Source organism: Xenopus tropicalis, chromosome 8, assembly GCF_000004195.4.
Source record: "Xenopus tropicalis strain Nigerian chromosome 8, UCB_Xtro_10.0, whole genome shotgun sequence".
In the NCBI taxonomy this organism is placed as follows: Eukaryota; Metazoa; Chordata; class Amphibia; order Anura; family Pipidae; genus Xenopus; species Xenopus tropicalis.
In genome coordinates, this window is record NC_030684.2 from 6,198,887 (window position 1) to 6,270,975 (window position 72,089).

The window sequence follows — 72,089 nt, forward strand, 5'->3', positions numbered from 1 at the left end:
TACCAGCCACTGACTAGGAGAAATAATACTAAATATTTAATACGGAATGAATGCTGTTGGTTGGAGCGTGGGTTGGTTTTTCACTTTCCTGCACAACAAGAATATATAACTCCCTATTCATAATAATAAATATATATATGTGCCGAACTAGCACCTCACTATTCCTTATAACACTATTTTATGGCTTTCCTACAGGATATATCTGCTATATACCAGTGCCATATGCTTTCCTATTGCCGGAGAAGTTACACTTTGAGCAGTGGATTCTGCGTATGGAGACAAGTGTTTTGGGAGGGGGGGGCAGACATCTATCTGCTCCATGACGGATGGGACGTTGTGACGGAGCCGCATAGCCGCTGTGCATCTGTGCTCTTTGGGCACCGACAATACAACTCATTAGTGATTCAATAGCAACAAAGTCTCTTCTGGGAGCGATTAACCCCATCTCTGTCTTTAAACCACCCCGCTTAATATATACATAGAGATTTCACGGCGAATTCCCTTCTATCACAAACACCACAACCGCAACCGTTCCGCCGTTATTATTACAATTCTGCATCCGAATAAAAAACACATTGACAGATGATAACAATTCCGCCATAAATAAAAAAAGATACTGCTAAATAAAGGCTTCCTTTTCGTTGTGCCCCCATTTGTAATGATAATGAGGTTGTTAGAGTGCCCCCCTGGTGGTTAAACACAAGTTGCAATTTCACACCCCGTCGTTCACTTGTTGTTAAAGCAAATTGGGCAATTTGTCGACGACTTGAGTCGGACAAAACGCCTTACGTACCTGGGCTGCCGGTGTATCCGCACATGTCCGACGACTTCTGAGTGCCGCTCCTTACTCTCTCGAGAAGCATGGTTTACGCCAAAGCTCAAGGATTCGCCAATTCTTTTACACCAAAAAATAAAACGGGGGAATCTGCCAACGTGCTATCGACGGCTAAACTAGTGGCACCGGTTCTGCCAGATACGACATCCCCTATATCTTTAAGAGCCCCCGGGGGAAGGTCTTATCTAGGCTGCTGAAACTAAATAGGAGCCTCGGGTATCGGTTGCTGCAAACGGATCCTCGCGGAGCAAATTGGGACTTTAACTAAGGAAAAAAAAAAAAGGTTTCCGAGTTCTCCGGAGTTGGACGACGGTTGCGGAGAGAGAGGAGAGAGAAGTCCCACCTGCCCCGGATGCTGCTCCCCGGCTGAACTGCCACAGATTAGTGTTTTGGAGATGAGCAGGGAGAGGACGGACTTAGGAGGCAGGCGTCAGGTGACCTCTGATTGCCACCAGTGTGCCTCTTAGCATAATAATACCCTACTGGCCTCGTCCAAATGGTGAGCCCTGTCCAGGGTGCTGAAGGGACGCTCTATGAGGCCCGAATGCTACGACATACCCATACACGTGTCCCCCTTTCACTTCTCACAATGGGCCGGCGGCGTCCGACCATTGTCCCTATGCAAATGGAACTCTTTCGTTAAAATTCATTTCTTTTGTCCCTCGGACAAAGACTACAAAGCTGTGCATTGTGCGGCATCCCATTCAGTTGTCAGCTTAGTTCCCGTCTTGTTTTCCTCATCCAGACACACTTCACGGGCCATTCTCCCTTTTTTTTTTCTCTCTTTCCACTCGAGATTAAACTCCGAAACACTCGCCCACTTTCCTTCATCTCATTTCACCATTCTTTATAGATAATTCCCCTACGAATGAAAGAACATTTCCCCCCCAAATCCATGAAATCTTGATTCTCCCCCCTTTTTTTTCTCTTTCCACTCGAGATTAAACTCCGAAACACTCGCCCACTTTCCTTCGTCTCATTTCACCATTCTTTATAGATAATTCCCCTACGAATGAAAGAACATTTCCCCCCCAAATCCATTAAATCTTGATTCTCCCCCCTTTTTTTTCTCTTTCCACTCGAGATTAAACTCTGAAACACTCGCCCACTTTCCTTCGTCTCGTTTGTCCGTTCTTTATGAATAATTTCCCTACGAACGCAAGAACTTTCTCCCCAAATCCATTAAATCTTGATTCTCCCCCTTTTTTTTCTCTTTCCACTCGAGATTAAACTCCGAAACACTCACCCACTTTCCTTCGTCTCATTTCACCATTCTTTATAGATAATTCCCCTACGAATGAAAGAACATTTCCCCCCCAAATCCATTAAATCTTGATTCTCCCCCCTTTTTTTTCTCTTTCCACTCGAGATTAAACTCCGAAACACTTGCCCACTTTCCTTCGCCTCATTTCACCATTCTTTATAGATAATTCCCCTACGAATGAAAGAACATTTCCCCCCCAAATCCATTAAATCTTGATTCTCCCCCTTTTTTTTTTTCTTTCCACTCGAGATTAAACTCCGAAACACTCGCCCACTTTCCTTCGTCTCATTTCACCATACTTTATAAATAATTCCCCTACGAATGAAAGAACATTTCCCCCCCAAATCCATTAAATCTTGATTAAATCTTGATTCTCCCCCTTTTTTTTTTCTTTTTCCACTCGAGATTAAACTCCGAAACACTCGCCCACTTTCCTTCATCTCATTTGTCCGTTCTTTATGAATAATTCCCCTACGAACGCAAGAACTTTCTCCCCAAATCCATTAAATCTTGATTCTCCCCCCTTTTTTTTCTCTTTCCACTCGAGATTAAACTCTGAAACACTCGCCCACTTTCCTTCGTCTCATTTCACCATTCTTTATAGATAATTCCCCTACGAATGAAAGAACATTTCCCCCCCAAATCCATTAAATCTTGATTCTCCCCCTTTTTTTTCTCTTTCCACTCGAGATTAAACTCCGAAACACTCACCCACTTTCCTTCGTCTCATTTCACCATTCTTTATAGATAATTCCCCTACGAATGAAAGAACATTTCCCCCCCAAATCCATTAAATCTTGATTCTCCCCCCTTTTTTTTCTCTTTCCACTCGAGATTAAACTCCGAAACACTCGCCCACTTTCCTTCGTCTCATTTCACCATTCTTTATAGATAATTCCCCTACGAATGAAAGAACATTTCCCCCCCAAATCCATTAAATCTTGATTCTCCCCCTTTTTTTTTTCTTTCCACTCGAGATTAAACTCCAAAACACTCGCCCACTTTCCTTCGTCTCATTTCACCATACTTTATAAATAATTCCCCTACGAATGAAAGAACATTTCCCCCCCCAAATCCATTAAATCTTGATTCTCCCCCCTTTTTTTTCTCTTTCCACTCGAGATTAAACTCCGAAACACTCGCCCACTTTCCTTCGTCTCATTTCACCATTCTTTATAGATAATTCCCCTACGAATGAAAGAACATTTCCCCCCCAAATCCATTAAATCTTGATTAAATCTTGATTCTCCCCCTTTTTTTTTTCTTTTTCCACTCGAGATTGAACTCCGAAACACTCGCCCACTTTCCTTCATCTCATTTGTCCGTTCTTTATGAATAATTCCCCTACGAACGCAAGAACTTTCTCCCCAAATCCATTAAATCTTGATTCTCCCCCCTTTTTTTTCTCTTTCCACTCGAGATTATACTCCTAACCACTCGCCCACTTTCCTTTGTCTCGTTTGGTCGTTCTTTATGAATAATTCCCCTACAAACGATAGAACTTTCTCCCAAAATCCATTAAATCTTGATTAAATTTTGATTCTCCCCCTTTTTTTTTCTCTTTCCACTCGAGATTAAACTCCGAAACACTCGCCCACTTTCCTTCATCTCATTTCACCATTCTTTATAGATAATTCCCCTACAAACGAAAGAACTTTCTCCCCAAATCCATTAAATCTTCATTTCTGTTTTATAAACGGAACTTTTTAGACATTAAAGCAGTCGTACAGTTATAAATTTGATTAGGATTTCTGTGAAATATCTCATTATGTAAGAAAATTGTGTCAAAAAATGTATGGGTAATATATGGAATGCTACATTAAGCCAAATAAATAGAGGACAGATGTTACAGACACTTGTTCCATAAATATATATATACAGGTATGGGACCCGTTATCCAGAATGCTCAGGACCAAGGTTATTCCGGATAAGGAGTCTTTATGTAATTTGGATCTTCATACCTTAAGTCTACAAAAAAAAATCAATTAAACCAACAGGATTGTTTTGCACCCAATAAGGATTATTTATATTGTAGTTGGGATCAAGTACAGGTACTGTTTTATTATTACAGAGAAAAGGGAATCATTTAACCATTAAATAAACCCAATAGGGCTGTTCTGCCCCAATAAGGGGTAATTATATCTTAGTTGGGATCAAGTACAGGTACTGTTTTATTATTACAGAGAAAAGGGAATCATTTAACCATTAAATAACCCCAATAGGGCTGTTCTGCCCCAATAAGGGGTAATTATATCTTAGTTGGGATTAAGTACAGGTACTGTTTTATTATTACAGAGAAAAGGGAATCATTTAACCATTAAATAAACCCAATAGGGCTGTTCTGCCCCAATAAGGGGTAATTATATCTTAGTTGGGATCAAGTACAGGTACTGTTTTATTATTACAGAGAAAAGGGAATCATTTAACCATGAAATAAACCCAATAGGGCTGTTCTGCCCCAATAAGGGGTAATTATATCTTAGTTGGGATCAAGTACAGGTACTGTTTAATTATTACAGAGAAAAGGGAATCAGTTTTAAAATTCTGAATTATTTGATTAAAATTGAGTCTATGGGAGACAGGCTTTCCGTCATTTGGAACTTTCTGGATAATGGGTTTCCGGATAAGAGATCCCATACCTGTATATATATAGAAAATATAACTACAGTACGATATATAACTTTATTCCTATCGCTAACAGTTGAATAGCTAATTATTTATGGTGACAAAAATCGCAAATTCGATTGCAAATTTCCGAAGTTTATTCATCGCCAAAATTTGGAATAGTAAAATTTGACCGAGTCGTTCATGTCGAAGTCAAAGCGAGTTGTATTCGTAGAACTAAAGCTATTTTTCAATTCCAGTTTTTGAAACCAATTCAAAATTTAGCCGATTCTTTGAAAATGGGATTTTCGAGTTTTTCGTATATTTTTGCACGAGTTTTCGAATGACGAGGTTTTTTTTTTATAAATAAGCACACAATCGACAATTTGATTCATTTAATTTTGATCTATAGATGAAGAAATTTTCATTAGAATTCGCTTCCGCGAGATGCTCCATTTACAGATTTATTTTTCTTTACATTTCAGAATCTTTATTTATAGTTGACGCCAAATAAAATACGTGCATTTAGGCGAGGAATCGCCTGTTTTTATTATTTTCTCATATAAATATGATTCTATGTATTTAGATTTATCAATCCTATTTTACCCGTATCATCCCTTTATGTGCTTTTTTCATATTTTTATGATCAAAAATCAAAATGGCAGTAATACTGCTTGGATACCGGTTGCCGACGGGACCTTTCGGAGCAGATAAATACTGAATGGGGAAATCGATGGTGATTGCGACTGTGTAAGAAATAAACCTTTATTCCGCAGGACCTCGGAGGTTTTATTAGCCCTCATCCGCAGAGAGCTTTTCTAACACCGCGATTCACACGTACGGAGTAACGCGCTATTGATTAAGATGAGCATAAATCTTAACGAACCGCGCATTTTTAATTAAATAACCATTTCAGTATATTTCAACGAGCAGATTTATGATTTTTGCTTCTGACGCGGCGTCGTGCGATCATCAATATCATAACAATCGTTTCCCGAAATATCATTTCCGTTCGAATTTCGAAAAAACCTATAGCTGTGAGAAGGCTCGCCGTTATTTTTAAAGCTCAATTTAGATAATAACAACGAATAAATGACTGCACTATTTAATTTAATTGGCATTTGACTGTATCCGCTTACATCTTATTTTTAATTTAATTTTTTTCGGTTTCGTTGGGAATTCATTGATTCGAGTGCAGTCATAGATGTTAATGTAATGTCGTCAGATCATCCAGTCGGATCGCATGTAGGAGGAATATGACTTGGGTGTCCGGGCAAATTTAGCAAATGAATTCAAGGCAAATTCCCATTCGCTGGTTTGAGTGAAGGGAGTTTGCACAGAAGCTGGGGCTATAGGCTCATTCATTATTTGTGGCTTGGTTTCCTATACACAATGGCAGTCGGCATACAGTGACAATAGAGCCTCCCGCAGGCATATGGCACTCAGGGATACACTTTGCATTCACAGACCTGCTTTTTTTTCCTCTAAAAGGGACACATAAATATATATATATATACCCTATATAAAGGGTCTGGGCATTAACAAATCAACCGATGTACTCAAGCTCTGTTGAGTGTATTGTAATCGCCAGTTGGATGGATAGGCAGTTGTGCAAGTGATATTTTTATCCTAAGACGTTTTCAGAAACATTTTTCTTTTTGGTCAGGTCATACTTACACATACACGGGCCGATTCTAGCTGCCGATATTGGCCCCTTAGTCCGATTCAGCAGCTAATTGGCCTGTGTAGGGGCACTACCGACGGGCCTGCCCGACCCATATCTGGCTCGATCGGGCAGGTTAGAAAATCTAGTCGGATCGGGGACGGTCCCCAAACCGACTTTACCTATACCTGTCGTTATAATTCGATCGTTTGGCCCCAGGGCCAAACGATCAAATTACCCTGGATTCTCCCGATATCGCCCACCTGTAGGTGGGGGATATCGGGACAAGATCCGCTCGCTTGGCGACATCTGCCAGTGTATGGGGACCTTTACATACAGTAACTTAAATCAGTTGTAATCCAAGAGCAGCACAATGGCCACTATATAGGGTTGGTACCTGTTCGGGTAAAAACCTCCTTCCCGGTTTCCCAAATTAGGAAAACTGGCCAGGAATCAGTAACATTGACGCGGCCAGGGTCGGACTGGGGGGTACACCCCCCAAGGTGCCCCCGTCAGCTGCGTCCCCCGTAACCCCCCACTGCACCCCCCTAACCCCCCCGCCACTCGTCAGACATCCTCCCCTGAACGAGTGTAAGTGAAACGGGTCAGAAGAGGACAACGGCGGCCGGAGAAGCACTAACAGGTATCGGGTCTCGGCAGCTGGGGCCCACCGGGTTTTTTCCCTCTATGCCTGATTGTGGTACGGGTTGCCACCTCTGCCAAGTTTCTTACCCAGGCAGGGGGTAAGGGTGATGACACGGGGGGAGGTGGGCCGTGACGTCACAGGTCAGGGAGGAGTAAGGGTTGTGCCGTCACGGGCTCGAGGCTATGACGCAGCAATCGGCGATTGGGAAATTGCCACGTCCAAGGTCAGACTGGGCCACCGATTGGCCGACCCTGGACGCGGGATCGGCCAATCAGCAATTGCTGCGTCATAGCCCCGACCCCATGACAGCACAACCCTTACTCCTCCCCGCACAACCCTTACTACCTGCCCCCTGCCCAGCTAAGAAACTTGTCAGAGGTGGCAACCCTACCATAATCAGGGTTGGACTGGGCCACCGGCCACCTGACCCTTGCCAGCGCTCCCCCTGCCGGACCGCTCCTCCCCTGACGCGTTAAATTTACACACTCGGGGGGGGGTCAGGGGGGCCCCTGTGGGGGGGTTAGGGGACATGGCCGGTGGGGGCATCTGCACCCCCCAGTCCGACCCTGACCACAATCCCTGATAAACACCCATAAAGCAGTTGCTAATGTAATAATACTGTCAGTCACTCATAATATTACCCCGGGAATAATCCCAGCCCTTGCCCGGAAGCAACCGGAATATATGGTAAGGGGCAGCGGGAAGCTAGAGAGACATGGATATAGGAGACACAGATAATGGCGGACACAAAGTGAAAAGACACATATAGGGACGGGCCGACCTTCTGTCCGCACTGAGAATCTCCCCCCGCCGGCTGATAATTATGGTTGTGACAAATGATCTTGTTAATCTGGAACAATCTGGTTACCCCACGGTTAGAGAGGATTACAAATTAATAAAAGCGGCTTAGGGGGAATGGGAGACACACACGCCGACATTTCTCCTGTCAGGGCGGGAGGGGGGTAAGTGTCGCTGTAGTGGCAACTTTGTAGCTGCGATTTGTCTGCTGAGGTCTTGTCTGTACTGAATCTGCCCTCAAACATCACCAGGGAGAGTGTCCCACAGCCTTATTGCCCTTATGGGGTAGAAGCATTAGGGGGAAATGATTTCATGGAAATGTGTGGCCCCTTGTCCTTCGATAAAAGATCGTTTTCTATTTGTTAAGAGTTTTCATGCCCCCTTGCAAGGGCCCAGGGCTGGAACTAGGTGGGGCAGAAGTGCCTAGGGTGCAATGGTGGGTTGGGGGCAATAGGCAGGTACCTCTCCTGCCTCCCTCAAGCCCAGGATCCCTTTTACCCTATCACCTCGCTTTCCTCCCTACCCCCCGCGAAGTCACTTCACATGCAGTGGGGGGCAAGTTGCCCAGCCGGGGTACCTAGAGCGCCCAGTTGGCTTGACCCTTATCCTGTACCCTCCCTATGTACAGGTACACTGCATTCTAATGCCAAGGCTTTATCTTCCGTCTATAAAGGGGCAAAACGATACTTATGGGGGGTTATTTTTTCAGCTGACACTGCCTAGAGTTGCAAAGTCTCTTATCCAATAACAATAATCTCCAGCGAAATACCAATAACATGGCATGGTACCCGGCACCATTCTTGCCATTCTCTCCACTCCGCAACCGGACATGCTCTGTAAAGCTGTGGCCAAACTGCCCACGTCCGATATCACAAGGGGGGGGCAGAAGCAAAGCTTATAAAGCAAAGCTTCTGGCAAGTCCGATGGAGCAGAACTGCACAGCGATGAGGTTGGAGGTAGATGGACTGGTGGGGGAGGGCATTGGACCTAGTTAGACCCTCCATCTAGAACGGCGGTTCTCAACCTGTGGGTCGGGACCCCTTTGGGGGTGGAACGACCCTTCCACAGGGGTCGCCTAAGACCATCGGAAAACACATATTTCCGACGGTTTTAGGAATCATTTTATGGTTGGGGGTCACCACAACATGAGGAACTGTATTAAAGGGTCGCGGGATTAGGAAGGTTGAGAACCACTGATCTAGAACCTTCTAGTTAGACCCTCCAGTCCAATGCGCTGGGTTAATAATTGGTCAGCTGATCCATAGATAAACCTGGCCAATCCCCCCATTACCAGTAAATATGGCAAAGAGTTGTGTTTATAACTGTTGGCTTCATAATTTTTTACTGCTAATCCATTTAGGTTTAAGGCTGATGCCACACGTGGCGTTTTTACGCTGTGTATTTTCTCAGCCTAAAAATGCCGCACAAGCCACACAGCCCCTGACTATGGCGTTTTTCAGCCTAGTACTGTAGCAAATCCCATTTCCCATGGTGCTAATAGTGCGAAATAGTAAAAAACGCCACGTATTTCCGCTAGGTCTGGCAGCTGCCTTTGCGTATACATAGGAATAGCTTGCTTTGCAAATACTGGTGTATTTCGGCCTACGCTTGAAAAATCTGTGCTAAGGCGTTTTCTAGCGTATTTCCGCACTGTGTGGTTTGCTTCGCGTCTTTTCAAGTTATTTCTATGGATGATGATATCAGGCGTTTTTCAGCCGCCGAGAGAATTAGAATATATGCAGCGTAAAAACGCCACGTGTGGCATCAGCCTAAGGTTCATAAACGTTCCAGTTCTAGTCGCTACTAATTGCAACAACAGGGCCGCGGCTTTACCAACACACTCCATCATGCGTAACAAACAAGCCCCAGTCGTGACCCGGGCGTCCCCAGTGCCTCGTTGCCGATCAGATGGGCCCCCGGGCCGAGGGCAGAGACGGCTTCGTTGGATCCACCTCGTCTCGTCTGTTCCAAGACAGAAGCTGAAGGCAGCACGGTGCAACAGATGGCCGGCTCACTCGCTCACTCACTCACTTTCCCCCTCTGATCATTTACAATCGCCCCCTCCCCGGTGCTTTAACTCTTGCCATGCCTTATCATTATACCCATCGTACATTATATTGGGAAGCCCTCGTCGGTGTCGGCCCCCCATCCCAGATCGACCCAAGTGCAACGAAGAACAAGGAAATAGTCTTGTTCCAGTTGGTCACCGTCATACCGACGCCCGGGAAAGTGCTGTATTATGAAGGACATACAGGGGTGGGCCAAGACGACCACCCTAGGCAACCCGGTTGGCTACCTCACCTCTGCCCCAACCCCCCCCCCATATGGGTAATGCTGCCGCCGGGGTGGTCATTGCCCCCGCCACGCAATAACAAGGGGTACGCTCTTCTGCCTCCCCCTAGTTCCGGCCCTGTCTACGCCCCACTTCCGCCAGCCTTTATTTATAGGCACACACTTGCCCTGCCCCTTTGTGATGCCAGAGAGGGGGCGGGGCTGGTCTATAGATAGAGTTTCTGGGTGGAGCCATGTAAACCAAGCATCGGTATAACATAATGACAATTAGTATAAAGTATATAAGGGAGCCAGATACGTTCGGATACAACTTTTATTTCAAGCGGAACAGTTAGAAACAGCCTGTACAAAATGGTGACATTCCCAGACATACAGACACAAGATGGCGGCCGAAGCCTTCGCTGTTAAGGCCGACATTAATAAAATAACTTGGCGTTCCCGTGAGTTTAGCGCATTCTTGGCACAGATGTTAATGTGAAGGAGAATACAGGATCCTGCAGCATTCGGGGGGTATTTGTATAGTGTATAGTAGTCTAACAACAGGACAACATGGGCAGCATCCTTGGGTTGTGAATGTGGCATTTACCAGATAAGCAGATTCTCACCTCCATTACCCTCTCTCCAGCAGTCACAATGTCAAAGCCCCGCCCCCTTTTGTGCCCACCCCCACCTAGAACGTTCTAGAAAGGCAGCAACCCTAGATACCAGCCCTCGCCAATCTGACTATAGAGAAACTGAATAATAGATTCTATAGACTGAATATTAATGGTGATTTCCAGCGCCTGGAAAAGTGCACTCGAGCCGAGCCATGAATATACAGCAAGTGCCGGTATTAGTATCTGCCAGCTGGGGGGGGAACGGCCTGTGCCCAATGCAGAGAGGTGCCGGCTGAATGATGTGGGCTGGGACCAGCAGGCCACCGTACTCACACCAATAATCATATATAAAGCATATTATTGCTACATGGATGGCACATTTCACTTCTACGTCACCCCTGGTGGTTATGTCTGAATCAGCACATAAAGAGTTACTTCTGTTGCAACAAGCAGTATGGAAGCTCCCGTTTATACAATGTAAATTAAATTATGCAGGGGAATCCCTATGTGCCAGTTTTATGGTATCTCTCTGTACAGGCTATGAGCAAACTTAGGGGGCTGTTCCTGCTGAATTGTGCTTAGTACAGGGGAATCCCTATGTGCCATAGTTTTATGGTATCTCTCTGTACAGGCTATGAGTATGTTTTAAGGGAAACACTATGGCACCTCCTACCCATATGTATAAATACAAATATACAGAGAAGGAATGCTCTGGGCACACAATAAGCTGTACCCCCATACTGTACTGTCTAAGGGAAACACTATGGCACCTCCTACCCATATGTATAAATACAAATATACAGAGAAGGAATGTTCTGGGCACACAATAAGCTGTACCCCCATACTGTACTGTCTAAGGGAAACACTATGGCACCCCCTACCCATATGTATAAATACAAATATACAGAGAAGGAATGTTCTGGGCACACAATAAGCTGTACCCCCATACTGTACTGTCTAAGGGAAACACTATGGCACCTCCCTCCCATATGTATAAATGCAAATATACAGAGAAGGAATGTTCTGGGCACACAATAAGCTGTACCCCCATACTGTACTGTCTAAGGGAAACACTATGGCACCCCCTACCCATATGTATAAATACAAATATACAGAGAAGGAATGCTCTGGGCACACAATAAGCTGTACCCCCATACTGTACTGTCTAAGGGAAACACTATGGCACCCCCTACCCATATGTATAAATACAAATATACAGAGAGGGAATGTTCTGGGCACACAATAAGCTGTACCCCCATACTGTACTGTCTAAGGGAAACACTATGGCACCTCCTACCCATATGTATAAATACAAATATACAGAGAAGAAATGTTCTGGGTACACAATAAGCTGTACCCCCATACTGTACTGTCTAAGGGAAACACTATGGCACCTCCTACCCATATGTATAAATACAAATATACAGAGAAGGAATGTTCTGGGCACACAATAAGCTGTACCCCCATACTGTACTGTCTAAGGGAAACACTATGGCACCCCCTACCCATATGTATAAATACAAATATACAGAAAGGAATGTTCTGGGCACACAATAAGCTGTACCCCCATACTGTACTGTCTAAGGGAAACACTATGGCACCCCCTACCCATATGTATAAATACAAATATACAGAGAAGGAATGTTCTGGGCACACAATAATCTGTACCCCCATACTGTACTGTCTAAGGGAAACACTATGGCACCTCCCTCCCATATGTATAAATACAAATATACAGAGAAGGAATGTTCTGGGCACACAATAAGCTGTATCCCCATACTGTACTGTCTAAGGGAAACACTATGGCACCTCCTACCCATATGTATAAATACAACTAAATACAATACATGCCTTACTCCTGTCACAGTGCTAGTGGCCCCACCATTCAGCCCATGTAGTTGCTTTTGCTAAAAGTGAATGGCATGTAATTAAGAGGCACTTGAGTATTATAAACAGAACAAAAAGCCAATAAATACACTTACACAGTTGTGCAATACACAATGGGCCCAACACGAGGGCGAGGGAAACAAATACCAGTTACAATAGCAGCTTCCCCTTCCTTTCCCCCCGGATTATTACACTAATCCCTAGATATTTGCCCTTTGGGGGTTTCCCGGGTCCCTTCTCTACACAAGTGTTTATGTTGTTAGTCCGACCACTTAACGGCGGATTAAACCGCAAAATCCACGTTCAAACACACAATTGCCGGGACCCCGAGCCTAATTGGGACGTTGACTTAATACAAATGTGCTGTGTAAACACAGAGAGGGGCAAGGGTAACCGGGGGGAGAGAAACCATGGCAACCGGGGGGCTTCTCAGGACTGGACTCACGAGCCGGGATTCCCAGCCACTTACTGTTATATGTAATTATATATATATATATATATATACCTGTATATCTGAAGTCAGAAGCTTTTACAGAAGGAAAATAAATTATCCGTAGTAGTAATCACTATTAGCGACCAATCAGGATTGCAACTTACCCTTTAAATTACCACTTAGTATGTTATAGAATGTTCTATTCCTAGAGACTCAGCAACTGGTCTTCATTTTTTTATCAGTTTTGAATTATTTCCCTTTCTCTTCTGACTCTGCTTTCAAATGGGGGTCACTGACCCCGGCAGCCAAACCCTATTGCTCTGTGAGGCTCCAGTTTTACTGTTATTGTTACTTTTTATTCCTTATCTTTCTATTCAGCCCCTCCCCTATTCATATACCAGCCTCTCATCCAAACCACTCCCTGGTTGCTAAGGTAATTTGAGCCCTAGCAACAGGATAACTGACCCCAGCAGCCAAACCCTATTGCTCTGTGAGGCTCCAGTTTTATTGTTATTGTTACTTTTTATTCCTTATCTTTCTATTCAGCCCCTCCCCTATTCATATACCAGCCTCTCATTCAATCCACTCCCTGGTTGCTAAGGTAATTCAAGCCCTAGCAACGGGATAACTGACCCTGGCAGCCAAACCCTATTGCTCTGTGAGGCTCCAGTTTTATTGTTATTGTTACTTTTTATTCCTTATCTTTCTATTCAGCCCCTCCCCTATTCATATACCAGCCTCTCATCCAAACCACTCCCTGGTTGCTAAGGTAATTTGAGCCCTAGCAACAGGATAACTGACCTCAGCAGCCAAAACCTATTGCTCTGTGAGGCTCCAGTTTTATTGTTATTGTTACTTTTTATTCCTTATCTTTCTATTCAGCCCCTCCCCTATTCATATACCAGTCTCTCATCCAAACCACTTTGTGGTTGCTAAGGTAATTGGAGCCCTAGCAACAGGATAACTGACCCCGGCAGCCAAACCCTATTGCTCTGTGAGGCTCCAGTTTTATTGTTATTGTTACTTTTTATCACCTATGTTCTGATTTGCTCCCTCTCCTATTTGTATTCCAGTCTCTTATTTAAACAGCTGCCTGGTTGCTAAGGTAAATGAGACCCCCAGCAACCAGATCGTTGCTGAAATGCCAAACCCGGAGAGCTGCCGAACATAAAAATACACAAATAATAAAACCCGCAGCCCGTGCTTGCCCGCCCGTCACGGCTCCCAGTACTATTACTGCAAGTGGGTCAGTTCCGTAGTTAATACTCAGCCAATCAAGGAATCATTTCTCATACAGTTTATTCATTTTCAAACAGTCTGACCCCGCCCCCCCTAGTCAGTTTAGCCAATCACACAGAGCCGTGAGCGGCCAAAAGGGAAAACTGATGCAACCGACGACTTGACTTTACTATGGTGTCCGTAACCAACATGGAGCTGCAACCAATCAGCTTGTCTGTATCTCAGGGCTCATCCAATCCCCACTTCCTCCTATTGGCTGGGGGATCTCTCCCGGATCTGTAATACGACTGGACATGGAATGTGCATAAATAAATAAGGCTTAATATGAACAAGTCAGTCCGTGAATGTTACATTATGTCACAATAACGATCACATGGCTCGTTAGGTGTATAAATTAGCATGGCTGTACACAATTAACCATTTACATCATACCCCCAAGTCCAGCTGGTCCGTTAACTATCAACATGGTCCCCTCTAGGTCACGTCGGCAGTTTTTATTGGACCGTGTATGGGCCCTTCGTGACAACATGGCAACCAATCAAAGCAATTTGGCTTTAATAGGACAACAAGCAACCATCTTGTTTGGCAGCCTTGTAGTCGTTGGCAACGTAGGTTGGGCAGGTTAAACGATCCCTCAAATGTTGCCCTTAATCAGGGTTGGACTGGTGTAAGCGAGGCCCAATGGGGCAGCTACCTCACTGCCCGCCCCTTCCCCATTCCATGCGTGTACCTTGTACTTCGCCGTGATTGGAGGAGGGAGGGCAATAGGGAGCGGTAAAATATCTATCAGGCAGGTTAGAAAATTCTGGCAGTTGAGGACAACACTGGCCAACATGGCAAACAATCAAACCAATGTGGCCCAGCGCTTTAATAGGACAACAAGCAACCATCTTGTTTGGCAGCCTTGTAGTCGTTGGCAACGTAGGTTGGGCAGGTTAAACGATCCCTCAAATGTTGCCCTTAATCAGGGTCGGACTGGTGTAAGTGAGGCCCAATGGGGCCGTTACCTCCAGAGTCCCCAACTACCCACTCACCCACTGCCAGCCCCTCCCCCATTCCACAGGTGTACCTTATACTTCGCTGTGATTGGAGGAGGGAGGGCAACGGGGAGCGGTAGGTGGGGTCAGGTCTGGGCCAGGCCTACTGGGGTTTTTTTTTTAGCAGTCCAACCCTGCCCTTAGTTTGGAATCCCTACACTAAGGGGTATATTTATCATGCCGTGTAAAAAGTGGAGGGAAGCGTTACCGGTGATGTTGCCCAGGGCAACCAATCAGCAATTAGGGATGCACCAGCTTTTTTTTGATGGATTCGGTTTCGGCCTTTCCTAATTAACATTTGCTAATTCGGATTCGGCAGAATCCGTCAGGGTTGGTTCTGGGGTTCAACAGTTAGCAAAGCATCCGATTGGCTGCTATAAACATCATCACCGGTGACGTTTTACTCCACTTTTCACACAGCAGGATAAATATCCCCCCAACCCTTGAATAATAAGGACAATTCTAGATAAATAGTTCAAGTATGGCACCATCAAAATCTTCCAGATAAAAATAAAAAACTTGTTAACAGTGAAATCCAAAGGAAATAGCTTCAACAGGAAATAGCTCAACAGGAAATAGCTTCAAATGTAAAATGTCTTCAAAAATCCCTGATCTTTACAAATAATAAAGCCACGTGTAGAACTCTGCAGTCTGAAAACCTTCATGTTTTCTCATTAAAAACAAATAAAGAATGTTCTTTACACAAAGGGTCGGCTGTACCGGACTTTCCAGCGCTTGGAGCGGAAGCGGAAGAAGAAGTACATGACCATGAGGAACAGGGAGGAGGTGAGATAGAGGATGACGCACAGGCTCATGTCTATGTTGGAGAAGCCGATCCCCAGGAAACTGACGGACTGGCGGGTATCGGCCGCCTCGGAACCGACACTTTTCTCCGGCTTATTCGGAATAAGTTTATCCAGGAACTGGGGGCCTTGGTTCTTCTTCAGGTCTTCGCCTTCTTCAGGTTTCTTGGTGGGAAGCGGCTCTTTATTCCCGTGGCCGTCGGCTGCTTCGCTCTGTTCCGTTCTGTGGTCGGCGAATTCCAAGGAAATCTCCTGCTTGCCGTAGTAGCGCTTTAGGAAAGAGAGAACCTCATTCTCATTCCAGCTCTGCGTCCCCCCGCCGGTCTGGCCGTGGCAAGCAGAGCACAGGTCCGAGGTTGGCCACTGGACTTTTGGAAACTTGGGGTCTTCACTAGGAGCACCTGTATAAAAAAAACGACAAACGCTAGGTCATATGGGAATCCCATGCAGCTTACAGAGGCAAAATGGACCAGAACACATTGGTGACCGTTTATAGGACCCGGCCAGAACCAACCAGAAGTCTGAAGATAGATCACAAGGGCACAGGGAGGGGCCTTCAGCAAGCGATTGGCTGGACTAAAATGGAGTCGTGTACAGAACCCAAACAAGACACCCTCAGTTTTACTTGCTTTGACCCAATACACGACCCACAACTTCCTTCTCTGCAACCCAATGCGTGTGACCCACTGACCACCATTAAACAGGAAGTGATGTCGCTGCAAACAGGAAGTGGGCAGGAGTAGTAACAAATGTTTGAAGAGGTCAAATATAGATATTATAGGTAATATAAAAATATTATAGGTAATATAAAAATGGATTAAGGCCTGCAACCCCATCTGGGACCCACTGACCAACATTAAACAGGAAGTGATGTTGCTGCAAACCGGAAAAGACATCAGAAGTGGGGAGGGGTAGTAAAATATAGATATTATAGGTAATATAATATATGAAAAATGAATTAAGACCTGCAACCTGATCTGTGACCCACTGAGCGCCATTAAACAGGAAGTGATGTCGCTGCAAACCGGAAGTGGGCAGGATTAGTAACAAATGTTTTATGGGGTAAAATATAGATATTATAGGTAATAAAATATAGGAAAAATGGATTAAGGTCTGCAACCTGGTCTGTGACCCACTGACCACCATTAAACAGGAAGTGATGTCGCTGAAAACCAGAAGTGGGCGGGAGTAGTAAAAAATGTTTGAAGGGTTCAAATATAGATAGTATAGGTAATATAATATAGGAGAAATGGATTAAGGCCTGCAACCCCATCTCTGACCCACTGACCACCATTAAACAGGAAGTGATGTTGCTGCAAACCGGAAGTGACATCAGAAGTGGGGAGGGGTAGTAAAATATAGATATTATTGGTAGTATAAGGGGGAGGGGTAGTAAAATATAGATATAATAGGTAATATAAGAAAAATGGATTAAGGCCTGCAACCCGATCTGTGACCCACTGACCACCATTAAACAGGAAGTAATGTTGCTGCAAACCGGAAGTGACATCAGAAGTGGGGAGGGGTAGTAAAATATAGATATTATTGGTAGTATAATATAGGAAAAATGGATTAAGACCTACAACCTGATCTGTGACCCACTGACCGCCATTAAACAGGAAGTAATGTTGCTGCAAACCGGAAGTGACATCAGAAGTGGGGAGGGGTAGTAAAATATAGATATTATTGGTAGTTTAATATAGGAAAAATGGATTAAGACCTACAACCTGATCTGTGACCCACTGACCGCCATTAAACAGGAAGTAATGTTGCTGCAAACCGGAAGTGACATCAGAAGTGGGGAGGGGTAGTAAAATATAGATATAATAGGTAATATAAGAAAAATGGATTAAGGCCTGCACCCACAACCCACAAGACCTACCCACAACCCACAGGGGTACCCAACTTCCTGCAGGACTCCAATGGGGTATTTTGTATTAACACAATAAAGTGCAAATAAAAAAAGAATTCTAGTTCCTTAATGAAACTATAGTGTGTGTATATATATATATATATCCGGCGTATCCCGACGCTGCTCTGTTCCCAATTATTATAAAGGGTAAGTAAAAGGCAACACACTTTCCTGGCCAACCCTAAGAGCTTCAGCGATTATTTATGCATTTAGTGGGGAGAACATTATAGGGAAAAAAATGGCCTCTTCTTGTAAATCTCATCCAAACACAAAGTAGAGGTTTAAGTGTGTATTAGAGCCATAGATCATCAGCCCCATCCCCGGCTCCAGGTTTAGCCCCTTCCCACCCTGCGCCTCACACTGTCTGTATTAATCAGCCGAGTGCATGGAAACAGGCAGCCGGGGCCATTACTGCCGCATTATTCAAACTTCATCTCGGGAGCTGCGGCTCAGTGAAACCATGCAACCGCTTTTGTATTTTAACTCTTATACAGTGGGATCAAAAGAGCTGGAACTGAATGGGTTTAATCATTTCACCTGCAGAACTCATATAACCCGTTATCCAGAATGCCCCAAATTACGGGAACAGTCCTATTGGGTTTATTTAATGGTTAAATGATTCCCTTTTCTTTGTAATAATAAAACAGTACCTGTACTTGATCCCAACTAAGATATAATTACCCCTTATTGGGGCAGAACAGCCCTATTGGGTTTATTTCATGGTTAAATGATTCCCTTTTCTTTGTAATAATAAAACAGTACCTGTACTTGATCCCAACTAAGATATAATTACCCCTTATTGGGGGCAGAACAGCCCTATTGGGTTTATTTAATGGTTAAATGATTCCCTTTTCTCTGTAATAATAAAACAGTACCTGTACTTGATCCCAACTAAGATATAATTACCCCTTATTGGGGCAGAACAGCCCTATTGGGTTTATTTAATGGTTAAATGATTCCCTTTTCTCTGTAATAATAAAACAGTACCTGTACTTGATCCCAACTAAGATATAATTACCCCTTATTGGGGCAGAACAGCCCTATTGGGTTTATTTCATGGTTAAATGATTCCCTTTTCTCTGTAATAATAAAACAGTACCTGTACTTGATCCCAACTAAGATATAATTACCCCTTATTGGGGCAGAACAGCCCTATTGGGTTTATTTATTGGTTAAATGATTCCCTTTTCTCTGTAATAATAAAACAGTACCTGTACTTGATCCCAACTAAGATATAATTACCCCTTATTGGGGGCAGAACAGCCCTATTGGGTTTATTTAATGGTTAAATGATTCCCTTTTCTCTGTAATAATAAAACAGTACCTGTACTTGATCCCAACTAAGATATAATTACCCCTTATTGGGGGCAGAACAGCCCTATTGGGTTTGTTTAATGGTTAAATGATTCCCTTTCTCTGTAATATCGCTTTAACCTACCAGAAAGTCTATTGTTGACCGCATTGTGCTTCCTCCACAGCCAAAGGACGGCCTGGTCCGGGGTTCTAACACTGTCCATGGTTTCTTTAGCCATTGCCTCAAAATGCTTGGCACATTCTCGACAACCGAAGAACTCCCTTATGTAGCTCCTCATGGTCTGCAGGACGGCCTGGGGGTCAGCTCCTAAGGCTACAGGGAGAAAGGAAATGCAAAGAGTATTTATTCACCTTACTCTACTCATTTGAATGTTTATAGGTCATCAAAAAGCATGTTGGGTAAAAAGGGGGTCCATAAAAAGCTGAGGAACAGAAACAGAACAATAGGTATATGGACAAGGTCTATAAGTAGTAGTAGTTAGGTCCATAATAATTCAGTAGCTATTTGGTTGCTAGGGTCCAAGTTGCCTTAGCAACCAGGGAGTGGTTGGAATGAGAGGCTGGTATATGAATAGGGGAGGGGCTGAATAGAAAGATAAGGAATAAAAAGTAACAACAACAATAAAACTGGAGCCTCACAGAGCAATAGGGTTTGGCTGCCAGGGTCAGTTATCCTGTTGCTAGGGCTCAAATGACCTTAGCAACCAGGGAGTGGTTTGGATGAGAGACTGGTATATGAATAGGGGAGGGGCTGAATAGAAAGATAAGGAATAAAAAGTAACAACAACAATAAAACTGGAGCCTCACAGAGCAATAGGTTTTGGCTGCCGGGGTCAGTGACCCCCATTTAAAAACAAAGAGTTGGAAGAAGAAGCGGCAAATAATTCAAAACCTATAACATATAAATAACGAAGACCAGTTGAATAATTCCCTGGAATTGGCCATTCTATAACTAAGGGTTAATTTAAAGATGAACCGCCCCTTTAAAGGCATTTTATGCGTAGTCTATAAAAAAGTCCTGGCAGCCTATCCCAGTTGCCAATGAGGGGGCGGGGCAAAGAGTTCTTGAATATAGGGTTTAGAGATGCATAAGCTAAACCTGTGTCCCAAACAGTGGCATGATCTGTAAACCCACCCCCTTTGGGTGATGTCAGAGATGGGCGGGGCAACCTAGGGCAAGACTGAAATGGCAACTGAAGCTGAAGTCACCATGTTACTATGGTCGGGGCGACCTCGGCACATTACTTGCAGGTTGAGGGCGGGTTCGGGTTCAGCTCTTCTGGCTTCTGAATTAATAGGCGTGCTCCGTCCATGCCCCTCCCCTTTTGTGACATCATTGTGGGGCGGGTCTATAAATACAGGGTAGGAGCCGATCGGGTCGGGTTTGGGTTGGTAGTCGAGCCAAAGAATACAGTTGAGTTGAGTAGTCGAGCCAAAGAACACAACTGTTCTACAGTAACTCGGGCCGGTACAGCGCGCGGCTGGGTTTCAACAGAGCCCGGCACGTGCCGTAAGCGGCTTCTCTTTCCGCCTAATGGCCTGGCAAGCAGCCACCGGCCACTTTACTCGGATCAATATTTAACGTCCTCGCAGCACTAATGTTTTGCTTATCAGAACCAGCGCTGGGAAAGCGGAGACGGGGAGGCAGGGGATCAGCGTTCCAACGCGGAGGCATCGCTTGCAGAGCAGACAAAATAGCTTTGATGGGAGAGATATGGGGGCTGACGCAGGACACAAACGCCGTATATTCATAGGGACAGCAGCTCGGCCATGGGGAGAAACTGTACGTGGCAAAGTCAGGGGCGGAACAGAGGGGCCCGGTAAGGCTCTAATTATATAGCTTGGGAGAATAGGTCCCGACTTGAATTTGCTGGGGGGCCCAGTCACATCTAGTTACGCCACTGACCATGCATTATACGATTCCCTCATCTGGCAAGATGACCAGGCGAGTGGATCTTTCCCCAGTATGGCCTCCTAAGCTGGGCAATATCCGGCTAATTCAATCATTTTGGCCCTAGGGCCTCAGTCGGGTTGGCCCATCAGGGGTCGACCAGCACATCATGAGCAGCGGAGCAGGAAAGGCAGCTTTGTCCTGTATTAAATGGGCTATAGATCCCCAGGGGTGGAGGGTCTTGCCTACCAGGAAAAGAACAACGGAACCCCCACTTGGGTCTCATGCCGACGCTCCCTTCCCACCCTCGGGAAGCTTTGGATTTGCTCGTTACATTCACTTTCTCCCAGTGCCTCGTACCCAGACCGACGCTGCCGGCTAAGGCCATATTGCCCGTTGCCCAGTTAATAAGCAACAAATGCTCTGTCAGAGCATTAAGGTCCCCATACACGGGCCGATTGTAGCTGCCGATATCGGTCCCTTAAGGTGGCCATACATGGGCCGATTGTAGCTGCCGATATGGGTCCCTTAAGGTGGCCATACAAGGGCCGATTGTAGCTGCCGATATCGGTCCCTTAAGGTGGCCATACACGGGCCGATTGTAGCTGCCGATATGGGTCCCTTAGACAGATTTGGCAGCTTATCGGCCCGTGTAGGGGCAGAAACGACGGCCATACCCGACCGATATCTGGCCTGAAATTGGCCAGATATTGATCGAGCAGGTTAAAAGATTCAGTCGGATCGGGGTTGATGTGGTCCCCGAACTGACTGCCCCATTGCCGCCATTATAATTCGATCATTTGGCCCCAGGGCCAAACGATCGAATTAGCCTACACGTTCCCCAATATCACCCACCCGTAGGTGGGGATATCGGGTGAAGATCGGCTTGCTTGGCGACCTCGCCAAGCGAGCGAATCTTCACGTGTATGGGCACCTTTATACAAGCACCAGAATGGGGCAGTACATTTTGCCTTTACATTTCCATTTTGACGTTAATTTACCCCAAATAAAAGTCCCGTCGGAGGCTCGGCCTCCCTTGCTGCCTCTGTGAGTGGAAGAGTTAAGGAGGCCAAATGGCTCATTGTTTATTTTGTGATTTTCTTGCCTAAGTCCCGGACGGATCTTCCCCAGACATCTGCCGTATATCAGCGTATAATCCTCCTTTTCTCCTTCCTCCAAAACTACCGCAAATTCTGGGTTACCGTAATCTCTAAAGTGGGCAATAAGCATTAAACCCCTACCTGGTGGTGCGGGGGGATTAAAATCCAGCATGCTTTTTACTAGATGGGATTTAAAAACAAGATATAAGGAGATGAAAAAAACCTCCCCAAGACATAATCCAGCAGACTCAAAGTGACCCAGTTCTTGTAAGATGCGCTCGGCACGTTCCCTTTGTGATGTGAAACATCCAGGCTGGAGCGGCCGCCGCGCTGGTGTAGAGCCAAAAAGCAGCAGTTGCTTGTGTGGCAGAGACACCAGTTGGCTAAAGGGCAAATAAAGACTAAGAAGAATTTTTGAGCCCCACTAGTGGTACCTACAGCTGTCCCTTCAGCCCAGTGATCCCCAAACAGTGGCTTATGTTGCTCCCCAAGTCTTTTTACATTTGACTGGTATAAAAAAAAAGGTCAGGGACCCCCCACTTTAGCCGATCGTGGCACAACCATCAGTGCCCCTATCAAAGCCTTTATCAAAACTTCTTGTGAGTTTCATTTTGGCTTATTTCATGCCGCAGAACCCTAATGATCACATCAGATCGTTCCATTACGGCAGGGGTCCCCAACCTTTTATATACATGAGCCACAATCCTATGGGAAAAGTGTTGGGGAGCAACACAAGCATCTGGGGGTGCCAAACAAGAGCTATGATTGGCTATTTAGTAGCCCCTATGGGGAATGGCAGCCTTCAGGAGGCTCTGTTGGGCTTTACACTGGGTTTTTATGCAACTAAAACTTGCCCCAAGTCATGAATTCAAAAATAAGCCCCTGCTTTGAGGCCACTGGGAGCAACATCCAAGGGGTTGGGGAGCAACATGTTGCCCCTGATCCCTGGGGATCACTGGATTAAGCTTAAGGAGGCCATATACATTAAGATCTGCTCGTTTGGGGAGATCACCAAACGATCGGATCATCTCCCGATCCGCGGGTGACACTGGGCTAATTTGATAGTTTGGCCCTATGGCCAACAATGGGACGTCAGAAAGTGGACCACGTCAATGAGCCGACGCGGCTCCTGATCCTACTGGAAAATCAAACCTGCCCCATTATGGGCTAGATACTGATCGAGAAGGCCTTCCGGGGGGTTGTCCCATACACGGGCTGATAAGCTGGCAAATTGATCTAAAGTACTGGTATCAGCAGCTTAAATCTGCCCGACTTGGATGAAATTCTTGGACTGGGAAGCCCTGGCATTTCAAGCGCACACAAGGCTAAGATGACCCACATAGGTCCAATATAAAGCATAGCTCTATGGCAGGGATCCCCAACCACCAGGTCGGGCCATGGGCTGTGCTTAACTGGGCCACCTCTGGTCCCAGTTACCCGTGATCCCAACTCCATGACAACTGCTATGCGAAGCCCAGGAAGCCTTCTACTGAGGACCAAAGTACTTAAAGCTCCATATTAAGCGTCAGGGGATGTCCACCCCTTAGGTGGGAGTAAGAAGAGCAAGGGTGCAACTAACAAGCTCAGGTCTATACCCACCACCGCTGGTCCTCGGAAAAATTGTCCTGCTTGACACCGGTCCGTGGTGCAAAAAAGGTTGGAGACCACAGCAGATACCAATTGAAACGTCCCCCCACCACAACTCTAATAGGAAGATACAGGTTGAGATATGTGCTCATATAGAATAATATCATTGTATAGAGCCCCAAGCAGCACCGTAACCCCACTTCCCTGCCCGACTCTCCGTATTCAGCTCCGGCTGAGAATCCCAACAGCTTCACGTGAAGGGACATCCAATGTGGCACTTTGCTTGCTCCAGTCGTGCAGAATGAATTCCCAGTCTATACCGGGGGGGCAGCCGCTGCAATCTATTCCTGACCTTCCCTGCTAAGAGCATGGCTGCCATTCATCAGTGTCACCCGACGCACAAAAATATATATATATATATATATCTACACGGACGTATATGAATAGGTCGAAATGGCTTTGCGTGTAATCAATGAATAACAGTATTTCTAAAATCAGATAACGAGGCAGAGCTAAAACAAAGTGGCCCTGGCTCCATTACTGGGCCGTATATCACGGGCTGCAAAGTGCAAATCGGAAATGTTTCAGGGTCCTGCGTCTCAGCGGCCGTGATTCATCGCCCTTCAGCCATCAAGTGACGAAAAGGGGATTTGTGGCTAAGCCAGTTGGTGGGGGGGCTTCGACTAACGGCGCAATTTATGGTGGTAATAGATTGGGGCTAATGAACTTAGAGGGTTGAGAGCGGCGTGACCTGTGCCCAACATATTGTAATTATTTTCCTAAGTCTGGCATTTAGGGATGCCACTTAATCATACGGGCAGCTAGGAAAGCCTTATTCATCAACATGAAGGTAGACATGGGAGCTGCCATTCTGCTTGCACTCTCGTCGGCTTATTTAGCCATTTTCCGAGTTTGTGAATTTAAGAAACCATCTAGAATATGCTGTTCAGTTCTGGTCTCCAGTGCTCAAACGGGACATGATTGAGTTAGAGAGGGTCCAGAGAAGGGCAACTAAGCTGGTAACGGGTATGGCAAGTCTCAGTTATGGGGAAAGGCTGGCCCAGTTGGGTCACAAGGATCATTTCCTCCATTGGCGTTTCTAGAAGTCAAGGAAGAACAAAGATTCATGGGAGGAGGGGGTTATTCTTCCCCTTTACAGAGCGCTGGTAAGGCCCCATCTAGAATATGCTGTTCAGTTTTGGTCTCCAGTGCTCAAACGGGACATTACTGAGTTAGAGAGGGTCCAGAGAAGGGCAACTAAGCTGGTAACGGGTATGGCAAGTCTCAGTTATGGGGAAAGGCTGGCCAAGTTGGGTTTGTTTACACTGGGGAAGGGGCGCTTAAGGGGGGATATGATAACTATGTATATATATATATATATATATAAGGGGATCATATAATAACCTCTCTAATGTTTTATTTACCAGTAGGTCCTTCCAACGGGCACGAGGGCACCCACTCCGTTTAGAAGAAGGGAGGTTCTGTTTAAATATTGGGAAAGGGTTTGTTACAGTGAGAGCTGTGAGGTTGTGGGACCCCCCCCCCCCGAATCAGTCGTGCTGGCTGATACATTATATAGCTTTATATAGGGGCTGGAGGGGTATTTAGCAAGTGAGGGAATACAGGGTTATAGGAGATAGCTCTCAGTACAAGTGAGGGAATACAGGGGTAGGGGGGATAGCTCTCAGTACAAGTGAGGGAATACAGGGGTAGGGGGATAGCTCTCAGTACAAGTGAGGGAATACAGGGGTAGGGGGATAGCTCTCAGTACAAGTGAGGGAATACAGGGGTAGGGGGGATAACTCTCAGTACAAGTGAGGGAATACAGGGGTAGGGGGAGATAGCTCTCAGTACAAGTGAGGGAATACAGGGGTAGGGCAGATAGCTCTTAGTACAAGTGAGGGAATACAGGGGTAGGGGAGATAGCTCTCAGTACAAGTGAGGGAATACAGGGGTAGGGGAGTTAGCTCTCAGTACAAGTGAGGGAATACAGGGGTATGGGGGATAGCTCTCAGTACAAGTGAGGGAATACAGGGGTATGGGAGATAGCTCTCAGTACAAGTGAGGGAATACAGGGGTATGGGGGATAGCTCTCAGTACAAGTGAGGGAATACAGGGGTATGGGAGATAGCTCTCAGTACAAGTGAGGGAATACAGGGGTATGGGAGATAGCTCTCAGTACAAGTGAGGGAATACAGGGGTATGGGGAGATAGCTCTCAGTACAAGTGAGGGAATACAGGGGTAGGGGGATAGCTCTCAGTACAAGTGAGGGAATACAGGGGTATGGGAGATAGCTCTCAGTACAAGTGAGGGAATACAGGGGTATGGGGGGATAGCTCTCAGTACAAGTGAGGGAATACAGGGGTATGGGAGATAGCTCTCAGTACAAGTGAGGGAATACAGGGGTAGGGGAGATAGCTCTCAGTACAAGTGAGGGAATACAGGGTATGGGAGATAGCTCTCAGTACAAGTGAGGGAATACAGGGGTAGGGAGATAGCTCTCAGTACAAGTGAGGGAATACAGGGGTAGGGGAGATAGCTCTCAGTACAAGTGAGGGAATACAGGGGTAGGGGAGATAGCTCTCAGTACAAGTGAGGGAATACAGGGGTAGGGGAGATAGCTCTCAGTACAAGTGAGGGAATACAGGGGTAGGGGAGATAGCTCTCAGTACAAGTGAGGGAATACAGGGTAGGGGAGATAGCTCTCAGTACAAGTGAGGGAATACAGGGGTAGGGTGGGGATAGCTCTCAGTACAAGTGAGGGAATACAGGGGTAGGGGAGATAGCTCTCAGTACAAGTGAGGGAATACAGGGGTAGGGGAGATAGCTCTCAGTACAAGTGAGGGAATACAGGGGTATGGGAGATAGCTCTCAGTACAAGTGAGGGAATACAGGGGTATGGGAGATAGCTCTCAGTACAAGTGAGGGAATACAGGGGTAGGGGAGATAGCTCTCAGTACAAGTGAGGGAATACAGGGGTAGGGGAGATAGCTCTCAGTACAAGTGAGGGAATACAGGGGTATGGGAGATAGCTCTCAGTACAAGTGAGGGAATACAGGGGTAGGGGAGATAGCTCTCAGTACAAGTGAGGGAATACAGGGGTAGGGGAGATAGCTCTCAGTACAAGTGAGGGAATACAGGGGTATGGGAGATAGCTCTCAGTACAAGTGAGGGAATACAGGGGTAGGGGAGATAGCTCTCAGTACAAGTGAGGGAATACAGGGGTATGGGAGATAGCTCTCAGTACAAGAGTGAGGGGAATACAGGGGTAGGGGGGATAGCTCTCAGTACAAGTGAGGGAATACAGGGGTATGGGAGATAGCTCTCAGTACAAGTGAGGGAATACAGGGGTAGGGGAGATAGCTCTCAGTACAAGTGAGGGAATACAGGGGTATGGGAGATAGCTCTCAGTACAAGTGAGGGAATACAGGGGTAGGGGGGATAGCTCTCAGTACAAGTGAGGGAATACAGGGGTATGGGAGATAGCTCTCAGTACAAGTGAGGGAATACAGGGGTATGGGAGATAGCTCTCAGTACAAGTGAGGGAATACAGGGGTAGGGGGGATAGCTCTCAGTACAAGTGAGGGAATACAGGGGTAGGGGAGATAGCTCTCAGTACAAGTGAGGGAATACAGGGGTATGGGAGATAGCTCTCAGTACAAGTGAGGGAATACAGGGGTATGGGAGATAGCTCTCAGTACAAGTGAGGGAATACAGGGGTAGGGGAGATAGCTCTCAGTACAAGTGAGGGAATACAGGGGTAGGGGGGATAGCTCTCAGTACAAGTGAGGGAATACAGGGGTAGGGGAGATAGCTCAGTACAAGTGAGGGAATACAGGGGTATGGGAGATAGCTCTCAGTACAAGTGAGGGAATACAGGGGTAGGGGGATAGCTCTCAGTACAAGTGAGGGAATACAGGGGTAGGGGGGATAGCTCTCAGTACAAGTGAGGGAATACAGGGGTAGGGGAGATAGCTCTCAGTACAAGTGAGGGAATACAGGGGTAGGGGGGATAGCTCTCAGTACAAGTGAGGGAATACAGGGGTAGGGGGGATAGCTCTCAGTACAAGTGAGGGAATACAGGGGTAGGGGAGATAGCTCTCAGTACAAGTGAGGGAATACAGGGGTAGGGGGGATAGCTCTCAGTACAAGTGAGGGAATACAGGGGTAGGGGAGATAGCTCTCAGTACAAGTGAGGGAATACAGGGGTAGGGGAGATAGCTCTCAGTACAAGTGAGGGAATACAGGGGTAGGGGAGATAGCTCTCAGTACAAGTGAGGGAATACAGGGGTAGGGGGGATAGCTCTCAGTACAAGTGAGGGAATACAGGGGTAGGGGAGATAGCTCTCAGTACAAGTGAGGGAATACAGGGGTAGGGGAGATAGCTCTCAGTACAAGTGAGGGAATACAGGGGTAGGGGGGATAGCTCTCAGTACAAGTGAGGGAATACAGGGGTAGGGGAGATAGCTCTCAGTACAAGTGAGGGAATACAGGGGTATGGGAGATAGCTCTCAGTACAAGTGAGGGAATACAGGGGTAGGGGGATAGCTCTCAGTACAAGTGAGGGAATACAGGGGTAGGGGAGATAGCTCTCAGTACAAGTGAGGGAATACAGGGGTAGGGGAGATAGCTCTCAGTACAAGTGAGGGAATACAGGGGGTAGGGGGGATAGCTCTCAGTACAAGTGAGGGAATACAGGGGTAGGGGAGATAGCTCTCAGTACAAGTGAGGGAATACAGGGGTAGGGGGATAGCTCTCAGTACAAGTGAGGGAATACAGGGGTAGGGGGGATAGCTCTCAGTACAAGTGAGGGAATACAGGGGTAGGGGAGATAGCTCTCAGTACAAGTGAGGGAATACAGGGGTAGGGGAGATAGCTCTCAGTACAAGTGAGGGAATACAGGGGTAGGGGAGATAGCTCTCAGTACAAGTGAGGGAATACAGGGGTAGGGGAGATAGCTCTCAGTACAAGTGAGGGAATACAGGGGTAGGGGATAGCTCTCAGTACAAGTGAGGGAATACAGGGTAGGGAGATAGCTCTCAGTACAAGTGAGGGAATACAGGGGTAGGGGGAGATAGCTCTCAGTACAAGTGAGGGAATACAGGGGTAGGGAGATAGCTCTCAGTACAAGTGAGGAATACAGGGGTAGGGGAGATAGCTCTCAGTACAAGTGAGGGAATACAGGGTAGGGGAGATAGCTCTCAGTACAAGTGAGGGAATACAGGGGTAGGGGAGATAGCTCTCAGTACAAGTGAGGGAATACAGGGGTAGGGGAGATAGCTCTCAGTACAAGTGAGGGAATACAGGGGTATGGGAGATAGCTCTCAGTACAAGTGAGGGAATACAGGGGTAGGGGGGATAGCTCTCAGTACAAGTGAGGGAATACAGGGGTAGGGGGGATAGCTCTCAGTACAAGTGAGGGAATACAGGGGTAGGGGAGATAGCTCTCAGTACAAGTGAGGGAATACAGGGGTAGGGGAGATAGCTCTCAGTACAAGTGAGGGAATACAGGGGTAGGGGAGATAGCTCTCAGTACAAGTGAGGGAATACAGGGGTAGGGGAGATAGCTCTCAGTACAAGTGAGGGAATACAGGGGTAGGGGAGATAGCTCTCAGTACAAGTGAGGGAATACAGGGGTAGGGGGGATAGCTCTCAGTACAAGTGGGGGAATACAGGGGTATGGGGGATAGCTCTCAGTACAAGTGAGGGAATACAGGGGTATGGGGGATAGCTCTCAGTACAAGTGAGGGAATACAGGGGTAGGGGAGATAGCTCTCAGTACAAGTTGCCCCAGGGACTGGTCCGATTGCCATCTTGGAGTCAGGAAGGAATTTTTTCCCCTCTGGGGCAAATTAGAGAGGCTTCCGATGGGGTTTTCGCCTTCCTCTGGATCAACTGGCAGTTAGGCAGGTTATATATAGGCATTATGGTTGAACGTGATGAACGTGTGTCTTTTTTCAACCTAACTTACTATGTTACTATGTAAATCAATTGAATAACAAAACTCGTTGATGCGGCACCCAAACCGATGGCGCCTATGCTGCCATTCTTATTTGATTGGGCCAAATGACCAAATTAGCCCGATATCGCCCACCCATAGGTACACGCACCGTTGATATCGTACGAAACCTCGTTTCGTACGATATTCGGTACGTATATGGCGGCTCGATGAGGCGATATTGGTCAATCGGGCAGGTTAAAAGATTTTGCAAATTCTACGTTTAGGGCTGAATCGGCAGAAGGAGGTAGAATTCCTATTGTTTCTACACCCCCTATATCAGACGATTCAGCCCTGAATGTCAGTGGAGGGTGGGAACGATCTTGTGATTGCATGAAAGATCGGAATTGCTACGTGTATGGCCACCTTTAGGGGCAAATTTATCAGCATTGGAGGCACATCGCCATTACTGATAAATACAGCCCTTAGCATTATATCGAGGCAGGGTTTTTAAGAGATGGGGGGGTAAAAGCATTTAGGGTAAGAGAACAAAGTGGATCCCTTACCTGTGTTGGCCAAGGCGTCCGGTTTCACAGAAGCTTGTACAGTCAGAGAGTGGAAGAGCTTCCATAGGGAACATGGGTAGCCCCTCAGGTGGGACTTACTGCCCCGGCACCCAACCCACTGTGTGTGATTGGTGAGGAATATCCCAGAGATCTAGGTCAAGAAAGGAAACAACTCTCATATACAGCTCCATATGCACAGCTAGCCTGGTACTACCACCGATAATGGCTGCAGCACCGATACCAGAAGCCTACCCGCATTCTATTGTTAACCAGATCCAGAATGGCGTCGTACGGGATCTTGTCCAACGGCATGCTAACCAGCCACTCCTGCAGCGTCTCCAGAAGCTTCATCACGTGCGGCCTCCCAGGAAACAGCTGTTGGGAGAGAACCAATCAGATTTTCTGTAATACGTACAGGTATAGGACCAGTTATCCAGAATGCTCGGGACCAAGGGTAATCCGGATAAGGGGTCTTTCCGTAATTTGGACCTCCATACCTTAAGTCTACTAAAAAAAATCAATTAAATATTAAATAAACCCAATAGGGCTGTTCTGCCCCAATAAGGGGTAATTATATCTTAGTTGGGATCAAGTACAGGTACTGTTTTATTATTACAGAGAAAAGGGAATCATTTAACCATTAAATAAACCCAATAGGGCTGTTCTGCCCCCAATAAGGGGTAATTATATCTTAGTTGGGATCAAGTACAGGTACTGTTTTATTATTACAGAGAAAAGGGAATCATTTAACCATGAAATAAACCCAATAGGGCTGTTCTGCCCCCAATAAGGGGTAATTATATCTTAGTTGGGATCAAGTACAGGTACTGTTTTATTATTACAGAGAAAAGGGAATCATTTAACCATGAAATAAACCCAATAGGGCTGTTCTGCCCCAATAAGGGGTAATTATATCTTAGTTGGGATCAAGTACAGGTACTGTTTTATTATTACAGAGAAAAGGGAATCATTTAACCATTAAATACACCCAATAGGGCTGTTCTGCCCCAATAAGGGGTAATTATATCTTAGTTGGGATCAAGTACAGGTACTGTTTTATTATTACAGAGAAAAGGGAATCATTTAACCATGAAATAAACCCAATAGGGCTGTTCTGCCCCAATAAGGGGTAATTATATCTTAGTTGGGATCAAGTACAGGTACTGTTTTATTATTACAGAGAAAAGGGAATCATTTAACCATGAAATAAACCCAATAGGGCTGTTCTGCCCCAATAAGGGGTAATTATATCTTAGTTGGGATCAAGTACAGGTACTGTTTTATTATTACAGAGAAAAGGGAATCATTTAACCATTAAATAAACCCAATAGGGCTGTTCTGCCCCCCAATAAGGGGTAATTATATCTTAGTTGGGATCAAGTACAGGTACTGTTTTATTATTACAGAGAAAAGGGAATCATTTAACCATTAAATAAACCCAATAGGGCTGTTCTGCCCCCAATAAGGGGTAATTATATCTTAGTTGGGATCAAGTACAGGTACTGTTTTATTATTATAGAGAAAAAGATAATCAGTTTTAAAATTCTGAATTATTTGATTAAAATGGAGTCTATGGGAGACGGGCTTTCTGTAATTCGGAGATTTCTGGATAACGGGTTTCCAGATAAGGGATCCCATACCTGTATATGGTTGCCTTTCTGTTATTGTCTTTTGGAGACCTGATTTTCCATACTGCCCACTAAGTGATGCTGACCATGTAGGTGAGGCCACCATGACGGATCTATTACACGCAGTTACGGCATATTTGCTCTATATATTCCAACCATGGCAACATGTTGCTCCCCAACCCCTTGGATGTTGCTCTCAGTGCCCCCAACAGGATAGGATACAGTTTCGACGCTGTACATCCCGGTTACTTCCCTGCAACTGGCCAAACATCACCTACCTTGTAAAGGATGGTAACAAAGTCCTTAAACGTCTTCAGCTTCTCCCCCTCCAGCGTGCGGTGATTGGCTAGTTCTGCCCGGAGGACGTAATGTAATCCTGACTCCAGGTCGGCCATGTACAGCTTGGACCTAGAAGATGATTGAAACCATTGAGAGTGGATCCACTGTCTCCAGAGAGACGAGCACCCAATTGAATTCAATAATAAAAAAGACCATATAGTGTAGAGAAGCAGTCTGACCTATCAAACTCCTTCATGGCCACGTCCCCCTGTTGCGCATCTTTGTTCAGCCCCGAATGTGCCGTGTCGGACGGCAACCGCTTCCTTACATTGGGCAGGGCCTTCAGGTGCGAGGAAAGCTGCGCCCGCAAACACTTCACTCTGCAAATGAAACAAGAACATTTTTTAATAGTTATTCTTCCATATTCTTCCAACTGCTAGAGAGACAGTGCAGGAATGGCTGCCCCCGGGGCTACACAGCGGGGTATTTATATAAACTATAGTAGGGTTTCTGTAGCAAACACCCCAGCTGTACCGGTGCAGGAATGGCTGCCCCCGGGGCTACACAGCGGGGTGTTTATATAAACTATAGTAGGGTTTCTGTAGCAAACACCCCAGCTGTACCAGTGCAGGAATGGCTGCCCCGGGGCTACACAGCGGGGTATTTATATAAACTATAGTAGGGTTTCTGTAGCAAACACCCCAGCTGTACCGGTGCAGGAATGGCTGCCCCCGGGGCTACACAGCGGGGTATTTATATAAACTATAGTAGGGTTTCTGTAGCAAACACCCCAGCTGTACCAGTGCAGGAATGGCTGCCCCCGGGGCTACACAGCGGGGTATTTATATAAACTATAGTAGGGTTTCTGTAGCAAACACCCCAGCTGTACCAGTGCAGGAATGGCTGCCCCCGGGGCTACACAGCGGGGTATTTATATAAACTATAGTAGGGTTTCTGTAGCAAACACCCCAGCTGTACCAGTGCAGGAATGGCTGCCCCCGGGGCTACACAGCGGGGTATTTATATAAACTATAGTAGGGTTTCTGTAGCAAACACCCCAGCTGTACCAGTGCAGGAATGGCTGCCCCCGGGGCTACACAGCGGGGTATTTATATAAACTATAGTAGGGTTTCTGTAGCAAACACCCCAGCTGTACCAGTGCAGGAATGGCTGCCCCCGGGACTACACAGCGGGGTATTTATATAAACTATAGTAGGGTTTCTGTAGCAAACACCCCAGCTGTACCGGTGCAGGAATGGCTGCCCCCGGGGCTACACAGCGGGGTATTTATATAAACTATAGTAGGGTTTCTGTAGCAAACACCCCAGCTGTACCAGTGCAGGAATGGCTGCCCCCGGGGCTACACAGCGGGGTATTTATATAAACTATAGTAGGGTTTCTGTAGCAAACACCCCAGCTGTACCGGTGCAGGAATGGCTGCCCCCGGGGCTACACAGCGGGGTATTTATATAAACTATAGTAGGGTTTCTGTAGCAAACACCCCAGCTGTACCAGTGCAGGAACGGCTGCCCCCGGGGCTACACAGCGGGGTATTTATATAAACTATAGTAGGGTTTCTGTAGCAAACACCCCAGCTGTACCGGTGCAGGAATGGCTGCCCCCGGGGCTACACAGCGGGGTATTTATATTAAATTTTCGTAGGGTTTCTATAGCAAACACCCCAGCTGTACCGGTGCAGGAATGGCTGCCCCCGGGGCTACACAGCGGGGTATTTATATAAACTATAGTAGGGTTTCTGTAGCAAACACCCCAGCTGTACCGGTGCAGGAATGGCTGCCCCCGGGGCTACACAGCGGGGTATTTATATAAACTATAGTAGGGTTTCTGTAGCAAACACCCCAGCTGTACCAGTGCAGGAATGGCTGCCCCCGGGGCTACACAGCGGGGTATTTATATAAACTATAGTAGGGTTTCTGTAGCAAACACCCCAGCTGTACCAGTGCAGGAATGGCTGCCCCCGGGGCTACACAGCGGGGTATTTATATAAACTATAGTAGGGTTTCTGTAGCAAACACCCCAGCTGTACCGGTGCAGGAATGGCTGCCCCCGGGGCTACACAGCGGGGTATTTATATAAACTATAGTAGGGTTTCTGTAGCAAACACCCCAGCTGTACCAGTGCAGGAATGGCTGCCCCCGGGGCTACACAGCGGGGTATTTATATAAACTATAGTAGGGTTTCTGTAGCAAACACCCCAGCTGTACCGGTGCAGGAATGGCTGCCCCCGGGGCTACACAGCGGGGTATTTATATAAACTATAGTAGGGTTTCTGTAGCAAACACCCCAGCTGTACCAGTGCAGGAATGGCTGCCCCCGGGGCTACACAGCGGGGTATTTATATAAACTATAGTAGGGTTTCTGTAGTAAAACCGCGCTAGGAAAGGGAAACATGTCCACAAAATAAAGGACATTTAGAAGTCGATGACATTTGCGAAAACCTCCGTTTGCCTTCCCACGTAAGAAAGCATCGACTCTCAGCAAAAACCTTTGCTCTGCCTGTCTACACGCTGAATTAATGACCCAATCCCTGGAGTGCTCGCCTAACGCATTGGAGATCTCTGTCTGGCGCCCAACGGGCGAAGTCCTTTGGCAACCTGTTTTGTTTATGGCTTAGTGTAAATCACTGCATGCCCGCTGCTTATTGATAAATAGCCAAAATGATCCACGGGGCGGGATCCCTGTTCATAAATGCGCTTTGTTAGTATTAAGGGACAAACAGTCCGGTTTTGGAAAGAAGGTTGGGGGTTGACGTTCCAGACAGCCGTCAAGCTGATTAATGGCTGAGGTCACACCGAGTCACGATGGCCACCATCGGAGAGCCTTGATCTGACTCCTTATCCACATTGAGGCTGGCTTGGGAATCCCAAGATGGATCCATGTACTTAACCCTTGTACCTCAAGGTTCCACATTAACACCAGAACGTTCTCTGAGGAACATCTACTTGAGGCCGAGCCATCGTTGCAATTAATGAAAAGCTGCCGAACTAAAGAAGATGTTCCGCATATAGTATTTTTGCTTTTTTCTTATAGGACCAATAATCAGCTTTTATATTGGATTTGGGAAGACCTGTTGGCAGAAGAACGAATCAACACCCCAGTGCCGCACTTGCCCAATGGCAGATAGATATCCGATTTAAGCAGATATCGGTTGGACATACATGTTCAAATAAGGTGCCGACTTGGGTAGGAGGGGCCAGGCCAGCAGCTTATAGCCACTCATGTACAACAACCTTTATTTAGATGAGTTTAGGAGGCCATAGACGGGGAGATTTAAGCTGCCAATTTGAGTCCTTTAGACTGATTCGGCAGCTTATCTGCTTGTGTATGGGGGCCCCCAACAGCCCCACCCGACAGATATCTGGCTGAGAATCAAGCAGGTTCGATCTTTTAGTCAGATCGGGGGGGCCGCATTGGCTCATTGATGTGGCCCTCACTCCAACGACAGCTCCTCTCTCAATCGTAATTCAATCGTTTTTTCCCTAGGCTCAAGCGATAAAATTGGCCTGATATCACCCACCTTAGGTGGGCACATCGGGGAAAGCTCGTTTGGTGAGAATCTTATAATTAGGGATGCACCGAATCCTGAATTCGGTTTGGTAAGGATTTGGACTTTTTTGGCAGGGTTCAGATTCCACCGAATGCACGGTCCTGGCCGGACCGAATCAGAATTAGCCTATGCCACTTAGGATTTGGAAGGGTTAAATATCCATATGAACACGGAAGTGAAAAGATTCTCACCGAACTTTTACCCCTTCCAGATCCGAATTAGTATAAGCTACTTAGGATTCGGATTTGGTTCGGGATTCGGGGGTTTGGCCAAACCCAAAAAACTGGGTTTGGTACATCCTTACTTATTAGGGATGCGCCGAATCCCGGATTCGGTTCGGGATTCGGCCGAATCCTGGCGTTTTTTTAAGGATTCGGTTTCGGCTGGATCTGCTGTCCCGGCCGAACCGAATCCAAATCCTGATTAGCATAAATGAGCATATGCTAATTAGAATTCGGAAAGGGTTAAATCGGCTTCGCGATTTTTAATCCCTTCCGATCCTAAAGGTCCCCATACACCTTAAGATCCACTCGCTTGGTGATGTCGCCACCCCCCCGATATCGCCACCTACGTGTGGGCAATATCGGGGGAATTTAGGCCCTGGGGCCAAACGATCGAATTATAATGACGGGTATAGGCAAAGTCGGTCCGGGGACCCCATCACCGAGCCCATGCGGTTCCCAATCTGACTAGATTTTCTAACCTGCCCGATTGAGATCTGGCCGATTTTAGGCCAGATATCGGTCGGGCAGGCCAGTCGTTCCTGCCCCTACACGGGCCGATAAGCTGCTGAATCTGCCCAAGGGACCCATATCAGCAGCTACAATCGGGCCGTGTATGGCCACCTTAATCAACACATGCTAATTAGGATTCGGCCAAATCCCGCTGGGTGGGTTCGGAGGTTCGGCCGAACCCAAAAAACTGGGTTTGGTGCATCCCTACTTATAATGTACAACCTTTAGCGATCCTGATATCCGACAAAAATGACAGATAACCCTAGCTAGCTCAATGGAATCACTAAAATATATCCCATTTCGTAAATTATCCGACATCCGAACTACTCACCCAGTTATTGTGACACCCTACAGAGCATGGCAAAAGATACTAAACTTATACAACCTGAAGCCTCCAATCCTATCCCCGGGCCTGCCACTATGGGGAAACTCCTACTTGCCCAATTTCCAACAAATTGGCCCATGCCGAGTGTGGCCCCACTGGGGCATACGCACACTGGGAGATGTGACCAATGCTGGGGCCCTGTTACCTAGGAACCAGATCAAACATGCAGATACAGGAGAGCTACTACCCCGGTTCTCATATTTACAATTCCAACAAGCCTTCTGACATCAATTCCAAAGAACTACAGTCCCCTTCATGCTCACTAAGCTCGAAATTACCCTACGAAAGCCCTTTTCCAAAAAGCTGATCACCACACTATACTCCCTGCTCCTCTCTACCCTCCAATCTCCCTTCCATACAGACCAAAAAGCCTGGCACCAAGACATACCGGACCTAAACAGTGAAGATTGGGAGGAAGCGACAGACAGGGCCTATGACTATCTGATCTCCACAAGAGACAGGCTAATCCAGTTCAAAATCATTCATAAACTCCATCGGACCCCGTTACGACTATATCGAATGGGAATCCGTGACTCGTCTCAGTGCCCCAAATGTGGTGCCCCCGAGGCCAACTACTTTCACTTTATGTGGTTATGCCCACAAATACGTCACTTTTGGAACCAGGTCCATGACCACATCCAAAACTCAACAGCCCTACCTAAAATAATCAATCCCAAGGTTTGCCTACTCGGCGTTGTGGATGACACTATTCCCACATTAGCATTGCGTATCCTCTACAGAACGCTATTGTTTTATGTCAGGAAAACCATCCTCTCTCAATGGATGGCACACTCTCCCCCAACAACTGCCAGCTGGCTCAATTTACTTAAAGCCCTTCTACCACTGATACAACTCACCTATATACCAAGAGGATGCCCTCAAAAGTATGACAAGGTATGGGGAACATGGGCTGAAACCATGGAATAACGTCACATGGTCGCCCTTGGGAACTTGAACCCCCACCGGGAACCCCAAACCCTTCCCTCCTGAAATAGGAATTTGAGCACTACTTCGAGTAGGACATTATTGATTGTTTAACCTAATGTAACGTTTTTACTCTGACATGAAAAGAACACGTCTGCAGAACCAATGTCAATGTTTTATGTTGTTTTATGTTATAAATGCATAAATAAACACCTTTAAAAAAAAAAAAAAAAAAAAAATGACAGATGGATGCCGAAGACTGAAACAATTTAAAGGACAAGTTAGTGCTGGGCGGTATACCGGTAAAAACCGATCACCGTTTTTTTTTTTGAAACCGATATGAATTTTCGACATACCGGTGTGCTGAATACTTCCGGGTGCGCACGTGACGTCAGCGCGCACACTCTACAAAAGCGCCATCGCTAGGACGCATTCGGATACCAATGTGAGCTGTCGGGGGTGCCTGGCCAGTAATTATATTTTATGTGAAGGGGATGGGTGGGGGTGGGTGGGTTATACTTATGTGAAGGGGATGGGGTTGTGTTTGGGGGGGGGTGGGATGGGGTGGGGGGTTATATTTATGTGAAGGGGATGGGGGGGTGTTTGGGGTGGGGGTGGGTGGGTTATACTTATGTGAAGGGGATGGGGTTGTGTTTGGGGGGGTGGGATGGGGTGGGGTGGGGGGTTATATTTATGTGAAGGGGATGGGGGGGTGTTTGGGGTGGGGGTGGGTGGGTTATACTTATGTGAAGGGGATGGGGTTGTGTTTGGGGGGGGTGGGATGGGGTGGGGGGTTATATTTATGTGAAGGGGATGGGGGGGTGTTTGGGGTGGGGGGTGTGTGTGCGGATGGGGGGTGTTTGGGGTGGGTGCGTGCGGATGGGGGGGTGCGTGCGGATGGGGGGGGGTGTTTGGGGTGGGGTGGGGCGGTGCGTGCGGGTGGGGGGGCTGCGTGCAGATGGGGGGTGTTTGGGGTGGCGGGGGGGGTGCGGGTGGCGGGTGTTTGGGGTGGTCACCTAATCATGCATGGGGAAAAAAATGAACATTGCCTTATGAGAAGTTGAGTTTTGCTGTGGATATTTGGGAAGTCGTCTCGGCAACGTTACAGACTAAACGCCTGTGGAAGAGTTAACCGAACCCCATTTAGGAAAACAGAGCTCGGCGTATCCCTTACAGGCACTTAGGTACTTACTCTTTAATTAATCCGTGGGAGCCGTTTGGTTGGATCAGATAACAGGACGGGACGGAGCCGATACCCAGTTTCTCCAGGATGGCCTTATCGGAAGGCAGCGCTCGCCTCACCACCATGTTACTGTATCGGATCAGATCCAACATCACCTGCAAGCCAAGCAAGAGATAAGCCAAAGGCACCACTTTACTGCAACGGAGTAAACATGGGAGAACTGCGCCCGTACCTCTCGCCCCACGTACGACTCTTCGCTTTCGAAGATTATGGCGGTGTAGTGCGACTGCTTCTGGGTCAGAAGAGATGAAATCTCGCTGGAACTGGGGAAGGAAATAAATCCGTAAGGCAACGGGCAGGACGTGGTTATTACGTGTGGATATAATGCAACGGTTCTGGCTCACCTAATGGGCTCCAGGGTGGGACAGGCCTGCGGCTTGCTCTGCGCCGGGGACGTCTGAAGGAAATCGATAATCACTTGTCGCACCGTCTGTATCTCCCGGTCATTTCCAGCTAAGAGACAGCAGCAAAGAACGTTATGGGGTTTCTCATCTTTCAGTAGGACTGCGTGCATCTTTAGATTAAAGGGAAACTAAAGCGTGAAAAGGAAAATGGCTACAAATGCTGAACTCGCTGTACCAGCCCAGAGGTTCAGCGGCCATCTTGTGTGTGTCAGTGGCTACCAATGCTGAACTCGCTGTACCAGCCCAGAGTTTCAGTGGCCATCTTGTGTGTGTCAGTGGCTACAAATGCTGAACTCGCTGTACCAGCCCAGAGGTTCAGCGGCCATCTTGTGTGTGTCAGTGGCTACCAATGCTGAACTCGCTGTACCAGCCCAGAGTTTCAGTGGCCATCTTGTTCGTGTCAGTGGCTACAAATGCTGAACTCGCTGTACCAGCCCAGAGGTTCAGCGGCCATCTTGTGTGTGTCAGTGGCTACAAATGTTGAACTCGCTGTACCAGCCCAGAGTTTCAGTGGCCATCTTGTTCGTGTCAGTGGCTACAAATGCTGAACTCGCTGTACCAGCCCAGAGGTTCAGCGGCCATCTTGTGTGTGTCAGTGGCTACAAATGCTGAACTCGCTGTACCAGCCCAGAGTTTCAGTGGCCATCTTGTTCTTGTCAGTGGCTACCAATGCTGAACACGCTGTACCAGCCCAGAGGTTCAGCGGCCATCTTGTGTGCGTCAGTGGCTACAAATGCTGAACTCGCTGTACCAGCCCAGAGTTTCAGCGGCCATCTTGTTCGTGTCAGTGGCTACCAATGCTGAACACGCTGTACCAGCCCAGAGGTTCAGCGGCCATCTTGTGTGTGTCAGTGGCTACCAATGCTGAACTCGCTGTACCAGCCCAGAGGTTCAGCGGCCATCTTGTGTGTGTCAGTGGCTACAAATGCTGAACTCGCTGTACCAGCCCAGAGGTTCAGCGGCCATCTTGTGTGCGTCAGTGGCTACAAATGCTGAACTCGCTGTACCAGCCCAGAGGTTCAGCGGCCATCTTGTGTGTGTCAGTGGCTACAAATGCTGAACTCGCTGTACCAGCCCAGAGGTTCAGCGGCCATCTTGTGTGTGTCAGTGGCTACCAATGCTGAACTCGCTGTACCAGCCCAGAGGTTCAGCGGCCATCTTGTGTGTGTCAGTGGCTACAAATGCTGAACTCGCTGTACCAGCCCAGAGGTTCAGTGGCCATCTTGTGTGTGTCAGTGGCTACAAATGCTGAACTCGCTGTACCAGCCCAGAGGTTCAGCGGCCATCTTGTGTGTGTCAGTGGCTCTGCACGTGCTCAGTGGGCTCTGGGCTGATGGTGAGAATCTGAACGTAGAAAATATCTCTCATAGAAGCTGATGCTACGGGGTTGGACCCCTGGACCCGCTCTGAACATGAATACATAATAGTACCTACCTTTATAATTCTCTCCTTGGGTGAACTCCGTGGTGAAGGCTTTAAAGAACTGAGCGTGGGAAAACACAAAGAAAAACCATTTAATCCTGGGAATTGTAAGAATACGAGGGCAAGATCCCTTTATAATTTATAGCAGAATGCCCCTATGCCCAATAATTGCCCCCCCCCCCCCAGAGGGCTAATTGAGCTAGCACTCCACATTTCCTGTGAATAATGGGATAGGAACATCAGACTTTGTAGCACAACTGTTCTCTAGTAGCGGTTTGGGCCGGCTATGTAACCCTTGGGGGCCAGCACTAGCACCTATAGACCTATGCCTGCCCCGGCCGCTCCTGTGACACCCTTTATGGGTGTGTTGGGCTCGGTGGGTCGGGTTTGGGCTGAGAAACGGCCGGCCAGGGTTGCCCAATGTTTTAGTCCATCCCTTGTAATCAGAGAAATGTTCGTAGGGTTATTAGTTACCCCCGACCTGCCCTAATGTAGCCAAACCTCGCACTTACCCTAAAGGTGGGATATAAGGTGACACCGAAGTCTTTGCAGGTCCCATAGTTGTCCTCCTCGGCGCAGTCCAACACCCCGATCTTGATGGCCGGGTCCCAGTCTAACGGGAGAAACACAAGGAGATACGGAGCATTAGAAAAGACATCAGCGAATCACAACCAGCTCCCCCGGGGCATTATGGGCAAAAATCTCAAAGAAGAACCCGCCCCTACTGTGCCCAACTGAGTACTCTGATGGCATGTACCTGGGTGTTGGCTAATCTGGTGAAATATAACCAGTTCCCTAATTACTATCAATAAGGCTCCCATTTGTTCTAAAGTCTGAAATCCAATTCAAGGGCAAGTAAGCCCCTTAAGCCCCGCCCCCAAACAATACAACAAAACTATCCCCCATTCAGTGCAATGCTCACTTCAGCTATCATCACTCCATTAAAGGGGTCGTTCAGGTTAGTATGTTATAGAATGGTCTATTCTTAGCAAGTTTTCAATTGGTCTTTTTTTTTTTATTTGTTATAATTTTTGAGTTATTTGCCTTCATCTTTCCAGCTTTCAAAATGGGGGTCACTGACCCCGGCAGCCAAACCCTATTGCTCTGTGAGGCTCCAGTTTTATTGTTATTTTTTATTCCTTATCTTTCTATTTAGTCCCCTCCTCTATTCATATTCCTGTCTCTCTTTCAAACCACTGCCTGGTTGCTAGGTTAAGTTTGACCCTAACAACCAGTTTGCTGCTGAAATTCAAAACTGGACAAAAAGCGAAATAACTCAAAACCCGCAAATAATAAAAAATGAAGACCAATTGCAAATTGTCTCAGAATATCACTCTCTACATTATACTCAAAGTTAATTTAATGTTTTATTATCAAATGACCACTGGGGGGCAGTGTCTCGTTGGACTCAATGGCTACAGCAAACCCAATGAAAAGCAAAAATCATCTTTATGAGTATCTCGGGGTATCATGTGACACCCCGGGGGTCCTGTCTGGTGGATATAATGGTACCAGTATGGCCCAGCGGCCGGCCCAGTTTCCCAGGCCCCACAGAGGGGATTTCCGTTGGAGCCCACAAGCTGACAGATGGGCAGCCGTTCTAGGGCACTGACAGATGGGCCGCCATTCTATCCAAGACAAAAGGCACAACTGAAACACAAGTTCTGCTCCGGGGGAATGTGACGCAGCGACTTTATTTCCACCCCTGCCGAGGTCCCGATGCCCCCCCACCCACTGATGCACTAAAATGTTAATGCTGGGTGACAATGGCGGCCTCTCCTGTTGCATGGCGGGGTCAGGGGGCGCCAGCTGGAATGCGCTACTGCTTCTCTGGGAGAGGGGAGTGGGCACTGCCATTCAGCCGGGGGGGGGGGACACACTAAATATGCCCCGGCAGCCATGGAATCCCTGAGATACAGGCATCTCTGATTATCTGCCGATAAGGCTCTACCTGCGGCTCTAGGCTTACATGGGAGGTGTCCCTTTCCCTGCGCCGCTTGTTCTACATCTGCCGCTGTAATTACCGCAACTGGGCGATAACCGCTAGGTTTTTTTTTTTACCCACAATGCAGCATTTTCCACAGAATTCCAGCACAGATGCACAAGTTTACTTACCCAAAATAGCGCCTTGTACTTGCAGTACCGCTTCTGCCCATGTTGCCTGCAGCATTTCAATCCCATAGACTGTAATACAATAGCGCCACCACCCATAGATCTGCACCTAACAACCAGACTGGCTAAACACTGACCATTGAGCACAGGCCGAGAGCCAATAGCCCCGAGCAAAGGCCGAGAGCCAATAGCCCCGAGCACAGGCCGAGAGCCAATAGCCCCGAGCACAGGCCGAGAGCCAATAGCCCCGAGCACAGGCCGAGAGCCAATAGCCCCGAGCACAGGCCGAGAGCCAATAGCCCCGAGCACAGGCCCGAGAGCCAATAGCCCCGAGCACAGGCCCGAGAGCCAATAGCCCCGAGCACAGGCCCGAGAGCCAATAGCCCCGAGCACAGGCCCGAGAGCCAATAGCCCCGAGCACAGGCCCGAGAGCCAATAGCCCCGAGCACAGGCCCGAGAGCCAATAGCCCCGAGCACAGGCCCGAGAGCCAATAGCCCCGAGCACAGGCCCGAGAGCCAATAGCCCCGAGCACAGGCCCGAGAGCCAATAGCCCCGAGCACAGGCCCGAGAGCCAATAGCCCCGAGCACAGGCCCAAGAGCCAATAGCCCCGAGCACAGGCCCAAGAGCCAATAGCCCCGAGCACAGGCCCAAGAGCCAATAGCCCCGAGCACAGGCCCAAGAGCCAATAGCCCCGAGCACAGGCCCCAGAGCCAATAGCCCCGAGCACAGGCCCAAGAGCCAATAGCCCCGAGCACAGGCCCAAGAGCCAATAGCCCCGAGCACAGGCCCGAGAGCCAATAGCACCGAGCACAGGCCCGAGAGCAAATAGCCCCGAGCACAGGCCCAAGAGCCAATAGCCCCGAGCACAGGCCCGAGAGCCAATAGCACCGAGCACAGGCCTGAGAGCCAATAGCACCGAGCACAGGCCTGAGAGCCAATAGCACCGAGCACAGGCCTGAGAGCCAATAGCAGGGAGCACAGGCCTGAGAGCCAATAGCAGGGAGCACAGGCCTGAGAGCCAATTGCAGGGAGCATAGGCCCAAGAGCCAATAGCACCAAGCACTGTCCTGCTTTATGGCTGAGATTCTAGCTATCTGTATAACAGAGCATTCTGTCACAGTGGCACAGATCCTATCTGATCCCCCCCATTGTAAGCAGCAGTCCTGCCCTGCTTTATGGCTGAGATTCTAGCTATCTGTATAACAGAGCATTCTGTCACAGTGGCACAGATCCTATCTGATCCCCCCCATTGTAAGCAGCAGTCCTGCCCTGCTTTATGGCTGAGATTCTAGCTATCTGTATAACAGAGCATTCTGTCACAGTGGCACAGATCCTATCTGATCCCCCCCATTGTAAGCAGCAGTCCTGCCCTGCTTTATGGCTGAGATTCTAGCTATCTGTATAACAGAGCATTCTGTCACAGTGGCACAGATCCTATCTGATCCCCCCCATTGTAAGCAGCAGTCCTGCCCTGCTTTATGGCTGAGATTCTAGCTATCTGTATAACAGAGCATTCTGTCACAGTGGCACAGATCCTATCTGATCCCCCCCATTGTAAGCAGCAGTCCTGCCCTGCTTTATGGCTGAGATTCTAGCTATCTGTATAACAGAGCATTCTGTCACAGTGGCACAGATCCTATCTGATCCCCCCCATTGTAAGCAGCAGTCCTGCCCTGCTTTATGGCTGAGATTCTAGCTATCTGTATAACAGAGCATTCTGTCACAGTGGCACAGATCCTATCTGATCCCCCCATTGTAAGCAGCAGTCCTGCCCTGCTTTATGGCTGAGATTCTAGCTATCTGTATAACAGAGCATTCTGTCACAGTGGCACAGATCCTATCTGATCCCCCCATTGTAAGCAGCAGTCCTGCTCTGCTTTATGGCTGAGATTCTAGCTATCTGTATATAAATTGCTGACAATTTCCCATACATTAGCCAATAAGAGCTGGAGTTTCAGTTCCTCTAGACCAGCAGCTGTATGTATGACGTCCTCAGAAAGCCCTGCTCAAACAATATCTGGTGAAAAACCACCACTCACGTGGTTCTTGTATGATTCCTTGTGTGATGGGCCTCTATAGGCCACTGCATGACTGAATCCTTGGCCCAGGCCCAGTCTTGCGTATCTTATGTGGCCCAATTGGGCAGAGATTCACCTGCTTGGCAAGTAGATATCAATGTGTTTGTCCGGCTTTACAGAACTAATGTCACAAGATCTTTCAATGCGATAGGCAAGTAACTAGGTCAGGTTGGAACTGCCTCCTAGCAAATACATTCCTCAGTTACATAGAGGGTGTAATATATTGTGTATACTTGTACTGCCTACATGCCACCCCCCATATGTATAAATACAAATATACAGAGAAGGAATGTTCTGGGCACACAATAAGCTGTACCCCCATACTGTACTGTCTATGGGAAACACTATGGCACCTCCTACCCATATGTATAAATACAAATATACAGAGAAGGAATGTTCTGGGCACACAATAAGCTGTACCCCCATACTGTACTGTCTAAGGGAAACACTATGGCACCCCCTACCCATATGTATAAATACAAATATACAGAGAGGGAATGTTCTGGGCACACAATAAGCTGTACCCCCAATACTGTACTGTCTAAGGGAAACACTATGGCACCTCCTACCCATATGTATAAATACAAATATACAGAGAAGGAATGTTCTGGGCACACAATAAGCTGTACCCCCATACTGTACTGTCTAAGGGAAACACTATGGCACCTCCCTCCCATATGTATAAATACAAATATACAGAGAAGGAATGCTCTGGGCACACAATAAGCTGTACCCCCATACTGTACTGTCTAAGGGAAACACTATGGCACCCCCTACCCATATGTATAAATACAAATATACAGAGAAGGAATGTTCTGGGCACACAATAAGCTGTACCCCCATACTGTACTGTCTAAGGGAAACACTATGGCACCTCCTACCCATATGTATAAATACAAATATACAGAGAAGGAATGTTCTGGGCACACAATAAGCTGTTCCCCCATACTGTACTGTCTATGGGAAACACTATGGCACCCCCTACCCATATGTATAAATACAAATATACAGAGAAGGAATGTTCTGGGCACACAATAAGCTGTACCCCCATACTGTACTGTCTAAGGGAAACACTATGGCACCTCCCTCCCATATGTATAAATACAAATATACAGAGAAGGAATGTTCTGGGCACACAATAAGCTGTACCCCCATACTGTACTGTCTAAGGGAAACACTATGGCACCTCCTACCCATATGTATAAATACAAATATACAGAGAAGGAATGTTCTGGGCACACAATAAGCTGTACCCCCATACTGTACTGTCTAAGGGAAACACTATGGCACCCCCTACCCATATGTATCAATACAAATATACAGAGAAGGAATGTTCTGGGCACACAATAAGCTGTACCCCCATACTGTACTGTCTTAAGGGAAACACTATGACACCTCCTACCCATATGTATAAATACAAATATACAGAGAAGGAATGTTCTGGGCACACAATAAGCTGTACCCCCATACTGTACTGTCTTAAGGGAAACACTATGACACCTCCTACCCATATGTATAAATACAAATATACAGAGAAGGAATGTTCTGGGCACACAATAAGCTGTACCCCCATACTGTACTGTCTAAGGGAAACACTATGGCACCCCCTACCCATATGTATAAATACAAATATACAGAGAAGGAATGTTCTGGGCACACAATAAGCTGTACCCCCATACTGTACTGTCTAAGGGAAACACTATGGCACCCCCTACCCATATGTATAAATACAAATATACAGAGAAGGAATGTTCTGGGCACACAATAAGCTGTACCCCCATACTGTACTGTCTAAGGGAAACACTATGGCACCCCCTACCCATATGTATAAATACAAATATACAGAGAGGGAATGTTCTGGGCACACAATAAGCTGTACCCCCATACTGTACTGTCTAAGGGAAACACTATGGCTCCTCCTACCCATATGTATAAATACAAATATACAGAGAAGGAATGTTCTGGGCACACAATAAGCTGTACCCTCATACTGTACTGTCTATGGGAAACACTATGGCACCTCCCTCCCATATGTATAAATACAAATATACAGAGAAGGAATGTTCTGGGCACACAATAAGCTGTACCCCCATACTGTACTGTCTATGGGAAACACTATGGCACCCCCTACCCATATGTATAAATACAAATATACAGAGAAGGAATGTTCTGGGCACACAATAAGCTGTACCCCCATACTGTACTGTCTAAGGGAAACACTATGGCTCCTCCTACCCATATGTATAAATACAAATATACAGAGAAGGAATGTTCTGGGCACACAATAAGCTGTACCCCCATACTGTACTGTCTAAGGGAAACACTATGGCACCTCCTACACATATGTATAAATACAAATATACAGAGAAGGAATGTTCTGGGCACACAATAAGCTGTACCCCCATACTGTACTGTCTAAGGGAAACACTATGGCACCCCCTACCCATATGTATAAATACAAATATACAGAGAAGGAATGTTCTGGGCACACAATAAGCTGTACCCCCATACTGTACTGTCTATGGGAAACACTATGGCACCTCCTTCCCATATGTATAAATACAAATATACAGAGAAGGAATGTTCTGGGCACACAATAAGCTGTACCCCCATACTGTACTGTCTATGGGAAACACTATGGCACCCCCTACCCATATGTATAAATACAAATATACAGAGAAGGAATGTTCTGGGCACACAATAAGCTGTACCCCCATACTGTACTGTCTATGGGAAACACTATGGCACCCCCTACCCATATGTATAAATACAAATATACAGAGAAGGAATGTTCTGGGCACACAATAAGCTGTACCCCCATACTGTACTGTCTAAGGGAAACACTATGGCACCCCCTACCCATATGTATAAATACAAATATACAGAGAAGGAATGTTCTGGGCACACAATAAGCTGTACCCCCATACTGTACTGTCTATGGGAAACACTATGGCACCTCCCTCCCATATGTATAAATACAAATATACAGAGAAGGAATGTTCTGGGCACACAATAAGCTGTACCCCCATACTGTACTGTCTAAGGGAAACACTATGGCACCCCCTACCCATATGTATAAATACAAATATACAGAGAAGGAATGTTCTGGGCACACAATAATCTGTACCCCCATACTGTACTGTCTAAGGGAAACACTATGGCACCTCCCTCCCATATGTATAAATACAAATATACAGAGAAGGAATGTTCTGGGCACACAATAAGCTGTACCCCCATACTGTACTGTCTAAGGGAAACACTATGGCACCTCCCACCCATATGAATAAATACAAATATACAGAGAGGGAATGTTCTGGGCACACAATAAGCTGTACCCCCATACTGTACTGTCTAAGGGAAACACTATGGCACCCCCTACCCATATGTATAAATACAAATATACAGAGAAGGAATGTTCTGGGCACACAATAATCTGTACCCCCATACTGTACTGTCTAAGGGAAACACTATGGCACCTCCCTCCCATATGAATAAATACAAATATACAGAGAGGGAATGTTCTGGGCACACAATAAGCTGTACCCCCATACTGTACTGTCTAAGGGAAACACTATGGCACCTCCTACCCATATGTATAAATACAAATATACAGAGAAGGAATGTTCTGGGCACACAATAATCTGTACCCCCATACTGTACTGTCTAAGGGAAACACTATGGCACCTCCCTCCCATATGAATAAATACAAATATACAGAGAGGGAATGTTCTGGGCACACAATAAGCTGTACCCCCATACTGTACTGTCTAAGGGAAACACTATGGCACCCCCTACCCATATGTATAAATACAAATATACAGAGAAGGAATGTTCTGGGCACACAATAAGCTGTACCCCCATACTGTACTGTCTAAGGGAAACACTATGGCACCTCCTACCCATATGTATAAATACAAATATACAGAGAAGGCTCTATATAAAGGGTAAGTCACATTACAGTGCAGGACAGTGCCTGGGGCAGTAGATGAGGGCAGAGCCAACTCCCCATATAACACACACACAGATATTTGCCTGAAACCTATAAGTCACTGTGTGATACAGTAAGACAGGCTGGTGAACTACAACTCCCAGCATGCCCTCACAGCCAGATGGTTGGTATATGGGACAATAGAAAGGCTATAACAATAGCCCCATACAAAGCCTAGAGCCTGGGGCAATAGTACCCTGTGTCCCATACTGATTCCATATGGTGGGAGCTACACTCACCGGACACATCCCGGGCCAGGGCCCTCCAGGTGGGGGCGTAGTTGATGCAGTGGCCGCACCAGGAGGAGTAGAACTCCAGCAGCCAGGCAGAGGAAGAGTTAAACACGGCCCGCGTCACCGACTCCTTATTGAGGATACTGAGGGGATCCGCCGGCCCGTACAGCGCCTCCGCTCCCACCGACCCGAACAGAACCAGCACCGCCAGCACCGAGCGGAACAGCAGCCCCCCAACCGCCATAGCGCCGGCCCCAGCCTGCACAGCCCGTCTGACCTCTCACCCCCGTGACGTCACCGCCCGCAGCTGCTCCTGCCGCCATGGCAACCGCAGGGGGCGGGCTCTTGCTGGACCAGCGTCTTATAGGCTGATAGCAGTCCCAGCGGTTTTGCCGCCAAATTGGCCTACTAATTCAAAGCCTAATTCCAAAGTACAAACCCGCCAAGGTACAGTTTTGGGCTGTTTTTTGGGGTCTGTAGTCAAAGTTTTATCCCCCCCTAGTGTGCCTGTCCCACTGCATGCTGGGTAATGTAGTTTGCATCTAACCATTAGCCTACAGCTAGGATTCATATAAAACTACAACACCCAGCATGCAATTGGACAGTGTTGTATGGCTTTTTTGCTCCTTCAGGCTCAACTTCTGCTCCCTGCTCTATAGGGTATGTGATTGTGCTGTTACTTTCCCACTGCATGCTGGGTAGTGTAGTTTGCATCTAACCATTAGCCTACAGCTAGGATACATATAAAACTACAATACCCAGCATGCAATTGGACAGTGTTGTATGGCTTTTTTGCTCCTTGCTCCATACCTGATGCACTCTTACCTTCCAGTTTGTGCCTGTATGTTACCCAACCACTCAGATTGTAAGCTCTACGGGGCAGGGACCTCCTTCCTACTGTGTCTCATACCACATGGCACTTATATATATATATACATATATATATATATATATATTTATTGTATTTATTTATTATATCACTCGTCCTCCCTGTGTGTAATTTTGTATTCTGTAAGACTGTACAGCGCTGCATACCCTTGTGGCGCTTTATAAATAAAGTTATACATACAATACATACATACATGTGATTGTACTGTTACTTTCCCACTGCATGCTGGGTAGTGTAGTTTGCATCTAACCATTAGCCTACAGCTAGGATTCATATAAAACTACAACACCCAGCATGCAATTGGACAGTGTTGAATGGCTTTTTTGCTCCTTCAGGCTCAACTTCTGCAATCTGCTCTATAGGGTATGTGATTGTACTGTTACTTTCCCACTGCATGCTGGGTAATGTAGTTTGCATCTAACCATTAGCCTACAGCTAGGATACATATAAAACTACAATACCCAGCATGCAATTGGACAGTGTTGAATGGCCTTTTTGCTCCTTCAGGCCCAACCTGTCTTCTGCAATCTGCTCTATAGGGTATGTGATTGTACTGTTACTTTCCCACTGCATGCTGGGTAATGTAGTTTGCATCTAACCATTAGCCTACAGCTAGGATTCATATAAAACTACAATACCCAGCATGCAATTGGACAGTGTTGAATGGCCTTTTTGCTCCTTCAGGCCCAACCTGTCTTCTGCAATCTGCTCTATAGGGTATGTGATTGTACTGTTACTTTCCCACTGCATGCTGGGTAATGTAGTTTGCATCTAACCATTAGCCTACAGCTAGGGTACATATAAAACTACAATACCCAGCATGCAATTGGACAGTGTTGTATGGCTTTTTTGCTCCTTCAGGCCCAACCTGTCTTCTGCAATCTGCTCTATAGGGTATGTGATTGTACTGTTACTTTCCCACTGCATGCTGGGTAATGTAGTTTGCATCTAACCATTAGCCTACAGCTAGGATTCATATAAAACTACAATACCCAGCATGCAATTGGACAGTGTTGTATGGCTTTTTTGCTCCTTCAGGCTCAACTTCTGCAATCTGCTCTATAGGGTATGTGATTGTACTGTTACTTTCCCACTGCATGCTGGGTAATGTAGTTTGTATCTAACCATTAGCCTACAGCTAGGATTCATATAAAACTACAATACCCAGCATGCAATTGGACAGTTTTGTATGGCTTTTTGCTCCTTGAGGCTCAACCTGTCTGTTCTATAACCTGCTCTATAGGGTATGTGATTGTACTGTTACTTTCTACTGGGATGTACAGCGCTGTGTACATAAGTAGCACTTTATAAATAAAGATATATGTGTGGGGGCAGTTCTGCAGTTGTCATTAAGCAATAACTCTCAGGATAGTTTGGGATTGCAGAGAGTTGTAGTTCACCGCACCCATATGTATATCATGTCTTGGGTTACTTCCCGGCTGGACTGGGCACAGAGGGCAGGGAATTATCAGCCATCCCAGTAACTGGGTATTGACTATACATTTTAAAAAGGCACATTTCCCCATGTATACTTTTATTTTTTTTAGAATTTTGTTTCATTGCACATATTGGGCTATTTTCAAAGTGGCTTTTGGCTGGTTTTAGAACTGATTTTGGCTGGTTTGGAAAAATAAATCTGGCAACCCCGCCCTGCTGGTTATAAACTGTGTGGGACCCCCAAAATACAAGCAATTTACTGGTGATAGAAGCACTATACTGCTGGTAACCCATTGGGTAATCCTAAATAGAAAACTGCCATTTTAATTTTCACAGTGGACACAAACAAACCAAGGCCACATCAGCCAATTAATGGCCCAAATTTTCCCCACACTACTTTCTACTTTCTGTTACAGTTAGAGCTGCATTATTTCCTGTCAGGGGATCTCTGAGGGAACACACAGCCACATTATTTCCCGTCAGGGGATCTCTGAGGGAACACACAGCTGCATTATTTCCTGTCAGGGGATCTCTGAGGGAACACACAGCTGCATTATTTCCTGTCAGGGGATCTCTGAGGGAACACACAGCCGCATTATTTCCTGTCAGGGGATCTCTGAGGGAACACACAGCTGCATTATTTCCTGTCAGGGGATCTCTGAGGGAACACACAGCTGCATTATTTCCTGTCAGGGGATCTCTGAGGGAACACACAGCTGCATTATTTCCTGTCAGGGGATCTCTGAGGGAACGCACAGCTGCATTATTTCCTGTCAGGGGATCTCTGAGGGAACACACAGCTGCATTATTTCCTGTCAGGGGATCTCTGAGGGAACGCACAGCTGCATTATTTCCTGTCAGGGGATCTCTGAGGGAACACACAGCTGCATTATTTCCTGTCAGGGGATCTCTGAGGGAACACACAGCTGCATTATTTCCTGTCAGGGGATCTCTGAGGGAACACACAGCCGCATTATTTCCTGTCAGGGGATCTCTGAGGGAACGCACAGCTGCATTATTTCCTGTCAGGGGATCTCTGAGGGAACACACAGCCGCATTATTTCCTGTCAGGGGATCTCTGAGGGAACACACAGCTGCATTATTTCCTGTCAGGGGATCTCTGAGGGAACGCACAGCTGCATTATTTCCTGTCAGGGGATCTCTGAGGGAACGCACAGCTGCATTATTTCCTGTCAGGGGATCTCTGAGGGAACACACAGCTGCATTATTTCCTGTCAGGGGATCTCTGAGGGAACACACAGCTGCATTATTTCCCGTCAGGGGATCTCTGAGGGAACACACAGCTGCATTATTTCCCGTCAGGGGATCTCTGAGGGAACACACAGCCGCATTATTTCCCGTCAGGGGATCTCTGAGGGAACACACAGCTGCATTATTTCCCGTCAGGGGATCTCTGAGGGAACACACAGCTGCATTATTTCCCGTCAGGGGATCTCTGAGGGAACACACAGCTGCATTATTTCCTGTCAGGGGATCTCTGAGGGAACGCACAGCTGCATTATTTCCCGTCAGGGGATCTCTGAGGGAACACACAGCTGCATTATTTCCTGTCAGGGGATCTCTGAGGGAACGCACAGCTGCATTATTTCCTGTCAGGGGATCTCTGAGGGAACGCACAGCTGCATTATTTCCTGTCAGGGGATCTCTGAGGGAACACACAGCTGCATTATTTCCTGTCAGGGGATCTCTGAGGGAACACACAGCTGCATTATTTCCTGTCAGGGGATCTCTGAGGGAACACACAGCCGCATTATTTCCTGTCAGGGGATCTCTGAGGGAACACACAGCTGCATTATTTCCTGTCAGGGGATCTCTGAGGGAACACACAGCTGCATTATTTCCTGTCAGGGGATCTCTGAGGGAACGCACAGCTGCATTATTTCCCGTCAGGGGATCTCTGAGGGAACACACAGCTGCATTATTTCCTGTCAGGGGATCTCTGAGGGAACACACAGCTGCATTATTTCCCGTCAGGGGATCACTGAGGGAACACACAGCTGCATTATTTCCCGTCAGGGGATCTCTGAGGGAACGCACAGCTGCATTATTTCCTGTCAGGGGATCTCTGAGGGAACACACAGCTGTATTATTTCCTGTCAGGGGATCTCTGAGGGAACACACAGCTGCATTATTTCCTGTCAGGGGATCTCTGAGGGAACACACAGCTGCATTATTTCCTGTCAGGGGATCTCTGAGGGAACACACAGCTGCATTATTTCCTGTCAGGGGATCTCTGAGGGAACACACAGCTGCATTATTTCCCGTCAGGGGATCTCTGAGGGAACACACAGCTGCATTATTTCCTGTCAGGGGATCTCTGAGGGAACACACAGCCGCATTATTTCCTGTCAGGGGATCTCTGAGGGAACACACAGCCGCATTATTTCCCGTCAGGGGATCTCTGAGGGAACACACAGCTGCATTATTTCCCGTCAGGGGATCTCTGAGGGAACACACAGCCGCATTATTTCCTGTCAGGGGATCTCTGAGGGAACGCACAGCTGCATTATTTCCTGTCAGGGGATCTCTGAGGGAACACACAGCTGCATTATTTCCTGTCAGGGGATCTCTGAGGGAACACACAGCCGCATTATTTCCTGTCAGGGGATCTCTGAGGGAACACACAGCTGCATTATTTCCTGTCAGGGGATCTCTGAGGGAACACACAGCTGCATTATTTCCTGTCAGGGGATCTCTGAGGGAACACACAGCTGCATTATTTCCTGTCAGGGGATCTCTGAGGGAACACACAGCTGCATTATTTCCTGTCAGGGGATCTCTGAGGGAACACACAGCTGCATTATTTCCCGTCAGGGGATCTCTGAGGGAACACACAGCTGCATTATTTCCTGTCAGGGGATCTCTGAGGGAACACACAGCCGCATTATTTCCTGTCAGGGGATCTCTGAGGGAGCACACAGCCGCATTATTTCCTGTCAGGGGATCTCTGAGGGAACACACAGCCGCATTATTTCCTGTCAGGGGATCTCTGAGGGAACACACAGCCGCATTATTTCCCGTCAGGGGATCTCTGAGGGAACGCACAGCTGCATTATTTCCCGTCAGGGGATCTCTGAGGGAACGCACAGCTGCATTATTTCCCGTCAGGGGATCTCTGAGGGAACGCACAGCTGCATTATTTCCTGTCAGGGGATCTCTGAGGGAACACACAGCTGCATTATTTCCTGTCAGGGGATCTCTGAGGGAACACACAGCTGCATTATTTCCTGTCAGGGGATCTCTGAGGGAACGCACAGCCGCATTATTTCCTGTCAGGGGATCTCTGAGGGAACACACAGCTGCATTATTTCCTGTCAGGGGATCTCTGAGGGAACACACAGCCGCATTATTTCCCGTCAGGGGATCTCTGAGGGAACACACAGCTGCATTATTTCCTGTCAGGGGATCTCTGAGGGAACACACAGCTGCATTATTTCCCGTCAGGGGATCTCTGAGGGAACACACAGCCGCATTATTTCCTGTCAGGGGATCTCTGAGGGAACACACAGCTGCATTATTTCCTGTCAGGGGATCTCTGAGGGAACACACAGCTGCATTATTTCCCGTCAGGGGATCAAGGGATGTAAAGGCCATTATTTACTGATCTATATATTCCAGTTTGATAAGATTCTTTAATAGGCCACTTAATATGAAATAAATGACCGGCACCATGTATCAATTGGCATTCTTTCCAGAGACAGGCACCATATATAGATTGGCATTCTCTCCAGAGACGGGCACCATGTATCGATTGGCATTCTCTCCAGAGACAGGCACCATATATCGATTGGCATTCTCTCCAGAGACAGGCACCATATATCGATTGGCATTCTCTCCAGAGACAGGCACCATATATCGATTGGCATTCTCTCCAGAGACGGGCACCATATATCGATTGGCATTCTCTCCAGAGACAGGCACCATATATCGATTGGCATTTTCTCCAGAGACAGGCACCATATATCGATTGGCATTCTCTCCAGAGACGGGCATTGTGTATTGATTTGCATTCTCTCCAGAGACAGGCACCATATATCGATTGGCATTCTCTCCAGAGACAGGCACCATGTATTGATTGGCATTTTCTTCAGAGACGGGCACCATATATCGATTGGCATTCTCTCCAGAGACAGGCACCATATATCGATTGGCATTTTCTCCAGAGACAGGCACCATATATCGATTGGCATTTTCTCCAGAGACAGGCACCATGTATTGATTGGCATTCTCTCCAGAGACAGGCACCATATATCGATTGGCATTCTCTCCAGAGACGGGCACCATGTATCGATTGGCATTCTCTCCAGAGATGGGCACCATATATCGATTGGCATTCTCTCCAGAGATGGGCACCATATATCGATTGGCATTCTCTCCAGAGACGGGCACCATGTATCGATTGGCATTCTCTCCAGAGACGGCACCATATATCGATTGGCATTCTCTCCAGAGACGGGCACCATATATCGATTGGCATTCTCTCCAGAGACAGGCACCATATATCGATTGGCATTCTCTCCAGAGACAGGCACCATATATCGATTGGCATTCTCTCCAGAGACAGGCACCATATATCGATTGGCATTCTCTCCAGAGACGGGCACCATATATCGATTGGCATTCTCTCCAGAGACGGGCACCATATATCGATTGGCATTCTCTCCAGAGACAGGCACCATATATCGATTGGCATTCTCTCCAGAGACAGGCACCATATATCGATTGGCATTCTCTCCAGAGACAGGCACCATATATCGATTGGCATTCTCTCCAGAGACAGGCACCATATATCGATTGGCATTCTCTCCAGAGACAGGCACCATATATCGATTGGCATTCTCTCCAGAGAAGGGCATTGTGTATTGGTTGACATTCTCTCCAGAGACGGGCACCATATATCGATTGGCATTCTCTCCAGAGAAGGGCATTGTGTATTGGTTGACATTCTCTCCAGAGACGGGCACCATATATCGATTGGCATTCTCTCTAGAGACAGGCACCATATATCGATTGGCATTCTCTCCAGAGACGGGCACCATATATCGATTGGCATTCTCTCCAGAGACGGGCACCATATATCGATTGGCATTCTCTCCAGAGACAGGCACCATATATCGATTGGCATTCTCTCCAGAGACAGGCACCATATATCGATTGGCATTCTCTCCAGAGACAGGCACCATATATTGATTGGCATTCTCTCCAGAGACAGGCACCATATATCGATTGGCATTTTCTCCAGAGACAGGCACCATATATCGATTGGCATTTTCTCCAGAGACAGGCACCATATATCGATTGGCATTCTCTCCAGGGACAGGCACCATATATCGATTGGCATTCTCTCCAGAGACAGGCACCATATATTGATTGGCATTCTCTCCAGAGACAGGCACCATATATCGATTGGCATTTTCTCCAGAGACAGGCACCATATATCGATTGGCATTTTCTCCAGAGACGGGCACCATATATCGATTGGCATTCTCTCCAGAGACGGGCACCATATATTGATTGGCATTCTCTCCAGAGACAGGCACCATATATTGATTGGCATTCTCTCCAGAGACAGGCACCATATATCGATTGGCATTTTCTCCAGAGACAGGCACCATATATCGATTGGCATTTTCTCCAGAGACGGGCACCATATATTGATTGGCATTCTCTCCAGAGACAGGCACCATATATCGATTGGCATTTTCTCCAGAGACAGGCACCATATATCGATTGGCATTTTCTCCAGAGACAGGCACCATATATCGATTGGCATTCTCTCCAGAGACAGGCACCATATATCGATTGGCATTTTCTCCAGAGACGGGCACCATATATCGATTGGCATTCTCTCCAGAGACGGGCATCGTGTATTGATTGGCATTCTCTCCAGAGACAGGCACCATATATCGATTGGCATTCTCTCCAGAGACGGGCATTGTGTATTGGTTGGCATTCTCTCCAGAGATGGCACCATATGTCGATTGGCATTCTCTCCAGAGACGGGCACCATGTATTGATTGGCATTCCCAACCAACCACAGCAAAGCCAAGTAAAAGATTAGACCTGTGAGTTGCTATTGAAGTCCTGCTGGGGAGTCAGTACATCTGAGGCCACAATCCCCCCTGCGTCTCTTTGATGGGATTACACGGGTAATTATATTGTGTGGGTTTGTAGTTAAACAACAACTCCAATGTACAGCACCAGTACATGTGATGCTCTGGTGCTAACCACCACTGCAGGCACTCCAGTAGGGCCATTGCTAGCCAACCTAATGGCCAGTGCCGCCACCCCCCCAGCCAACTATGATAAGGATTCTACACTGGACTAAGATTTAAAAACATATATATATTTATTTAAAAACAGTCACTTTCTCAAACAATGATTGATCATGTAACATAGGCACACAGGTTTGCATGTAATGGGCTATAGATTCTGCTGCCTGGAGGTGGCCAAACGAGCGGATCTTCTCCCAATATGCCCACCCAAGGTGGGTGATATCAGGCTAATTCGATCATTTGGCCCTAGGGCCAAACGATCGAATTAACCCGGCGGGCATAGGTACCGTTGATCCAAGGACCACATCAACGAGCCATTTGGGCAGGTTTGGAAAATCCAACCTGCCCGATCGAGATTTGGGCAATTTTAGGACCCGAATCAGCAGCTAAAATCTGCCCGTGTATGGCACTAATCATATACATATACTGAAGTCACACATTTCATGATTTCCCACAATCCCTAAACTCAGCTTCTCACCAGCAGCCCACAGGCCACTGAGCACGTGCAGAGCCACTGACACAAAACATGGCCTAACAAGAGCCAAGTTGGGGAGCTGGTGCCTGGATTTACACGGAGTAAGGCGCCATCTTAAAGGCATACAGTTGCACCCATAAAGTAGTAACTGACCCCCCCACTTCTCAAGTTCATGTTCTCGAACCCACCCCCAAAGGGTAGCAGGGGCTGTGGAGCCCTGGGACCTTTGCCAGCTGGGGGGGAGGGGTATGAGTAACAATACTTAACAATACATAATTATCCTGTAGTCTCTTAAGCCTTTACTTGTCCTTTAAATATCACGTATGGGACAATGCATAACCAACCTGCCATCTTTGAATACATTTGGTTTTAATACCCCATTATGTCCTGGGCTTGTACCCTATACCTGACTTGGACTTGCCCCAGGGGGACCTAGGGGACTTGCCCCAGGGGGACCTAGGGGACTTGCCCCAGGGGGGCCTAGGGGACTTGCCCCATAGTCCAAGTACCTTCTTTTGTTATTAGCTTCCGTATTATTACCTACTCCTTATTCTCCCCTATCTCCTGTCATTATCTGCTAGGGGGTTATTTCTCTACTGGGTGGGGGCTGCTTTACTAAATCCCAAAATAGGCCGTTAACGAGGAAGCAAATCCTGTTGCCCTTAGCTAAATATCCGGAAACAGCACCCCCACCCATCGTGTCTTAGCGGCACATTATTCTGCTTTTCTCTTCATTGCCAGGGTAGTAACCCATAGCAACCAACCAGCCGTTAGTAGTGGTGAGTAACAGGATTACCGAGCTTCACTCTATGTCTGAATCATTCGCCACTCTGCTCAATCATCTACATAAACACAATCATCTTTATCTAATAAGAGTCAATAAATAACAAAATAACTTCAACAGTGCAAATGATAATTGTTATTCCTCATAGAACTAACGGAGGGGTCGCTGCTGCTTATTTGCTGATGTTCCGCCAGAAAGTGGATGCGAAAGACTGGCCTTCATTCAGTGACCTCGATTGGGCTATTCATCCTTCCCTTCATCTGCAGTCTGGTAAATACAATTAAGAAAAGAAATCATATATATATATATATATATATATATAAAATACAAATATACAGAGAAGGAATGTTCTGGGCACACAATAAGCTGTACCCCCATACTGTACTGTCTAAGGGAAACACTATGGCACCTCCCTCCCATATGTATAAATACAAATATACAGAGAAGGAATGTTCTGGGCACACAATAAGCTGTACCCCCATACTGTACTGTCTAAGGGAAACACTATGGCACCTCCTACCCATATGTATAAATACAAATATACAGAGAAAGAATGTTCTGGGCACACAATAAGCTCCACCCCCATACTGTACTGTCTAAGGGAAACACTATGGCACCTCCTACCCATATGTATAAATACAAATATACAGAGAGGGAATGTTCTGGGCACACAATAAACTGTACCCCCATACTGTACTGTCTAAGGGAAACACTATGGCACCCCCTACCCATATGTATAAATACAAATATACAGAGAAGGAATGTTCTGGGCACACAATAAGCTGTACCCCCATACTGTACTGTCTAAGGGAAACACTATGGCACCCCCTACCCATATGTATAAATACAAATATACAGAGAAGGAATGTTCTGAGCACACAATAAGCTGTACCCCCATACTGTACTGTCTAAGGGAAACACTATGGCACCTCCTACCCATATGTATAAATACAAATATACAGAGAAGGAATGTTCTGGGCACACAATAAGCTGTACCCCCATACTGTACTGTCTAAGGGAAACACTATGGCCCCCCTACCCATATGTATAAATACAAATATACAGAGAAGGAATGTTCTGGGCACACAATAAGCTGTACCCTCATACTGTACTGTCTAAGGGAAACACTATGGTACCCCCTACCCATATGTATAAATACAAATATACAGAGAAGGAATGTTCTGGGCACACAATAAGCTGTACCCTCTAACAAATGTGTTTTGGTGGAATTCCCCTTTTAAAAGTCAACAAAGCCAGGTGCGTTGAAACAACAACAGAATGTTAGTGAAACCCTCCTCTAACTGTTCTTCTTTTCATTTCCCATCATTACTTTCAAAGGAAACTCCTCAAAGAGAGCTCAGAAAGTAAAGGAAAGGCAAATGGAATCCCATTGGTTTATAACTTTGTGCAGAGAGTAGAAGACTTGGGTTCATGCCTGGGAAAGCACAGAGTGTTACATGCAGCCCTAATTAGCGTTACTGTGCAAACTGGCGGCTGAGCCAGGGCAAACACCTTCCCCTGCTGCTAGCAGCAATACAAACAGCAATCAGGATTGGAACCCAACAAGCACAAATGATATTTGGATTAGCCGGCGTATGAGTTATTCCTCCCCTTTACAGAGCGCTGGTAAGGCCCCATCTAGAATATGCCCTTCAGTTCTGGTCTCCAGTGCTCAAACGGGACATTACTGGGTTAGAGAGGGTCCAGAGAAGGGCAACTAAGCTGGTAAAGGGTATACAGAGGGAGCTGGGAAGTTGTGGGATCCCCCCCCTGAATCAGTGGTACTGACAGATACATTAGATAGGTACAAGGAAGGGGAGTTACAGGGGGGCTGGGAAGTTGTGGGATCCCCCCCCCCTGAATCAGTGGTACTGGCAGATACATTAGATAGGTACAAGGAAGGGGAGTTACAGGGGGGGCTGGGAAGTTGTGGGACCCCCCCCCCTGAATCAGTGGTACTGGCAGATACATTAGATAGGTACAAGGAAGGGGAGTTACAGGGGGGCTGGGAAGTTGTGGGATCCCCCCCCCCTGAATCAGTGGTACTGGCAGATACATTAGATAGGTACAAGGAAGGGGAGTTACAGGGGGGGCTGGGAAGTTGTGGGATCCCCCCCTGAATCAGTGGTACTGGCAGATACATTAGATAGGTACAAGGAAGGGGGGTTACAGGGGGAGCTGGGAAGTTGTGGGATCCCCCCCCCCTGAATCAGTGGTACTGGCAGATACATTAGATAGGTACAAGGAAGGGGAGTTACAGGGGGGGCTGGGAAGTTGTGGGATCCCCCCCTGAATCAGTGGTACTGGCAGATACATTAGATAGGTACAAGGAAGGGGAGTTACAGGGGGAGCTGGGAAGTTGTGGGATCCCCCCCCCCCTGAATCAGTGGTACTGGCAGATACATTAGATAGGTACAAGGAAGGGGAGTTACAGGGGGGCTGGGAAGTTGTGGGATCCCCCCCCCCTGAATCAGTGGTACTGGCAGATACATTAGATAGGTACAAGGAAGGGGAGTTTACAGGGGGAGCTGGGAAGTTGTGGGATCCCCCCCTGAATCAGTGGTACTGGCAGATACATTAGATAGGTACAAGGAAGGGGAGTTACAGGGGGGGCTGGGAAGTTGTGGGATCCCCCCTGAATCAGTGTACTGGCAGATACATTAGATAGGTACAAGGAAGGGGGGTTACAGGGGGGGCTGGAAGTTGTGGGATCCCCCCCCGAATCAGTGGTACTGGCAGATACATTAGATAGGTACAAGGAAGGGGAGTTACAGGGGGGGCTGGGAAGTTGTGGGATCCCCCCCCCGAATCAGTGGTACTGGCAGATACATTAGATAGGTACAAGGAAGGGGAGTTACAGGGGGGGCTGGGAAGTTGTGGGATCCCCCCCCCTGAATCAGTGGTACTGGCAGATACATTAGATAGGTACAAGGAAGGGGAGTTACAGGGGGGCTGGGAAGTTGTGGGACCCCCCCCCCCCCCGAATCAGTGGTACTGGCAGATACATTAGATAGGTACAAGGAAGGGGAGTTACAGGGGGGGGCTGGGAAGTTGTGGGATCCCCCCCCCCTGAATCAGTGGTACTGGCAGATACATTAGATAGGTACAAGGAAGGGGAGTTACAGGGGGGGCTGGGAAGTTGTGGGATCCCCCCCTGAATCAGTGGTACTGGCAGATACATTAGATAGGTACAAGGAAGGGGAGTTACAGGGGGGCTGGGAAGTTGTGGGATCCCCCCCCCTGAATCAGTGGTACTGGCAGATACATTAGATAGGTACAAGGAAGGGGAGTTACAGGGGGGGCTGGGAAGTTGTGGGACCCCCCCCCTGAATCAGTGGTACTGGCAGATACATTAGATAGGTACAAGGAAGGGGAGTTACAGGGGGCTGGGAAGTTGTGGGATCCCCCCCCCCCTGAATCAGTGGTACTGGCAGATACATTAGATAGGTACAAGGAAGGGGAGTTACAGGGGGGGCTGGGAAGTTGTGGGATCCCCCCCTGAATCAGTGGTACTGGCAGATACATTAGATAGGTACAAGGAAGGGGGGTTACAGGGGGAGCTGGGAAGTTGTGGGATCCCCCCCCCCTGAATCAGTGGTACTGGCAGATACATTAGATAGGTACAAGGAAGGGGAGTTACAGGGGGGGCTGGGAAGTTGTGGGATCCCCCCTGAATCAGTGGTACTGGGCAGATACATTAGATAGGTACAAGGAAGGGGAGTTACAGGGGGAGCTGGGAAGTTGTGGGATCCCCCCCCCCTGAATCAGTGGTACTGGCAGATACATTAGATAGGTACAAGGAAGGGGAGTTACAGGGGGGGCTGGGAAGTTGTGGGATCCCCCCCCCCTGAATCAGTGGTACTGGCAGATACATTAGATAGGTACAAGGAAGGGGAGTTACAGGGGGAGCTGGGAAGTTGTGGGATCCCCCCCCTGAATCAGTGGTACTGGCAGATACATTAGATAGGTACAAGGAAGGGAGTTACAGGGGGGGCTGGGAAGTTGTGGGATCCCCCCTGAATCAGTGGTACTGGCAGATACATTAGATAGGTACAAGGAAGGGGAGTTACAGGGGGGGCTGGGAAGTTGTGGGATCCCCCCCCCGAATCAGTGGTACTGGCAGATACATTAGATAGGTACAAGGAAGGGGAGTTACAGGGGGGGCTGGGAAGTTGTGGGATCCCCCCCCCTGAATCAGTGGTACTGGCAGATACATTAGATAGGTACAAGGAAGGGGAGTTACAGGGGGGCTGGGAAGTTGTGGGACCCCCCCCCCCCGAATCAGTGGTACTGGCAGATACATTAGATAGGTACAAGGAAGGGAGTTACAGGGGGGGGCTGGGAAGTTGTGGGATCCCCCCCCCCCCTGAATCAGTGGTACTGGCAGATACATTAGATAGGTACAAGGAAGGGGGGTTACAGGGGGCTGGGAAGTTGTGGGATCCCCCCCCTGATCAGTGGTACTGGCAGATACATTAGATAGGTACAAGGAAGGGGAGTTACAGGGGGAGCTGGGAAGTTGTGGGATCCCCCCCCCCTGAATCAGTGGTACTGGCAGATACATTAGATAGGTACAAGGAAGGGGAGTTACAGGGGGGCTGGGAAGTTGTGGGACCCCCCCCCCCTGAATCAGTGGTACTGGCAGATACATTAGATAGGTACAAGGAAGGGGAGTTACAGGGGGGGCTGGGAAGTTGTGGGATCCCCCCCCTGAATCAGTGGTACTGGCAGATACATTAGATAGGTACAAGGAAGGGGAGTTACAGGGGGGCTGGGAAGTTGTGGGATCCCCCCCCCCCTGAATCAGTGGTACTGGCAGATACATTAGATAGGTACAAGGAAGGGGAGTTACAGGGGGGGCTGGGAAGTTGTGGGACCCCCCCCCCTGAATCAGTGGTACTGGCAGATACATTAGATAGGTACAAGGAAGGGGAGTTACAGGGGGACCTGGGAAGTTGTGGGATCCCCCCCCCCTGAATCAGTGGTACTGGCAGATACATTAGATAGGTACAAGGAAGGGGAGTTACAGGGGGAGCTGGGAAAGTTGTGGGATCCCCCCCCCTGAATCAGTGGTACTGGCAGATACATTAGATAGGTACAAGGAAGGGGAGTTACAGGGGGCTGGGAAGTTGTGGGATCCCCCCCCCCTGAATCAGTGGTACTGGCAGATACATTAGATAGGTACAAGGAAGGGGAGTTACAGGGGGGGCTGGGAAGTTGTGGGATCCCCCCCCCCTGAATCAGTGGTACTGGCAGATACATTAGATAGGTACAAGGAAGGGGAGTTACAGGGGGGGCTGGGAAGTTGTGGGATCCCCCCCTGAATCAGTGGTACTGGCAGATACATTAGATAGGTACAAGGAAGGGGAGTTACAGGGGGGCTGGGAAGTTGTGGGATCCCCCCCCTGAATCAGTGGTACTGGCAGATACATTAGATAGGTACAAGGAAGGGGAGTTACAGGGGGGGGCTGGGAAGTTGTGGGATCCCCCCCCCCCCTGAATCAGTGGTACTGGCAGATACATTAGATAGGTACAAGGAAGGGAGTTACAGGGGGGGCTGGGAAGTTGTGGGATCCCCCCCGAATCAGTGGTACTGGCAGATACATTAGATAGGTACAAGGAAGGGGAGTTACAGGGGGGCTGGGAAGTTGTGGGATCCCCCCCTGAATCAGTGGTTACTGGCAGATACATTAGATAGGTACAAGGAAGGGGGTTACAGGGGGGCTGGGAAGTTGTGGGATCCCCCCCCCCTGAATCATTGGTACTGGCAGATACATTAGATTAGGTACAAGGAAGGGGAGTTACAGGGGGCTGGGAAGTTGTGGGACCCCCCCCCTGAATCAGTGGTACTGGCAGATACATTAGATAGGTACAAGGAAGGGGAGTTACAGGGGGGCTGGGAAGTTGTGGGATCCCCCCCCCTGAATCAGTGGTACTGGCAGATACATTAGATAGGTACAAGGAAGGGGAGTTACAGGGGGCTGGGAAGTTTGGGACCCCCCCCCCCGAATCAGTGGTACTGGCAGATACATTAGATAGTACAAGGAAGGGGAGTTACAGGGGGGGCTGGGAAGTTGTGGGATCCCCCCCCCCCCCCTGAATCAGTGGTACTGGCAGATACATTAGATTAGGTACAAGGAAGGGGAGTTACAGGGGGAGCTGGGAAGTTGTGGGATCCCCCCCCCCTGAATCAGTGGTACTGGCAGATACATTAGATAGGTTACAAGGAAGGGAGTTACAGGGGAGCTGGGAAGTTGTGGGATCCCCCCCCCCCTGAATCAGTGGTACTGGCAGATACATTAGATAGGTACAAGGAAGGGGAGTTACAGGGGGGCTGGGAAGTTGTGGGACCCCCCCCCCCCCTGAATCAGTGGTACTGGCAGATACATTAGATAGGTACAAGGAAGGGGAGTTACAGGGGGGGCTGGGAAGTTGTGGGATCCCCCCCTGAATCCAGTGGTACTGGCAGATACATTAGATAGGTACAAGGAAGGGGAGTTACAGGGGGGCTGGGAAGTGTGGGATCCCCCCCCCCTGAATCAGTGGTACTGGCAGATACATTAGATAGGTACAAGGGAGGGGAGTTACAGGGGGGGCTGGGAAGTTGTGGGACCCCCCCCCCTGAATCAGTGGTACTGGCAGATACATTAGATAGGTACAAGGAAGGGGAGTTACCAGGGGGGCTGGGAAGTTGTGGGATCCCCCCCCCCCTGAATCAGTGGTACTGGCAGATACATTAGATAGGTACAAGGAAGGGGGTTACAGGGGGGCTGGGAAGTTGTGGGATCCCCCCCTGAATCAGTGGTACTGGGCAGATACATTAGATAGGTACAAGGAAGGGGAGTTACAGGGGGGCTGGGAAGTTGTGGGATCCCCCCCTGAATCAGTGGTACTGGCAGATACATTAGATAGGTTACAAGGAAGGGGGGTTACAGGGGGAGCTGGGAAGTTGTGGGATCCCCCCCCCCTGAATCAGTGGTACTGGCAGATACATTAGATAGGTACAGGAAGGGGAGTTACAGGGGGGGCTGGGAAGTTTGTGGGATCCCCCCCCCTGAATCAGTTGGTACTGGCAGATACATTAGATAGGTACAAGGAAGGGGAGTTACAGGGGGGGCTGGGAAGTTGTGGGATCCCCCCTGAATCAGTGGTACTGGCAGATACATTAGATAGGTACAAGGAAGGGGAGTTACAGGGGGGGCTGGGAAGTTGTGGGATCCCCCCCCGAATCAGTGGTACTGGCAGATTACATTAGATAGGTACAAGGAAGGGGAGTTACCAGGGGGGGCTGGGAAGTTGTGGGATCCCCCCCCCTGAATCAGTGGTACTGGCAGATACATTAGATAGGTACAAGGAAGGGGAGTTACAAGGGGGGGCTGGGAAGTTGTGGGATCCCCCCCCGAATCAGTGGTACTGGCAGATACATTAGATAGGTACAGGAAGGGGAGTTACAGGGGGGGCTGGGAAGTTGTGGGATCCCCCCCCCTGATCAGTGGTACTGGCAGATACATTAGATAGGTACAAGGAAGGGGAGTTACAGGGGGGGCTGGGAAGTTGTGGGATCCCCCCCCCTGAATCAGTGGTACTGGCAGATACATTAGATAGGTTACAAGGAAGGGGAGTTACAGGGGGGCTGGGAAGTTGTGGGATCCCCCCCCTGAATCAGTGGTACTGGCAGATACATTCAGATAGGTACAAGGAAGGGGAGTTACAGGGGGGCTGGGAAGTTGTGGGACCCCCCCCCCCGAATCAGTGGTACTGGCAGATACATTAGATAGGTACAAGGAAGGGGAGTTACAGGGGGGGGCTGGAAGTTGTGGGATCCCCCCCCCCTGAATCAGTGGTACTGGCAGATACATTAGATAGGTACAAGGAAGGGGAGTTACAGGGGGGGCTGGGAAGTTGTGGGATCCCCCCCCCCCTGAATCAGTGGTACTGGCAGATACATTAGATAGGTACAAGGAAGGGCGTTACAGGGGGGCTGGGAAGTTGTGGGATCCCCCCGCCCTGAATCAGTGGTACTGGCAGATACATTAGATAGGTACAAGGAAGGGGGGTTACAGGGGGGCTGGGAAGTTGTGGGATCCCCCCCCCTGAATCAGTGGTACTGGCAGATACATTAGATAGGTAACAAGGAGGGGGGTTACAGGGGGCTGGAAGTTGTGGGATCCCCCCCCCTGAATCTAGTGGTACTGGCAGATACATTAGATAGGTACAAGGAAGGGGGGTTACAGGGGGCTGGGAAGTTGTGGGATCCCCCCCCTGAATCAGTGGTACTGGCAGATACATTAGATAGGTACAAGGAAGGGGAGTTACAGGGGGGGCTGGGAAGTTGTGGGATCCCCCCCCTGAATCAGTGGTACTGGCAGATACATTAGATAGGTACAAGGAAGGGGAGTTACAGGGGGGGCTGGGAAGTTGTGGGATCCCCCCCCCTGAATCAGTGGTACTGGCAGATACATTAGATAGGTACAAGGAAGGGGAGTTACAGGGGGGCTGGGAAGTTGTGGGACCCCCCCCCCTGAATCAGTGGTACTGGCAGATACATTAGATAGGTACAAGGAAGGGGAGTTACAGGGGGGCTGGGAAGTTGTGGGATCCCCCCCCCCTGAATCAGTGGTACTGGCAGATACATTAGATAGGTACAAGGAAGGGGAGTTACAGGGGGGCTGGGAAGTTGTGGGATCCCCCCCCCCTGAATCAGTGGTACTGGCAGATACATTAGATAGGTACAAGGAAGGGGAGTTACAGGGGGCTGGGAAGTTGTGGGATCCCCCCCTGAATCAGTGGTACTGGCAGATACATTAGATAGGTACAAGGAAGGGGAGTTACAGGGGGGGCTGGGAAGTTGTGGATCCCCCCCCCTGAATCAGTGGTACTGGCAGATACATTAGATAGGTACAAGGAAGGGGAGTTACAGGGGGGCTGGAAGTTGTGGGATCCCCCCCCTGAATCAGTGGTACTGGCAGATACATTAGATAGGTACAAGGAAGGGGAGTTACAGGGGGGCTGGGAAGTTGTGGACCGCCCCCTGAATCAGTGGTACTGGCAGATACATTAGATAGGTACAAGGAAGGGGGAGTTTACAGGGGGGGCTGGGAAGTTGTGGGATCCCCCCTGAATCAGTGGTACTGGCAGATACATTAGAAGGTAAGGAAGGGGAGTTACAGGGGGGCTGGGAAAGTTGTGGGATCCCCCCCTGAATCAGTGGTACTGGCAGATAATTGATAGGTACAAGGAAGGGGAGTTACAGGGGGGCTGGGAAGTTGTGGGATCCCCCCCCTGAATCAGTGGTACTGGCAGATACATTAGATAGGTACAAGGAAGGGGAGTTACAGGGGGGGCTGGAAGTTGTGGGATCCCCCCCCTGAATCAGTGGTACTGGCAGATACATTAGATAGGTACAAGGAAGGGGAGTTACAGGGGGGCTGGGAAGTTGTGGGATCCCCCCCCCTGAATCAGTGGTACTGGCAGATACCATTAGATAGGTACAAGGAAGGGGAGTTAGCAGGGGGGGCTGGGGAAGTTGTGGGATCCCCCCCCCCTGAATCAGTGGTACTGGCAGATACATTAGATAGGTACAAGGAAGGGGGAGTTACAGGGGGGGCTGGGAAGTTGTGGGATCCCCCCTGAATCAGTGGTACTGGCAGATACATTAGATAGGTACAAGGAAGGGGAGTTACAGGGGGGCTGGAAGTTGTGGGATCCCCCCCCTGAATCAGTGGTACTGGCAGATACATTAGATAGGTACAAGGAAGGGGAGTTACAGGGGGGCTGGGAAGTTGTGGGATCCCCCCCCCTGAATCAGTGGTACTGGCAGATACATTAGATAGGTACAAGGAAGGGGAGTTACAGGGGGGGCTGGGAAGTTGTGGGATCCCCCCCCCTGAATCAGTGGTACTGGCAGATACATTAGATAGGTACAAGGAAGGGGAGTTACAGGGGGGGCTGGGAAGTTGTGGGATCCCCCCCCCTGAATCAGTGGTACTGGCAGATACATTAGATAGGTACAAGGAAGGGGAGTTACAGGGGGGCTGGGAAGTTGTGGGATCCCCCCCCCTGAATCAGTGGTACTGGCAGATACATTAGATAGGTACAAGGAAGGGGAGTTACAGGGGGGCTGGGAAGTTGTGGGATCCCCCCCTGAATCAGTGGTACTGGCAGATACATTAGATAGGTACAAGGAAGGGGAGTTACAGGGGGGCTGGGAAGTTGTGGGATCCCCCCCCTGAATCAGTGGTACTGGCAGATACATTAGATAGGTACAAGGAAGGGAGTTACAGGGGGGCTGGAAGTTGTGGGATCCCCCCCCCTGAATCAGTGGTACTGGCAGATACATTAGATAGGTACAAGGAAGGGGAGTTACAGGGGGGGCTGGGAAGTTGTGGGATCCCCCCCTGAATCAGTGGTACTGGCAGATACATTAGATAGGTACAAGGAAGGGGAGTTACAGGGGGGGCTGGGAAGTTGTGGGATCCCCCCCTGAATCAGTGGTACTGGCAGATACATTAGATAGGTACAAGGAAGGGGAGTTACAGGGGGGGCTGGGAAGTTGTGGGATCCCCCCCCCTGAATCAGTGGTACTGGCAGATACATTAGATAGGTACAAGGAAGGGGAGTTACAGGGGGGCTGGGAAGTTGTGGGATCCCCCCCCCCTGAATCAGTGGTACTGGCAGATACATTAGATAGGTACAAGGAAGGGGAGTTACAGGGGGGCTGGGAAGTTGTGGGATCCCCCCCCTGAATCAGTGGTACTGGCAGATACATTAGATAGGTACAAGGAAGGGGAGTTACAGGGGGGGCTGGGAAGTTGTGGGATCCCCCCCCCCTGAATCAGTGGTACTGGCAGATACATTAGATAGGTACAAGGAAGGGGAGTTACAGGGGGGCTGGGAAGTTGTGGGATCCCCCCTGAATCAGTGGTACTGGCAGATACATTAGATAGGTACAAGGAAGGGGAGTTACAGGGGGGGCTGGGAGTTGTGGGATCCCCCCCCCTGAATCAGTGGTACTGGCAGATACATTAGATAGGTACAAGGAAGGGGAGTTACAGGGGGGGCTGGGAAGTTGTGGGACCCCCCCCGAATCAGTGGTACTGGCAGATACATTAGATAGGTACAAGGAAGGGGAGTTACAGGGGGGCTGGGAAGTTGTGGGATCCCCCCCCTGAATCAGTGGTACTGGCAGATACATTAGATAGGTACAAGGAAGGGGAGTTACAGGGGGGCTGGGAAGTTGTGGGATCCCCCCCCCCTGAATCAGTGGTACTGGCAGATACATTAGATAGGTACAAGGAAGGGGAGTTACAGGGGGGCTGGGAAGTTGTGGGATCCCCCCGAATCAGTGGTACTGGCAGATACATTAGATAGGTACAAGGAAGGGGAGTTACAGGGGGGGGCTGGGAAGTTGTGGGATCCCCCCCCTGAATCAGTGGTACTGGCAGATACATTAGATAGGTACAAGGAAGGGGAGTTACAGGGGGGCTGGGAAGTTGTGGGGATCCCCCCCTGAATCAGTGGTACTGGCAGATACATTAGATAGGTACAAGGAAGGGGAGTTACAGGGGGGCTGGGAAGTTGTGGGGATCCCCCCGAATCAGTGGTACTGGCAGATACATTAGATAGGTACAAGGAAGGGGAGTTACAGGGGGGGCTGGGAAGTTGTGGGATCCCCCCCTGAATCAGTGGTACTGGCAGATACATTAGATAGGTACAAGGAAGGGAGTTTACAGGGGGGCTGGGAAGTTGTGGGATCCCCCCCCCTGAATCAGTGGTACTGGCAGATACAAGATAGGTACAAGGAAGGGGAGTTACAGGGGGGCTGGGAAGTTGTGGGATCCCCCCCTGAATCAGTGGTACTGGCAGATACATTAGATAGGTACAAGGAAGGGGAGTTACAGGGGGGCTGGGAAGTTGTGGGATCCCCCCCTGAATCAGTGGTACTGGCAGATACATTAGATAGGTACAAGGAAGGGGAGTTACAGGGGGGCTGGGAAGTTGTGGGATCCCCCCCTGAATCAGTGGTACTGGCAGATACATTAGATAGGTACAAGGAAGGGGGAGTTACAGGGGGGCTGGGAAGTTGTGGGATCCCCCCTGAATCAGTGGTACTGGCAGATACATTAGATAGGTACAAGGAAGGGGAGTTACAGGGGGGGCTGGGAAGTTGTGGGATCCCCCTGAATCAGTGGTACTGGCAGATACATTAGATTAGCGTACAAGGGAAGGGAGTTTACAGGGGGCTGGAAAGTGTGGGATCCCCCCCCCCCCTTTGAAATCAGTGTACTTGGCTAGATACATTAGATAGGTCTAGGAGGGGAGTTACAGGGGGCTGGGAAGTTGTGGGGATCCCCCCGAATCAGTGGTACTGGGCAGATTACATTAGATAGTATCAACGGAAGGGGTAGTTACAGGGGGGGCTGGGAAGTTGTGGGATCCCCCTCCTGATCAGTGTACTGCAGGATACCATTTAGATAGGTACAAAAGGAAGGGGAGTTACAGGGGAGCTGGGAAGTGTGGGATCCCCCCCCTGAATCATGTGGTACTGGCAGATACAATTAGATAGGTACAAGGAAGGGGAGTTCAGGGGGGCTGGAAGTTGTGGACTCCCCCCCCCTGAATCAGTGGTACTGGCAGATTACATTAGATATTGGTACAAGGAAGGGAGTTTACAGGGGGGAGCTGGGAAGTTGTGGGGATTCCCCCGTGAATCAGGGTAACTTGGCAGATACATTAGATAGGTTACAAAAGGGGAGTTAACAAGGGGGGGCTTGGGGGGGAAAGTTTTGGTGGGCCGCCCAAT

At 48.1% G+C, this 72,089-nt stretch overlaps 2 protein-coding genes across 2 annotated transcripts in view; both read right to left on the reverse strand.

Moving 5' to 3' along the window:
- lhx3 (LIM homeobox 3) overlaps positions 1–1,380 on the reverse strand; it is a 19,532-nt gene extending 18,152 nt beyond the window's left edge. Inside the window, exon 1 of the mRNA XM_031891994.1 lies at positions 794–1,380. Within this exon, the coding sequence (XP_031747854.1) occupies positions 794–863 (70 nt within the window). The 5' untranslated portion in view covers positions 864–1,380. The remainder of the gene's footprint in view (positions 1–793) is intronic.
- Positions 1,381–13,822: 12,442 nt separating this feature from the next.
- Positions 13,823–49,681, reverse strand: qsox2 (quiescin sulfhydryl oxidase 2). The gene is given in 12 exon segments (NM_001128033.1): positions 13,823–16,498; positions 19,448–19,636; positions 30,407–30,557; positions 30,659–30,781; positions 32,313–32,442; positions 32,553–32,693; positions 39,117–39,262; positions 39,340–39,430; positions 39,512–39,620; positions 41,006–41,054; positions 41,506–41,606; positions 49,413–49,681. Coding segments are annotated over 12 exon segments (1,974 nt in total). The 5' UTR covers positions 49,651–49,681; the 3' UTR covers positions 13,823–15,992.
- Positions 49,682–72,089: the final 22,408 nt, after the last annotated feature.